The 72089-nt window shown below is 45.1% G+C and overlaps 3 protein-coding genes across 3 annotated transcripts; all 3 read left to right on the top strand.

Annotated features, from left to right (window-relative positions):
* Positions 1-5826: 5826 nt before the first annotated feature.
* Positions 5827-9248, top strand: LOC129380253 (uncharacterized). Its single transcript, XM_055061056.2, has 2 exons — positions 5827-6048; positions 8493-9248. Exons 1-2 carry the CDS (start codon positions 5842-5844, stop codon positions 8694-8696), a joined length of 411 nt encoding a protein of 136 aa, XP_054917031.1. The 5' UTR covers positions 5827-5841; the 3' UTR covers positions 8697-9248.
* Positions 9249-9252: 4 nt separating this feature from the next.
* Positions 9253-25028, top strand: LOC126543533 (uncharacterized). Its single transcript, XM_050190645.2, has 5 exons — positions 9253-9593; positions 17155-17492; positions 21488-21616; positions 23334-23541; positions 24795-25028. The coding sequence occupies exons 1-5, from the start codon at positions 9345-9347 to the stop codon at positions 25026-25028; spliced, it is 1158 nt and encodes a 385-aa protein (XP_050046602.1). The 5' UTR covers positions 9253-9344.
* Positions 25029-26398: 1370 nt separating this feature from the next.
* LOC126545972 (uncharacterized) lies at positions 26399-35123 on the top strand. The gene is made up of 3 exons (XM_050194021.2): positions 26399-27293; positions 32049-32291; positions 34710-35123. The coding sequence occupies exons 1-3, from the start codon at positions 27171-27173 to the stop codon at positions 34977-34979; spliced, it is 636 nt and encodes a 211-aa protein (XP_050049978.1). The 5' UTR covers positions 26399-27170; the 3' UTR covers positions 34980-35123.
* Positions 35124-72089: the final 36966 nt, after the last annotated feature.

Genomic DNA, 72089 nt, shown 5'->3' on the forward strand with positions numbered 1-72089 from the left:
ACCAGCAAGAAGAACGAATAAATCAATGACATTTAGATATCCATACGTGGACGAATACGAAAGCGTTGTCACGTCTTCCCCATGATGACTGGTTTTACGAAACGTAATGGTACTGCTTTCACGTTGCCTTGTATCATCGCATCACGAGTGTCGGCCTCGTTCGCGAACTGTATGGACGTCCAAAAAAGCCGGGCACAGCCACCGACTGAGAAGCCGAGGTTGAAAGTCCTTCCATCGGAGCGCCCGACAGAACTCATCGAATTCACCGCACCGAATACGGTAGGCCAGAGCTATCAGCGCCTTCGTAGAAGGAGGCCCAGTATCTGAACTCTGTTAAGATGAGCGGCATCAGACCCGGCCAAGGAGATTTTAATTTTTTTAAACATGCTTGGAGATAGCTCTGCAAGAAGACGGCAACGAACGCAGGAGCAGTGGCACGAACGAGTATCCGTGACCAGGTGACTTTTCGGGCCATCTGTGCCCACGTCTACGGAGCCGTATATAGCTTTCGCATTAAAGGTTAGTGCAACATCCACGGCTATAGCCACGAGTAGCGCAGCCTAAAGCTCGGTAGGCTAATATTGTATAGAAACACATATACACAAGAAATTGACGGGACGACGGCGGCACCGCTGTAGCCTAATTCGTGAAGGACCGCGCGTCTAATATCAAACATGTGGGTTCGGCTACAACCTGCGGCCGATTATCTTTCGATCAATTTTACTTCACTTTACCTTAATAATTGTAAAGTTTATTTACAGCCACCAATTTACTTCCCCCATGATTTCACCGGCTTCATTATGTGTTTGCTCCAAGCGTTCTTTTTATGCTCTTCTGTGTCGCTTGAGTCGTTTTTTGAACACTGCAATCTCGTTTTGCACACATGCTGCCTGCACCAATTTATCGCGGATGGCGCAGTAGCCAGCGCTCTCCGAGCATCTGCCGCAAAGTTGCACGGCGAGACGACCTTGTCATGGTGAACGCGTTACAAAGCGCGGCCATTCGCCACGCTTCCTCGACGCACTCCAGCGCGAAATGGAGCAACGGCCGACTGCGGGAAGGCCGGCGAGACGTGGCCACGCATCAATGCGCTCTGCTCGGCCGCAAGCAGAGCGGCCCGGCAATGGCCTCGCGGAAATCCGGACCCGGAACGCCCTGCGGGCTATGCGTATTCATTCGAGGGCAGCTTTCGCGCCGTCCAATTCGTTTGGCACGCATCGCCCGCACATCTGCTGTAATAGGTTGCGCACACGGGCGCCCGTTTTGGCGAGGCGTCGATGATCGTCTCGCGTAATTCGCTCGGTCGACGCATGATGTTATGGCCACCTGAATTTGGCTGCCTTTTCACCTTACACTCGCACAGACTAGACCAGACTAGTACACGTTACGGAAAAAAAGATCAACCAGATAGATTACACTTACTTCCATTAAACACAATTGATTACAAAAACAATTACTGGTCCATGAAAGTAATCGAACAGTTATTCAATGTACTTGATTACTTTGAGTTTACTTCCCCTCAACGTGCACTGGAGGCTCCACCTATCACGTCAGGCGTGTATGCATTTCTGGTGAATACGTATTCTTAAAGCAATACGTTTAGTGACAAGCTAAAACTTGGTTTCTAGTATAAAGTGTAAGCTGACTGCTTTCTTAACAGGGATGTCTAATACGCCAATAGTTGCGCGTAAGAAGGAATGTACCATGGTAATGCGCGAATTTTCCACTGATTGCAAGGTAAAACCGCTGAAATTATAGGCCTGTCAAGCAAAATCCAACAAAATTCGGGAACAAATATTGCCGCGGCCAAATACATGGGAAATATCGGTTTTCGCCTATTCCTCTTCATCTTCTCGATCGCTTTCTTGTATTTTTCTTACTTACACTTGTTGATAATGTGCCTGAGCTAGCCCCCATATGTAATGAATGCTTATTCTCATGTGAGAGATAACGTTTATGCGCCGTATTTTGGCGTCTATACCCTGCCCATCACTTACAACTTCAAACCATCGACGCCTCCGTGGCCGCAAACTGGAAGTGCTCATGCGTATTGATATACAATATTCCCGCCATTGTTCTGACAGCAACTCCATATGCTTCTCGCGACGAATATTACATTGGAAAAAGGTATTGTCCTGTGAATTGGGTAGTTATCGGCCCCCCTGTCACGTCTGCTCGGCGCCTGCCGATGCTGCTGACGACGAAGACGCATGTTCTATTCCAGCAACGATATCCACATTCGAATATTAGCTGAACGGAAGAACGCTAGTGAACCGAACGTCCGGTTCGTTTTAAAGAACGCTGTATCGGCAGCTACCCATTGGCAAGAACGTCCATAAGTTATTTTCCCGTGTGTAATGAATAAATGTTAATTAAGCCAGATACCCAGCTAGCAACATTTCGCAACGACCCGCCGTGGTTGCTCAGTGGCTATGGTGTTGGGCTGCTGAGCACGAGTTCGCGGGATCGAATTCCGGCCACGGCGGCCGGATTTCGATGGTGGCGAAATGCGAAAACACCCGTGTACTTAGATTTAGGTGCACGTTAAAGAACCCCAGGTGGTCGAAATTTCCGGAGTCCTCCATTACGGCTTGCCTCATAATCAGAAAGTGGTTTTGGCACGTAAAACCCCATAATTTAATTTAAAATTAACATTTCGCAACTGTCCCGTGCGACATCCCACTGGACAAAATAAATACGGAGCCTGGGTTCATGTCGTGTCTTGTATCGAGGCTGGCAATATTTTATTGTCGACTCTCCGATGCATCATGACGTTAATAAGTTAGCCTGTTACATGAACAAATTGATGAATGATTATAATTGGAAGAATATTAAATGCTAGATGATGAACGGGTACTGCTTTCGTCGTGTAGTAGACATAAGACGGAAGATAGTGAAGAAGTAGGCAAACACTTCGCTCACAAACATATTTCACTACGTTCCGGGCTGATCGGAAGAGAAGCATATTTGCAATGAGTTCCGTAAAGGCATGAGAAGAGAAAAACTTCGCCTACAATTCACCTCATATCGAGCTGTTTAAACCGCAGTTTCGTGCACCGATGACGGCAACGAGCCCATTATACACATTCCAAGCTATTTCGGCCATGCATGTCTCACTTTCCACAAATGTTTCGCATTTCCTTTTTCAGTCTTGCCGAGTCACTACCTCTAAAACGTGCACAGGGGCTTCGGTAGCGTTGTTTTTATTTTGCACCCAAGGACGCCAAGCGGAGTAATGTTTTATCTCTGGTTTAAGTTATGTTACTTTTTTTGAACGCGTCCTTGTATTGAAGTTTTGCAAACCAATGGTATGACACAAAACGTCCTTTCTGTTTTTTATCATGTGATGATTCTTTTTACTCTATGCGGCTACACGGATCAGTACGTGTAAACGTTTTCTGTCTTTTACTTTGTATGTCGTGATACCGGCAATAGTGTTGCCAACTGAATGATTAGGTTGATAAACAGCTGCTCACATGGGTAAACGTCCATGTGCCTTGATTTTTTGCAAGGGTTTACGGCTGTAAACCCCTTTCGATAAAACCGAGGTTATCAGCAGATCGAAAGGGAGACTCGAAAGGGAAATCCTGGAGGCTGGTCAGGTTTAAGCTCATGCTAATCTTTGTATTAGTGCCCCGTCAGTGCATTTGATGGACAAAAAATTTACGTTCCTCGCCCTTGGGTGCAGTTTCTACGGCACCCTGTTCTATCCCAGTCCCCCGAAGGTTTCTTTTTCTTTATGATTTTTGTCAGGCCACTTGCACGTGCGGTTGTTTCTATCACCAACACAGGCTGTCCTTATTGATATAGTGATGTGTGCCCCTGTTGTTATGCGATTTTTTACTAAAAGAATATAAGCTTGTTTTTCCCAATTTCTGATGACAGCGTATGCGCAATAACGTTCCTGGGGGTCTGCGTCTAAATATATGCTTAGTTACAAGTAAGCATCTTTCCTGTCCAGACCTCCTTTCTTCCCCAACGCCTCTGCGCTACCCTTCGCAAAAATCCATGTCAAACTAACTAGCGCAACAGCTTCATATACTAAAGTTTATACGCCTGTTTACGGACGCTAATTTTCTCCATGATGGCAAAGAGCGTCTTCGAGTGCACAGAGGGAAACTTCATGATATCCTATGAAGCCGACTATATCAAGTGCCAGCCACGGCGGCCGCATTTGGATGGGGGCGAAATACGAGAACACCCGTATGCTTACATTTAGTTGCACGTTAAAGTCTTTAACCCCCCGTGGCTCATATTTATGGAGTACCCGCTACGGCATGTCTCATAATCAGATTGTAGTTTTGACACGTAAAATCCCGTAATTAAGTTCTTAGTAATATCTGCAGAAAAATCTAAGTGTATGCACATTACGTTGAAAACATATGCCTTATTCAGCGCAAATGGTCTAACATTATAAAATATCGCATGGCCCAACACTATATTAATACATCGCTGTAGCTTAACAATACGTCTACTAAATACAGTCGTGGTTCATGAACTTCTAAGTCATATATTGTTTTGTGCAGCCTTGGACGGACGCCCTTGATGGCGCCGCAAGCTGTTTTATCATATCGAGAATTTAACCGCTCGAAAACGAGCACCAGGTGATTGTATTGTTGTTGAAAGTGAAAGCGAAGTGGGAAAGTGCATAGTGCATTTAAAACTAATAACCAGTGGGAAATTAGCGCGACCCGATGAATTGCAGGTACAGACAGCTACACGAAGACTGCGAGTTATCAAGGCGTCGAGGGTAACGGCAAGAGCGAGGTCAGTCTAGTTGGTTAAGGAAACGGCGTCAAGAAAGAGGCTTGAGGAATTTACTTGTTTGGAAGCTTGTCGAGCCCACTGGTATCCACTAGGACGGAGCTGGACGGCGCTTCGAACGCGAGGGTGTGAAGCCACCGGAAGTCGCCGGCCTTGTCGCGGAAACCAGCGGCATCCCAGGAATTTCTTTTTTTTTTTCAAAACAATGCCTCCCTGTTGCGCAGTAAACTGCACAAGCCGATCAGAAATATCAACAGGGGACAAGTACCCCAAAATTGAAAGGAGAAAGTCGTTGATTCTCTCGTGATGGTTTCTGTTATGGCAGAGCTTTTCGGGGACCTTCAAAAGCTATATCCAGGGCTATATTAGCACATGTTTGGGTCAGCCGCTGAGTCGAACCACTTCGTCCGTCTTGCGAAGTGCGTAATCACATCGCACATCAAAAATATAATGCATCCCACTGCAAAGACAGGGACTGCCAAAAATCTCGATGAAACATTCTGAAGCAGTTGAGGAAACGTATCCTTTTTAGTCATCGGTAAAAAAGTTAGTGCATATCGACCTTGCATGGAAAAAGCATAAATAAATAAGTTGTTCTCTTGTATAACATTGTTCCGGTTTCATGCGCAAATGAAACATATTTATGCGGCATAACTCCCAGGCACGTCATGATCAGCAGGAGGAAGTGAACGGTAATCATTGTCAAGCAGTCAACGGGCTTTTCCTGAGCCATAGGCAAGTTTAGCGCTCAGTTTCCCATTTGGCCATTTTTATGTATCACTGATTCAGGATTTGCTCTTCCGATTCTATTTCTACAATTTTGACCGCCTAGGGTTACATAACGCTCACGCAGTGCAAGATACATGGGCGCTCTTCCATTTCGCGCCCATCAAAATGCGTGCGCTGCGGCCGAAGCTCTGAGCCCGCACCCGGACTTAGCAGCGCAACGCCAGTCTAACTATGATACACCGGTGGGTGATCGCAACACTGATAGCCACAATGAGCCTATCCACCAACCGAAAGACTATTTCCTAGAATTTTTTTTTGTTCTTCCAGCGTGTCTGCCATCAACACACCATGGTGTGGAAGGAAACGTGTTGGACGCTCTCCATGCTCCTGCTGCGTCGGGAAAGGACCAATGAAGAGAGGATCGCATGGAGACTCCAGAAGGAAAAGATCGTCAAGGGTGGTTCACGAATCCTTCGCTGGCTGATCCTCATCGACATCATTCTGTTCGGCTTGTGGGTGGTGGCACCGCGGATACCTTTCGACACGAACGCCAATGTGAGTATGCGCCGCAGGAGAAATTTGCAGCGCGGCCCATTACTTCTGCCAAGTAAGGTTAGCGTACTTGTGGGTGCGTGTTGATTCGCGAGAGAAGCGTCCACGGGCCGAGATGTGTTATTGACTTTTGAAGAGAACGACTAGTGTGTGGGTGAAAGTTATCGAAAGCAAGATGCAGTGTTGGCCCTTGCAGGCAGCACTCTGCAGACACACAGAAATACCACTTCACACCGTGAGGCTGCGACGAAAATACAGCGTTAATACAGTAATATTTTAAGGACAAGGAGTGGCTCTACAGCTTACTACTGCAGAGATCCCAATACAAAGAAGTTGGCGAAAGTGGCGTACGGCCTAAAGTTAAAGAAATGAGTATATTATCAATTACAAAAGTAAGCTTGACCGCGATAATTTAGCGATTATAGTACTAGTACCTTCATTTTGAAGCTTCGTCAGTTATCCGAACTATACACCGCCTGCGTTATCACCTAGCGCAACCGATCGTCAGCCACGTTCACTTAAAAAGGCATACAGTGTAACAAGGAAAATTGCAACACTACATTGGTCCTATCTGTGGTGAGATGTCGGCTAGTAAAAAAAATTGTCTTTATTCTTGCAATGCATTACCATTACTAGGGGACTTCACACACTTTACGGGACGAAGTGTCTATTTATGTATACTTTAATCTATGTAGGCTTCTATATATATGTGTTTGTATCTAACCGTTTTGCCACCTACCGGGGTCACTGGGCTCGTGGACGATGAGGTAGCGCGCTGGGCTGCCCTACTGAGGGAACAAGGTTGAAAACATACCGTCTGAACCAATTGGGTCACTGATTATATGGCAATGTCTATACATGTGCCGCTCTTCAACGAACCTCTTTCACGCTGACGTCGGGTCACAGTAAATGCGGCACTGGAAAGGTACCCCTGTTCGAAGAAAACCTCTGGCGTGATTTCGAACACTGCGTATGTGCTACTTGGTCTATGGTGGACCTCAATGAACCTCTTTGATATCAATTTGGCTTATTTGGTTATATAACTTGGGATATATTGGGTAACTAGGTATGTGCCACAGGGAATGGGCCGCTCTATAATCCCGAAAAAAGATCCCTTAAATTCCTACGACGCTGAGCGGAGTCGAGCCTATGTCGCCAGGTTCTTCAAGGACCGCAACACGACGCATTAGCAGGTGGCGCCGCAAATGCACTGGGCATGGTTTTTTGCTTACAATGAACACCTCTCACGCCAACGCTTGAGCGAGCTGCGCCATGAATGCCCTGTGTATGTGCCGCTCTTCAAGTAACCTCTCGACAATCTGGGACACTGGGTGTGCGGCAAGCCAGGCCACAATTCTCAGCATGCTGGCACAAGCATGGCATCTGCGCGCCCTGCTTCTCGTCGCGGAGTCCACGCGTGTACTTCTCGGTAGAGCCAGTAGAAGGCACAGCGTGCCAAGAAAAAAAAAACACTACAGGCGAGTGCGGTTGCCGTATCACGCCTTTCTCAGAGTTCGTACGCACCAGGGAGACATGCATCTTGGAGGCCACGATCAGGCTTCCTGGCGGTGGCGCTAGATGGCGCCGATGGCTCCTAGGGAAGCGCAAAAGTGAAGTCCCGCTGTAGTAGGTGCCTAATACATAACTCGTTTTGACAGTGGCATTACGCTATGTCGCTAACTGATTCAGTGCTACACGCATTAGCGTCGACAGTCATTGTGAGATGGGCGCTGCGTTTTTTTTTTTTATAGCGGGAACCTGTAAAATTTGCTTCAGTGTTCTTTTTTGGGCTTAATTACAATCTGGAAATATTTTTCGTATTCATTTTTTTCTGTTAAGGCAATAGAGCATGTGAGAGCAATTATTCAACTGCTCTTTCTTACTTTTTAAGATTTTTGAGGATTCAGAATTTTGTAGGACAGTAATAAACGAACCGCCAAAAATCCCACGCTTCTAATTTCTTTCATGAAATAAAAATTAAAAAAAATTAAATTATGGTGTTTTACGTGCCAAAACCACTTTCTGATTAGAGGCACGCCGTAGTGGAGGACTCCGGAAATTTCGAACACCTGGGGTTCTTTAACGCGCACCTAAATCTAAGTACACGGGTGTTTTCGCATTTCGCCCCCATGGAAATGCAGCCACCGTTGCCGGGATTCGATCCCGCGACCTCGTGAGCAGCAGCCCAACACCATAGCCACTGAGCAACCACGGCGGGTTTTCATGAAATACGTCACGCAGGGTGTTTTCGCAACATACTTTATCATTCGATATTATGCATTTCTCATTCGTTATGCCGAGCGATCCGCCGTTATGATAACGGCAGTGCATCTTTGAGCGAGCCAATTTGCAAGAAGAGGTAATATAAAGCGTTCAAGCGATTTTTGTATATTTCCGCGCTTCTCTTCGTGTTCAAGGTGAATCCTCCTAATCGCCTTGCTGTGCAGCTGGCCGCACAAGCGGCGCCAGAACGAAACATGGATCACCACAACGCAGGGCAGATGTATGAACCGGACGGGTACAACGAAGGGGGCGAAGCAGAGTGGTACGATGCCTACCATCATGCCGAGCATGACAAGTACAGTGACTTAGTTGGACGGCAAGACGGTGCTGCCCACCCGGGTGCTCATCATTCAGGTAACGTGCGGTAACATTCATACACAGGCCTTACATGTAAGCACCTTGTACAAAGCATGGACACCGTGTATAAGGCAAATCGCTGTTTTTCATTCACTCAGCATATGTGGGCTACTACAGCGAAAGATGCATTGTTGCCATCAAGCCGAACGGGGGATAGAATTTTTTTTTTCTTTTTACATGTTTTCAAAAATGTTGAATTCATTGCAGATTACTTTTGTTGTTGTAGAACTTGTATAGATAGATAGGTCAGCCTTTTCTTGCCCTTCTTATTTGCATGATAGGACACAGACCTTTGCTGCTACTGCCGCGACAATGAAGTTGCAAGTTCGATACCGGCAGCAACCGCATTCTGATGGAGCCAAAGTTCAAAATCACTCGTATATTTAAATTCGGGCTCACGCTCAAGAACGACTGCAAGTCAAAATTATTCTGTTTCCCTCTCTTTCCAATCACAGGATGCCTCTCAAATCCTGTTAGTGTAATAATGCTCTGTGGCATTATTTCCCACGCAGGAATGAATTGATTAAGCAAGCAAACAAATAATCAACTTATAAAGCCGTCCACTATAGTGAATCGTTCGTCGATGTAGTCGTACGTGTTTAAGCGCAGGTGGTGATGGAGGCGGCGCCACGGGACAATGCCACAGTGACAGAGGAACAATGTTTTCGAATAGAGGCGGTTGTCCGGATCCGAAGACGTGCGCCAAGTGCTGTCCGTGCAAGTGTTCGAGTCGTGGCGGTGACAGTCACGGGAAACCGCGGAAAGGCGATTCCCAAAGCCCACCTAAGTCACAGTTCCGAGGCGAACCTCAACGACCCGCTCGCAGCAAGCGCCTCACCGGCACCTGCAAGGAAAAGAACGTGCTAACGCGGCCGATTCCAAGGGATGCCCGGGCAAGCTATTTCATGGTAAGCAGCTAAACAGCAACGAGACTTAAAGGGGGAGGACTTCGGCATTCCTAGTGTCTGTCCTGTGTCTCGAGCTAATGAGCGTTTGTTTCGCCTGTAAATCTAAGAAGCCAGACACTGGGAGAAATGTGGCGTCTATACGTAAGGGCAGACATTAGAGGGCACTAAAATCACTTTGTATCCTCCGGAGAAGTGACTCTTTTCAAAACTATTGTAGCGCTTATTTGGCGGGAACAGGTGGTTCTTTGTCAACAAGAAGTGCAAGACAGAGCTTCATTTTCAAGTATCCCGCAGAACCGCAGTACATTATCGTATGCCACTACCTCGGTCCTCACAACGAGCAGTAGCATAGGAGCTGAGCGAGAGAGCAGCAGCGAGTATCACGACGTCGCAATGTCCTGGTCACAGGTACACGGCAGGTCACCTGCCGTATCGTGACGTCGTGGCAGGCTAGAAGTTAAACCGCAACTGGCCATAGAAATGCTACTACATCACATGAGTTATGGATCTCTGAGGCTTCCATTATTTTTTAAGGAGTTAGACGGGTAGGACATTCATTGAACGCAAAAATATTGTTAGTCAAAAATAATATGTCAGTGCTCCCTTGAGGTATGTAACAAGTCTTTCCCGAACTTTGTGCTTAAAAAAGAACAGTAATTTCTCAGATTTAGCCTGCCATATTATGGTCTGATTATGACGTACGCCATAGTCGGGGATTTCGGAATACTTTTGGCCACGAGGGGTTTTTCACGTACACCTGAATGCATGTACCGGAGTGTTGTTGCTTTTCGCGCCCGTTGGACTGCAGACAGCAGCACCCTGGATTTTGCATGTGCGCGCAGAACCTAAATCCATACGAACAAAGCCTACGTTCGATGTTTGCTCGATCGACACCAGCGAAAGCCAGATTTTGAAAGGATTCGTCACCCCAAGACACCACGCGATAGCCGCGTAACTTTGCTACTCTCGATTATTGGAGGTGTATCTACGCGTTGTATCAGTCACGAGAAAATTGCAGAAAAGATTTGTCGTATTTCAATATGTGAAACAGAGGCCTACGAGATGCGAACGCAAGTGGAAGGTCACGTGATGTAAGGCAATCTATTTGTTGTCAGTTTCTTGCCTCGTGGGGCACCAAAACTTCATTTTTCGCGACTGGATGTGAAGAAACAAAACTACAAATTCTTGCTTAATGTGGATAGCGGTGTTCGTATGCGTCAGTACAAGAACCGAGTTGTCCTTCAACTGGGCTATCTCGATTAATGTTCTCAAGTGTTCTATGTCGCTTGAATACTTTGTGGCATCATCTTATTCTCGACGAGACAACACAATGACTTTCAGAGCGATAGCTCTACTACTCCAGGTGTAAGCCTAGAAGAGGCCTGGCTCCCTAAATCTGATTTCGAAGCTCAGCCAAGGTCAAACTGGGACTTAGCCAGCCACTACCGGCGGCTGCTGCGTGCGCCGCGTGAGCGCCCATATCTTAAAAGCGATCTGCGATGTGGACAAAGTACGTTGTCGCGCGGGCCCCATCTACAAAGCTGTATGCGAATTGTACAAAGCGCGCCGAGTACTGGTAGCTTCGTATGCGGTGTGCTATCGACGCTTAGTTCGCGCCGAAGCGAGACGCAGCATGAAGGTCAATGGGCTCGCTGCCGCTGCCCCTCGTGCAGCATGTGGCTTGTGGCACACTTGCAGATGCGGCAGTTGTTTATGGCGCTGATCAGTGCGTTTGTCCTTTCCCAAAGCGAGTAGAACCGTGCTATCGCTCGACAAACATGGTTTAACCGGGTTCAACATCTGAAATTTTTACAGCGAAGCTGTCTTTGGCTAGGGAAAATCGCTTGCTAGCGAGGAGAAACACCTCCTCCACAAGGCGTGCGAGTGAGCACAAAACCGACAATGAGGGCGCGAGAAAAAAAACACAAAAGAAAAGGGAACGCCAATTTCTTTCGCACCGAAGTGCCGTATTAGCGGTCACCTGTGTCTGAAACCGCGTGTCTGAATCGGTCCTTGTCCGATAAAGGGATAGACGCTCATTTTCACTTCGACGTTGCCATGGGATGGCCACGAGTGGTTAGCACACCCGAGGAATAGTCAATGTACTACGAGGAACGACGCCGGGAGAAGCGCGGGAATATGACCGTCGACGTCGCAATGAGAGAACAAGAACACACCCGCGCCGCCGAATGAAGCCGTCGACTTCGGGCCGATCCGGTGGCCCGGGACGCGTGCCCGGGACGAAGAGCATTCCCACGACGCCGAGCGCGAGAGATGGCGTGGAGATGGCGACGATGCCGCGACGGCTGCAACAACGACCTCGCCGTTGCCAACGGTGGTTTCTGAGCGACTGTCTGGACCGTCACTTTGGATTGAGCTGCCGGGTGTGCTACAGACTATGGTTTGACAACGATCCCTTTAAAATTAACGGAATACGATCCGAGGAAAGACACACGGCGCGATCCTTCTCGTACCACGTGTGCGTTTGTTGCCGGAAGCAGTTCCGCGTAACTCTGTGTTGTGCGTGCAGTCTTACCGCGGTGCCACCCAACACAGCTTCGCTGGCCGACCAACTTCACACGTTGGAATGGCGCTTCATTTTCTTGCGATAGCAATTATATGCACACTCCAGCCGCATTTCTGCCGTCGCCATCGCCGTGGGGCTCCGTATGAGTGAAAGCGCTTGAGCTTGAGGGCGAGCCGGCGAATGCGGTTCAATCTCACTTGCGCGAGCGAGGAACGCGGCCAGGATGATGACGATGACAGTGATCTAAAAAAAAATTGGAGAACGCTTAAGCTTCGCCTTCAAGAGTGGAACGCGACAGCGTTCCCGTCGACCCGCGAAGGGGCGTAAGACAATGCGCTACGGCGCAGCGATCACTTATGAGGCGCCCCGCATCGGACTTTGCACCCACCAATCACGCGGTGAGCGCCGAGCAACGCAGCGTTCGGCGCGGCAACGAAACGTGCGTCTGAGCAAGCGGAACGAACCAAAGAACTCGGTGTCTCTGAGGGAGAAATGATCTACGCGAGCCCAACGATGGGCCTGACGCATCGATGGGATCGTCCTCTATCTCGCTTGGGAGCACCACGCAGACGCATGACTCCTCCGAAGTGAGTGTCAACTTTATTATTAGAAGGGGTAAGGGATAAGGGTGGCTAAGCTACGTAGGCTTCCAGGCCGTGCTTCACGATGGAGTCTTCAGCTCGTGCCAGGACCCGTGTTTGGATGTCTCGGTCGGTGCTGGAGAGAAGGGAAGCAGCTCGGCACACATCGCAGTGGACGCTTTTTCATCAGACGCGCTACGGCGCAGCGATCACGTCAGCGGCGTCCCGCATCGGACGCTGCACATAGGAATCGCGCTGTGAGCGGAAAGAGGAGCCGCGTCGCCTAAACACGAGGGTTAGAGTGATGCACGCTGGAAGTTGGAAGGGGAGAGAGCGAGAAAACTTATTAAGCGCAAGGGTAATGGGGCATCCTCGTACCGGTCCCCGCACGGCCCGAAGGGGAGAAGCGGGAGAGTGGCGCGCCACGCCTCGGGGCCGCGCCGCACATAGCGAGTAGGGGTCTTCTGTGTTTGCCGCAAGATTTGCCGCAAGCGGAAACGTACTTCGCTACTCGTGTAACTGCGACGTCTCTAAGTTACACGCTCATAATTACCGATATACACCGCAGTATAACTTTCTACGGCAAGTTTCCAAGGCAACACCGCATTCACTAGAGGCACTTTTGTACCGCTTTGATGCATCGAACTGGTGGCTGAGTGGTAGCGCCTCCGTTTCACACTCTGGAGACCCTGGTTCGATTCCCACTCAGCAAGTTGTTTTTTATTTATGAAGTGCCTCCCGTTCATTTATCGCTCACGACCAACGCCGCCAATGCCGACACCGACGACACCAGCTTTTCTGCGACACGAGCTCCTTAACGCTTTCGCGTTAAAAGGAAACACGGGCCAGGATGCGTGCCCTCTACTTTGGTGCGCGAGGAAGGGGGCTGGGGCGTGGGAGGAGGGACGTTGTTCTCCGGCGGCTGCTACGCTGCCTCGATGTCCACCCCGCCCGCCGCTCCGTACAGAGTAAAGGTAATTGGTAAAGGTAACCACCGTGGCTACTGCGGCATTGAGATGGCGAATCGCGTACGCCGTAGTAGAGCCATGGGCGCACGCTGTAGGGACGCGTTGCCGGCGCTCGTGTGTCTTGAAAGCGGTCTTCGACGTGGCTAAAGTGCACGCCCGCGCGGCCCTCATCTTCAAAGCGATGTTTGCAGAGTGCGCGTAGTGCCGATAGCTTCGTATGCGCTGTGATTTCTACATTTTGTACGCGTTGAAACGACAGATGCACGGAGGTCAACTGGCTCGGGGCTGCTGCCAGGATTCCGAACTCCAGCGTATCCACAGACAGTTACCGCTGTCATCGAGCGATGTGTGTTCATATTTAACTTTGCGGGCGTGACAACGTGCCGGTTAATTTAGTTAAAAGACGTTGACGGGCTAGTTCGTTTTCATTAATGATAGAATGTGTAAGCGCGACTGAAGAAGAAAAAAGAAGACACACCAAGACAGCGCTGTCTCGTGCGTCTGTTTCTTTCTACGTCCTCGTTGAGTCACGCTTACAAACGCTATCATTGTTAATTTAGTTAGGAAGCGAATGTTTACAAGTTGATACGGCCGCTAAATAACTACTATTCTTACTTCATACAGCTATCCACTAATTTGATATCGCTATCGGTGCTTGGCCTTTTCGGCGGAACTTCGAATTTCTTTTTAGACATGCATGTGCCAGGCTTGACACCGTCTATGGAGCCAGATGCATGGGGGAAATGCCTGCATACGCAAATCTAAAAAGCCTTCATGCTTTTTCCGACTTGAACTTCATATTCAGTCCGCCTATATACTTAGCCTGTTTGGTATCTTTAACATAGAAACAAAATTACAAGATTCCTCCAAGGATACTTCATATCCTTTAAGCTAACACAACATAATGCAAAGTGAATACAAGATGCACGAGCTAACATTGGCCACGCTTCTCAAAACTGTGCAGCCTAACGAATTGAATTTCACACTATTTTTGCGTGTATCAGACGTTTTCGTTCTGTAGTTTTCCAAACTTCTATTGTTGAGCATTCGGCCACCTTAGAGCGCAGTGCGATAGATGTTCACTGCAAAACTAGTTCCAAGCAGACGCCGACCGAGCCTTCTGGGACGCGCTGCCTAAGTCAGTGTCTACGGCGCTGTGATGCTGAGCTCAAATAGAAGATTCTATCGCGATCGAGGCAGCCAGATTCCAATTGGGGCCGAATATAGCCAACGCCCGTGCACGTTGAAGAACCAAACCCTGGTGGCCATATTAATCTGTAGTCCTCATGTACGGCGTGCCTGATTACGCGACAGTGGTTTTTTGAGGGAAATCCTACATATATATATATATATATATATATATATATGAATATATATATATATATATATATATATATATATATATATATATATATATATATATATATATATATATATATATATATGTATATATATGTATATATATGTATATATAACGATGATCTCACTCAAATCTGAGTTCGCGTTTTTCGAGCTTCCTTATGGCTTATGAAAATAATACTTACACTAGGATTGCCCTTTCTGTTTTTTCTGAAAGCGTGTAATGTACGAATTGGGATTGGAAAAAAAGAACACACCCATACCACTCCGCAGCGTTTGCAGCAGTAACTTAGTGCAAAGACTTAATAATTCTTTTTAGCGGGTCTTTGAGTTAAGATGGGCCTGGAAACGCCAGAGTTTCAGGGACATGTTGACCACGACCCGCGGCTGCTTGGAGTGGCACGCCTGTATTCGCGATGACTCATGGTTCAGAGAGGTAGCTTAGTTCTTCCTCTAGTTAGTTACGTATGCAACATTATTTCTTGAATGGGTTATGATGGTCGTGTGAAGCATAAGAGGCGTAACGCCGAAATTCAGTGTCTGCTTTATATGAGCTATTAGGTTGATTTCATTTCTTCTCGTATGCACGTGACCAAATGTTGGCTATATGATTTGAAGTCTGTAGGTGGAGTTCGAGCAGCAGAATTGCTTGCAACCCTTGCAAAGCTAGGTCTATCTATACAGACAGCCATGGATGTCCTGCTCCTTAGTAATACTATGTTGAGTTTGAGGGTTCTGGCTTTTTGATTCGTGGAGTCCGACGCACCTGTTTCAGATCTCATTTGCACTAAAATATTTGTTGTCTTGTTTACGGGAGTTTTTCTAGAATAATAATACAGTCTTGGTGTACATTTTCTTTTCGGATCGGGGACACCCGGTGTATTCGCTGCATATTTGATTGACAAATTTTTAATGCTGCTGCCTGCTGCATAACTTCATATCCTGTGTTTTCAACATTACAGTTTTGTCAGGCCTGCCTCACTATAGTTATTTGTAGGAGTCTAGCAAGGACGCACGTCTCATACGGGATACCGACTATGCAGTATTTAAGGGTGACAGGATTAGTACTCTGACGCAAACAAAATGAGACCGTTATTGTGACAATATGAGTCTACAAAGCACCAAATAAAAAAAGACATCAGCAGATTGAGCAAGCATGTTCGAACTACTACGATGTGAAGCTTCAGTGAAGCCGTTAACATAAATGGGATAGAGGTAAATGCGATGCCTAAAGCCATCCAGTTATTATCATCTATGCAACATGTATGCTCATACAATAATTATGTAGGCGTACTTTGTCGTCCGAACCATAATTTGATTCAATAGTCACATTTATGGGCTCAGCGTTCACAATCTCAGTTATGCAAACAGACGTCAATGCAGCGGTGTTACGAGGACGAAAGTGATGTTTGTCGAGGGAAGAATGCTGTAGAGAGGTGTTTGCCCGAGAAGTATGGTGCTAATAACACGTCTAAGGTTGGCAGTTATGATTCCAGTTTCATTCTTGCGTTGATGGCCTAATGGAAGCTGGCGAGTGCGCAAGTTGTCGTGTGAGCATCGCCTCGCATGCACGTACTACGTAAAATAAGGCCCACGATTATTCGGCAAGGCACTATAGCAGCCACGGTTACGGAAAGTCGGGGAAGTTTTTACTAAGAAAGGTTCGCCTTTGAAAAAAACTTCATGCGACACCGGGACTATGAACGACGCCCCAATCACCAAGAATTCCTCCCCCGCCCTTTCCCCATTTCGGCTGCTTGCTTTCGCACAGGGTCCGCAAAACAGGTGAAAATAAGGGCTATAAGCGACGCCCCAATCTCCAAGCATCTCCGCCTCCCGCCAACCCCACTTCCCATCTCGGCTGCTTGTTTTTGCGCACGCAAAACGAGCGAAAATAAGGCATGCGACTGCTTGGACGGCAGACAGGTGCAATAATTCACCTCATCGTGCTCTCTGTGTGAAATGGCACGTCGGCTGTTTTGGAATCCGGCCCTCAAACAATATGACCGAAAGCGGCACTTATATTTTTTTACTTACCACCGAAAGAGGGGATCTTTTTCTACAGCACACTGTGCAGATTAATCTGAATCCTGACTGCGAAGTGATGTTGAAGGCAACCAACGCAGGAGCACGTGTACAGGCCGACGGATGCTGACAGCTCGTTTCGGCAGACGCTATGCTCCACTCCGGGCTGCCGCTGGCTGCAGTCTTTTCTGGACGAGGGTGGCGTGCCCAGGAGGGAAGCCGCACGCAGGAACTCACCCTGCACCAACTTCTACCGTCACGTTTGCGACGCCAAAGCGCGCTCGCCGTACAAGCTGGGCAGGGAGAAGCTCATGGAGAGCATGCGTCGCATCCTGGGCCGTCACAAGACCCCGGAAGGCCAGCTGCCTGTGAACTCCGACTCCCTGTTCAAGCGCTGCATGGAAGGTGTGGATCTCATGATCAAGGACCATATCAGATAGTAAGTTGTCCTGCTTGCGCATTTTCCTGTCGCGGTAGCAGCTTCGGCTGCTGCGTTGAACGAAAGAGTATGCCGCAAGAATTATGGGAGCATACCGCGGGGCTTGTGTTTCGCGGGAACTGCGGGAACGACGGATCGATCAGCCAGTACGGAAATAATGGGAAGTATGCGAATTTTGCTAATCAACCTGCGTTAGGCTCCGGCGGCTTTGCGATCTGGCAAAGTGGTATGTTTCAACACAGTATTGCTTTATTTATGCAACAATTCGAACTGATTATGTGTGTAGGAAATTACTGCCTTTCCACGCTTATAAAATTTTATTTACAGAAATTAGAAATTTAGAAATTGAAGGGTGGCAAACAACGCCGCAGGATTATTTGAAGCCATCTGAACATCAGAACCCAGTATTCCCATGGCAGTTTCATAACCGCAGTAATAAAATCTTCTTTAGTAATTTTTGTGGAATACATTACTGATATCATATGGCCGACTCGTCTTAGTTTTCTCCGTCAAATGAGTTTCCGAACATTTTTAACAAAAGAAAAACAAGCTTTATGGGGAATGCTGGACCATGGCAGAGTGCCCTCCAACGTTTACTTTATCGCTTGCTTTTGCGAAGCAATGTCAGTTTCAGACAAAACAGATGGATGGATTCATAGCGACGTCATGACACAGTTGCTGGAGCCGGTTTTGTTATCACTTAGCTGCGACACTTGAATCCCGTCAAAGAAACAGACGCCGCACTCGTGTTTTGATAATTTACGTTTATGTTTTTTAATGAGCAACACCATGTTACAGGTCTTATTCCTTCACGACGTCAGCTAATGTTGTTTTGCGTCATGACCTCTCGGCAATACCGGCAATGAACTGTTCGGTACTGCGAGGCAACTTCGGTAGCACAGCTAGAATGTTCTAATAAGTTATCTCAACCTTCATAATTGCAAACTGTAATATTTTTAGGAGATATGAGCCCATGATTAAACTTTACTAATTTTGAAAATGCATGTCAGTACACTTTGCACTAATTTAAATGCCACAAATCATATGCCTGTACGGCCATATATAATTGTGTATAAGAATGCGCCTGTGCGCAATAAACTGAAATTATTGCGTAACACTATTATACAGGATATACGCATCTGTTTTGACACGATAACTCGTCCAACACCGCAGAAAATACTGCCTCCAGTTGAGTTTCTAACACTTTACCAGCATTTCTTCATGAAGGGAAAACCCTGATTTCATCTTTAAAAGATTTTGGTGGATTATGGGTTATTGAATATATATATATATATATATATATATATATATATATATATATATGTGTGTGTGTGTGTGTGGTGAAATTACCCTGTATACGTAGTCAGTGATATGATTCTCTTTGGGAAAAACAATGGTAACGCAGGAATTGTTGAACTTGGCATATAATGTAAAAGAAGCAAGGAAATATGTTTTAGGAGAAAGTTAAGCAGTAGTCATTGTTGCATAGTTATCATTTATTTTTGAAATGTTCTTAAAATGTTCAAAGTTTTAACAAACGAAAGCACTCGATTGAGAAATAAACAACTTAAGAAAGAATGGAGTATAGATGCAGTTCTCTAAGCATGGAATTTCCAGTGGGCTTAGCCATCATGTATCTTATCTGTGTGAATTTTTGGTGCTCACATAATCAGGCTGTCAAATGCAAAAGGGCGATAGTATGTGACGTTGATTTCGTGCGTTGAGAAACTGCCATGTAAAGTTTTTGTTCTAAAAATTTTCCGCGAGTGTTTTTGTTTGGGAATCGCGTGCAATTTTATGGCTTCTTCTCATTCCCGATACTTACTGATTATTTCATTCATACTTTCGCTGCATTAATGCTTTCGCAACCTCGTATTGCTTGTGTGGCGCTAACAAGAAAACAGATACGCTGATATAATTAAAGCCGGACTTCACACTCATCGTAGCTATTCGTCCTGACGCACAAAATTTCAACTTATTCCCCATGCTGTGGCATCTTGCGCCGCGTCTCAAAGCGCTAGCTGTCACGAGGGCCTCATGCAAGTGGCTACATTTTGTACAGCTGTTTTGGCTAGAGAGAAGTACGCACGTAACCGCGGTTCAATAGGACGAGCATTGGGCTGCTTTGCTGGAAGATATAGGTTTGATGCAATCATCGGTAGCACATACTTTTGCAGCAGTATTAGCAGACATCATGTATTTTTGACGTATCTGAGAAGCAAGAAGATTTCAAGTGGGCTGAGTGAAAGCGTGACAGTGCGCGCAAAATTGCAAGTTTGTAGGAGATACAAGTATACAAACGTCACTTTAGTAAAATAGAGCTTGCAGTGTCGCCTGTTACGCGCCCAGGCACAGCTGTCGAAATATAGTAATCATATTATTCTAAGTAAGCTATCGCATACATAAAGAGCTAAGGGTGCTATACATTCTGGCCTAATGTTAAAGCGAAGCTTGCTCTTCCTGCTTTCCCGGATGTACGGACGCTCCTTGGCTGCTGGATGGTGGTGATTCGGTCGCTATGATGGCAGGTATATTTTTCGAAGTACATAAAAAAGTTACATGTGCACGGAATGAAAGTACCAGCGAATCGGCTGATAATATCCGTGCACGCTAACCAAATTTGTTCATTTCAGTTCTGCAGAACAACAAAAAAGTAACCTCCTACATAAAGCCTAAACGTATGTTTTCGACTCACAGGCACCTCCAAACACACCGTTTTGTTATTGCAATGGTGAAACATATTGATCCGGTTCTTGTATTCACATAGTTCTCCTTATTTAGTGGATCAGTAGGAGCCACTCAACAGGTGCCCGTTCATGGCGAATCCTCATAAATTGCCACGTTCTACTGCGACACAAGCTGCACACAATGCCCTGATGTTGCTACATACGTGTAGTATGTTTTGTTGCATACATTTGTCATCACCAGTCTTCTCTTGACAACCATCACAAATTGTCTTCGTCCTTGTGCATCGCTGCTTATACGTCTGACACGGCGCATCTGCGTGAATCGGAGCTTGCATTTACGCACTGCCTGAAAACATTGTAGTGCCTAGACATAAAAATTACATAACAACAAAGTTGAGACCTTTGTGGCAGATAAATATGAACAATCCATGAGATTAAACGTCGCATAGCAGGATATTAAACAAAACCGTATGCTTCGCAGTTTGTTCTAGAGCATTTAATTAACCGCTTGACTAGAACTTCGCGTCACAATATGGGTCTGGGGCCTGCATATTTTTTTTTTCAGTTATGTACGAAAGAAGTTCGGGCATTATAGTTCACTTTGTATTTCTCGAATAACGAATCTCACAGCGGTAAAATGTAACGGTTGTGCTTGCATTTTTGCGTTTTCTTTGAAAATGGCTTTTCAGTCATCCGGACTTTATTGCAGATTACAGAACAATTTTTTAAATACAAAAGACGGTTAATATTGGCCGTAATGTTGTAGGAACAAAAATCACCAATTACAAATGTCAAATAATTATGACATTGCGAAAATGAATTCTGCTGCAGCGTTTGGGTTCACGAATTCATTGAAGAAACTGTATATGGTATTTCTTGTCCAATAATGCTAGAATTTGCTTATGACACCTTTTACGTTGCACTTGTTAGAAATAAAAGAAATGTCCAAATCTGAAGTTCCGCTGGGAAGCAAAATATTTTCGAAGAAAGCGACTAATGCTTCCTTGGCTGCACCTCTGGTAGTCATGCTGCTAAATGCGTAGTGTGAATAATGAAACTACGCAAACAAAAACGGAGACATAGGTCACTAAGGGTTGCACGTCACCCTTGAAATTTATTTCAGAACGCTTCAATAAAACAGCGTTCTTGCGCAAACATTTGTTTTCCCGCAGCGTAATCTTTATGCTTCCTAAGCAAAAGCAGCAGTAAACCGTGCACCACGAAGATGTGTCCTAAACATATCAGGACTAGGTTAACTAATTTTATGTCTTTTTTCTTCTTTCTTTGCTATTTCCGGTGCCTTGGTAGCGACTGGGATGAAAAGAAGCTAGATGGCTGCACCTCCAACATGCCCAAAACACCGGTGACCCTCTCGGACAGATTCTTCAAGTCGGGACGCCGCCGCACCATGCCAGAATTCTTCGATCACATCAAGGGGTAAGCAAGCAGTGCGTTACAAGCGAGACTGGGAAGGAAATGAACGAGCAGTGTTGTAAATGCATGAACACGCTCATAATATGCAAGCTACTAACTGCGCTGAGGTCTGTCAGAACCATGCATATCTTGTTCTTTAGCATTACAATAAAGAGCTCCTTAACCAACTTTACTGTGCTGACAATATCAATATGAGGGATTAATCCGTCTACTACTTCAAGTTTCCCGCATTCATTCGCCGATTGTAATTGCCTTCCCACATCACTATCCTGTTGTTAAATATCACCAATGCTTATTGTTCTTACGACTAATTTGAAAACTTTCCACAGCATAAGACACGGACAGAAACCCACCTCACCATGATTGTCGAAGTTGATGCGAGAGCATTTACACACACAAACAAACAAACACTGTTGAACTCCTACAAACACTTACATTTATTGAACTTCTGTTCTATTGTTTGTCCTGTCCATGATGGCAGTCAGGGGACGGTGAATGATAAATAATGGTACATATTGCAATGTTTTGAAATGTTGTATACCTCTAGCACAAGCAAGACCTATGACACCACCTGTCTTAGCTCTAGGGAGGAAGTCCCTGGCTGCTCCAGTTTTGGGCGGAATGGAGAAGACGTTATTTTTCAGCACACCGTCGCTTTATATAGTTAACATGTTCTGCGGACGGAGCTCTCTTAGCTTTGCAACGCGTGACGTATGGTTTTATTTGTAGCCGTGAAGGCGAAGGCGTTGTTATATTAAAAGAAGCTGACGTTGCTCGCGACCAGCCCTGCCTCCTCGTACACATTGTTTTCCTTGCGTTCCTAATGAGAAGCACCTCGGGTTCCTTTCTGTACGTCGCCTCCTAAATCGTACGCATTACGTGCCCTTCTACACTGTAGGAGTGCCGGCTGACTTGATAAGGCTTTTGTGTATGAGCAGCGTGTGCAAAAAGCGTATGGATGTCAAGAATGACCGCGTAGATGAAAGGTCTGCGAGAGAACACCTAAGTGAAGGCCTTAGGTACACGCGTGATGCCCTCAAGCACATGATTGAACCACCAGAGTGGTTTCAGGAGCTTGACAGTTTGGTGTCTGTGATATGCTCTTTGAGGGCCCTTTAAATATGCTCAGTCTCTCCAAATAATGTAAGATTATTTTTCTCCACCCGGTGACCTGCTTTGTATGCGTTTACGTGGTGTTGTAATGAAGGTAATAATGAAAAAAAAGTTACTGTGGTGCCAAGAAAATATATTCGCTCACCACGCCGCGGACCGGCGTTCTATTCCTTGTATAGGACTGAACGCTTGCCTTATCTATTCGCTTACTTTTTTTTTTACGATGGCTGTCGAGCCATCCTGTCCAGGCCAGTTATATTCCCAGGTCAAAGTGGGCAGGGATAGGCAAGGAAATGCTCTCGCATTTAATTAACAAAGGCAAATACTTAGAAGACACCACAATGTGCCAAATCACGTTAAAACAAGCAGGCGAGTTGTCACCGCTTGGCCAAATGGTGTCTCGTGCTTCTTAGTGTCCTTGTCGCCTTCACCGTAATGTTATCGAACGATTGTCAAATGTTCAACTCTGTCGTGCTCGGTGTCTATTTCCGCTATTGCCGCGAATATATTTGAGGGCGAACTGAGACCGACCCGATCTGAATGTGCACTAGTGGTGCCCGTGTGAAGACTCGAACAAGTGACACACTCGCCTCAATGTTTTACGCAGCCTGACGAACAATCTCAGCCTCGACGACTCCACAATGCCCGCGAAGGGGTTCTTTACACGTGAGTGGATACCGGCCGCTTGCCAATGGGTCGCTCGCGCCGCCCGATGCCACTACGCCTTGGACTTGCGAATGGAGACGGGCGAACATCTGGAACGATACCAGCTCTACTGGAAGGTCATCTACTTCTCGCCCCTTCTTGGTCCTATGGTAGGCGCGCCAAACGCCTTTGACAAGCATTAGCCAAGCTCGTGACATGTTCTTAGAGCGTGGTCTTGCAGTAATATGTGAAAGTATTTTAATGTGTACCTGTGTTCTAAGAAAGGTTCGATAAGACTTGAAACTTTAGTCAGCGCTTGTGATGTGTAGCTAAATTTACGTGGTTCTATTACTCGCAATGTTGAGCCAGCTTGTTGAACGAGTATTAACTCGCACAGCTTTCTCTTATACTAAATGCAAAAAAAAAAAAGACATTTGGTATTTCCTGCACTCATCGTGAATGCAAGTACACAAACGACAATATAAAAAGAGCTGGCAAACCTGCGCACAATCAATTACACGTGTGTCAATTTCCTTTATTTTGTTCTGTAGAACAATAATAGCACAGTAAACAGAACGATGTCACCACAACTAACCACAGTCAAAGCCTTAATGAGGGCAGAGAAGACACGTTTTCTAGAGATAACTTAAAGAACTCAGTGCCCTTCCATTCTGTGAAGAAGGATCACCAGCGAAGCTGTGTATGTGGGCCCTTTGATGGCGAACTGCACCTCTGCCGCGGGTAGCCTCGGCATTTCAATATCTTTGGGATCGGCTCACCTATCGGGAGTGTTTAACACCTGCTTCACATCCACCGCGAGTTGGCCCGGTATTGCACTGCCTTCGGGACCGGGCCACGTATGGGGAGTGCTTAACGCCTGCTTCACCTCCGCCGTGGGTCAGATCGGCATTGCAATATCTTCGGAATTGGCTTACGTATGGGGAGTGCTCAACGCCTGCTTCACATCCGCCATGGGTTGGCCCGATAGTGCATGGTCTTCGGGATCGGGCCACGTATGGGGAGTGCGTGCTTAACACCTGCTTCACTTTCACCGCGGGTCGGCCCGGTATTGCACTATCTTCGCGATTGACTCACGTATAGGGAATGCTTAACGCCGGCGTCACCTCCGCCGCGGGTCGGCCAAGCATTGCACTGTCTTCGGGATTTTTCTGTACACGCGTACACGATATTGGGGAAGTAGCCCTTAAATGATTTGCTGTAAAAGTCAGCAAAGAGCTTTCGTAAATAGACAGAGCTTCACTGCTATTTTTAGCGCATATGGCACCTGTTAAATTTCTATGAGTGTCCTGTGTTTGCTCCAAGTGGATTGAGAGCAGAGGGAGTAAAGGTGGTGAAATTGTGGATTGCGCATGTCGAATGATCCATCTATTTTTCGTCTTACAAATATGCCTTTCCTACGTAGACGAACAGAATCTTCGAGGCCGTGTTCGACGAACCACCAAAGGCCCGGGTTCAGGCATGCTTCAATCTAATGGAAGATCATTATATCGTCAACACCACGAAGACGGCGCGGCGGGCGCTGAAGGAAGCCATCCGACGACCGCATGACGTCCTCTCACACGTTTCTTGGCTGCTTCGCTGGGCGCTCAGGGACCGCGTACCGAGATGGCTCTCACGTCGCAACAGGCAAGGCTGATGACGACGCTCACTGATTGTGCATTTAATGCATCTTTTGAACAGGCGGAGACATTATAAAGCAATCATCATCATCATCATCATCATCATCATCATCACCACCATCAGCCTGGTTACGCCCACTGCAGGGCAAACGCCTCTCCCATAGATCTCCAACTACCCCGGTCATGTACTAATTGTGGCCATGTTGTCCCTGCAAACTTCTTAATCTCATCCGCCCACCTAACTTTCTGCCGCCCCCTGCTACGCTTCCCTTTCCTTGGAATCCAGCTCGTCACCCTTAATGACCATCGGTTATCTTCCCTCCTAATTACATGTCCTGCCCATTTCTTTTTCCTTATTTCAACTAAGATGTCATTAACTCGCGTTAGTTCCCTCACCCAATCTGCTCTTTTCTTATCCATTAACGTTACACCCATCATTCTTCTTTCCTCAGCTCGTTGCGTCATCCTCAATTTAAGTAGAACCCTTTTCATAAGCCTCCAGGTTTCTGCACCGAAAGTGAGTACTGGTAAGACACAGCTGTTATACACTTTTCCCTTGAGGGATAATGCGTTAGATACCCTTATACCCTTATATAACCCTTACATAAAGCAATACAACTGCTTTAATTAATCTCCTGAAGTCCTGAGCTCACTTTCGCTAACTTGTTTATTATTCTAAACTGTGTTCAGTTACAACTATATATGCAGTGTTTTTATGATGGAACTTTCCAATATAGTGGCCGTTGCACCTATAATAGCGTTTTTTTTTCTTTTCATATGTATTCGTTTTGCGCTGATATACGCTCTCCTATTTGTGTTGTTACCCGTGGTATAAAACGCATAGGAATACTCTACCAGAAGGAATATGAGTGCGATAATATGTTTACTGTCCCTGGTTTTCTTGCACACACCACCGGACAAGCAAGAGCTGCAAGAAATCTCCTATAGGGACGTTCAAACAAATTACGACTTTGCCGCACTCGCTCACTTGCAGCGCAGTTCTTTCTACTACCAAAAGAATCGCTTTCCGCTAAGTAAACGTTGTCTACGTTGTTGCAGCGCCCAACGATTGATTGCTCAATATAAAAACAATTATCTTCATTCGCGGGTCTCAGGGGGATGCAAAATGTGTTGTGCGGCATCATTAGGCTGTTCACTAAAATACAGAGGCATGGTTTCATGAGTACTAAACGGTTTTTAAAGAACGATATGAATGTAATGTAGTGCAAAATACAAAAGGCAAGGAACATAAAATAAAGCGGAAGTAAAACACGAAGAAACAAAAGACAGGGATCTTTAGCTAAATGACTTTCCAAGAAAAAGCATATGGCAGTAGCTCACAGGTAGAGGAATGAATTTCAACACCATCGCTTAACCACTGCGGTAGTAGGAAGGAGTAAAGGGGTATATTATTGAGAGCAAGCTCTCCACAAGGAATATGATGATTTCACACCTGAAAATAGCAGGTGAAGAATAAAGAAGCAGTGATTGCCACTTAAAAAAAGTACTTTTATTTTTGTATTTATATTGTCGGTCAAAGAAGAAGCAACTGAGGCATACATGTCTGCGAAGTCGGATAACAGATATCTTTAGGGCCCTAGTACTTTTGTACTGCAATGTCAGGAAACTTGTTGGTAAGCAGTGGAAACAAAACAAAAAGAAACCAAGAACATCAATTTTGCGCATATCGCACTTTCAGGATGGTCTCTGCCAGGTAACTAGTAATTACTCGGAGGCACCCTTCTCCTGAAGGGAGAATATGTTAGATTATGATGCCTGGTTGCCAAAAAAGGTGGTGACCGTCGACGTTGCCTTCGCGTTCTAGACGCTGTGGTGGTGCTTTCGATGAAGCGCACACACTTGTGTCAATTTTTTCGCGCTTCTCTTCCCGACACCGTTATCACCGTAGATGAGTCGCTAGTTTTCCTTCTTCTGAGCAAGTAATTCACAACAGCGCGCTTGATCAGGAAACCACACATGAACGTCACATCACCTCTGCTCAACAACAGTACGTTCAGCAATCTCACTATTTTCCAGATAAGAGTTGGTTTGGGGACAGTTTCTAGAGAGTTGGCACATGACGCAGAACGAAAGCCGCTTTGGAAGCCACCGCTGCATTCGGAGCAGCAGACGCAGCCGGGACTGCAGCCACGCTCGAGATGGCCCAGTTCAACGCCTCCGTAGCTGCGGCAGTCCGGAGGCACCTTGAAGTAGTTGACGCTGAATTCATCAACAGCATGCGTCACCGCGACGTGCCATTGATGTCGCTCTTCAACGCTGAGGTACGTCCCATCGTAATTAATTCTGAGTTCATAACAAAAAGGCTTCTGTATTACGTGCATACCACGCCGTAGGTTATTCAGTGTTGCTTGTAGAGGTTGTACTGGCAACACTTTGTACAGCTTAAACAAGGTGACGTTATTAAATGCGCAATCATTTCTATGCTTACCCAACGCGAAACGCAGTCCGTCCGTCCCGTAAGACGATCGCTTTCAAGATAGAGCCCACAGCAGCGAGCGACATTGCCTTCGCGCTACCTGTCACTTCCGCGCTCACGAAGTTGCGGCAACACAGCGCTCACGAAGCTCTCAGCACACGCCGCACTTTGCTCCCTTTGCAGATCGCTTTCAAGATATCAGCCCGTGCGACTCTCTTCAACGCGACGCAGCGAGAACAAAGCGCGCGAAGCTATCAGCAGTCGTCGCTCTCGGTGGTCATCGCAAATCATTTGCAAGATATGATATGGTCAGCGTGGTCCTGCCATAGGCAGCCGCGGCCAGGGTACGGTTGATCACGTGCTTCATAATAGCTCGACGCGGATTGATAAGGCGCTAAAGAGCGATGCCCGCTAGAAATGATCGGAAAACTTTCAACGCACCTTGCGCCAGCACCTGCTGTAGTTTGCTTGCCTCATCAGTTCACCATGCGCCACCGTCCGCAGCAGTTCGTGTAACCGCAGGGCTGTCGTTTATACTGGTCGTATGAAGTTTCATAACATTGAAAATGACACCGGGCTGCGTGGAGATGAACAAGTGGCACAATGCTTACGCATACTTAGATAACTCACAAAGTGGTTACTGCGTGGATTTTTTTTTTTGTCTGCGTCATCTCCGCGTCCATTGGTTGCTTGGATGACGGTGACATTCGGCGAGGGTGACTCGTGCAATATGCGTTCATTGCAACTTGGCAAGCTAAGGGAAAACAAAGTGCAACATTTTCGAGTTTTATGACTGAATTCAATGACTTCTGAGGGCATGGAGCTTGTTTGTATGTGAAGACACCTGAATTGCTGCAATGCACTTTGCTATTCAGCGCAGCATATATTCAGGAGCTAGGCCAGCAGCGTGGTTTTAGAAATAGCCTGAAAGAGGATTGATTGAGTCTTACGGGTCGTACCACGCCGTGAGAAGTAGTGCAAGTTACTGCAAGATTGGGCGAGAGGCCCGAGAACCGCTGTGAAAATGATCGCTTTTAACAACATTCGAAAAGCATTTTCAAGTGACGTGCTGAACGCCTCTTAACGTAATTGTGTCGAACAAGATAAATATGTAAATTTCACAGCTGACACTCCGGTGGCTGCAGAATTGTTAGAAGGGAGATGTTGAACCACTCGCATGGTCACTATTTTGCACAAAACTTGCCATGTAAACGCGTTCGAGTGCCTGTGACATGCCACATGCCTGGGGACTGGCACAACTGCCAGCCAGAAGTCACTGAGGACAGTGACTACTGGTATTGGCCACAGTTTTTACGCGGTAAAAAAATGTGCATGTGTAGAGAGACGGTATCATGTTATTTTTCGCTTTTGGCTTACCGTTAAAGTCTTCTTCGGTTTCGGATTAGTTGTTAATTCAATACATTCTAATGAGATTATTATAGTCGCCTTAAGCAAGTTTTACTGATATATGGTTTAATTACAAAATGTCGCCTTAAAAAGATTTGCGTAAACAAGTACATCAATCTGCATGCCCTTAGTGTAGTCAACGTCAGTGGCAATCGCGAAAGGCGTCCTTGTACCGAGTTCAAGTTAACCATAATTATGCAGAGAATGCACGTGTAGTAGGTCGAGAAGCAGCTCAGATTATCATATGTGACTACTCAAACAGGAGCTCCACTGCACGAGTTTTAGGCTATTATAATTGCTGAAAAGCAAAGTAACACATGAAGTGCAACAGTACCCGTGCCTCCACTGAACTATCTCGATACCCTTGGTAAATATTCGAAAGCCCACAAGGTGGATGAAAGTGAAAGGGAAACTTCTCATCTACCCGACTGTAGCACAGAGCTACCCAGGAAACCCATACGAGTTTCTCAGACATCAGTCTGCTCGATTCTCGAGCGCGTGGTGACTACGTGGCGCAAGCGCTTCCAAACGGTATGTCAGCGTTACAATTACAAATTCCTTAATTATTCCACGTTTTGTACTTAATCAGTGCATATGCCGTTGGTACATTCGACGCCACTATCCAAACGCACCTGAAATGCTTTGCTGCCCTTTCTGCCGGGTGGTCTAGACATGGCCCAATTTTCCAAATACAAGGACACACTTACCGACACTCCCACAGACCGAATATGAAAGTGCGCATACCGTAGCACTCCGGAACGTCTAGAATGACGTGCCCATGTAGTTAGGTGCGCTATAGGCTTATTGAGCACGTGGCTCAACTTCTTCTGAAACGTAAAACGGCGCTAGATGTTAGGCACGCATTCCGTTCATCCGGTCGTCGTCCACAGCAGGTTAGGAAAACATGGGGCAAGTATCGTAACATTATAACGAGGGCAATAAACCACCGTAAGAAATTGGAGAACGTCGGACAAGTAGCTCTTTCTGGTGTAAAGAGAACAAAATAAAATTGTGGATATTATTTGCACTAGTTTCACAGAAGTTCTTCCGCAGAAAAAAAAAAGCAGTGGTGAGAACTTTCAACCGAGTGGCAAAGTCAACTCCCTATTTATGCTTGGACGCGGGGTATCTTAAACGTTGCGTGAGAGACGTTTCTACGTTGCGTTCTGTTCACTGAAAAGATAGCTCTCTTGCGTACTCGTAACCTGTGTAGGATGAACGAGGCAAGTACCGCAATTATGTTCAGGGGAAGGGGGCACCAACTTGACCACGCACGCAATGTAGGAGGAAGAAGGCAGGGATGCTCGCAAGGCCACATGCTAACTCAGAATTATCCCGGTATGCCACCCCTCGGTATGCCACTGCTCTGCAGCAGTGACGCATAGCCATGTATACCTGACATGTTCATCGAAGCTACAATTTAAGGTAGCTGAAGTGCTGGAAAAAGTAGCATATTTATCCAGCAACAGCCAGTGAGACTTCATGTTTGGTTCCATGGTGAGTTGTTTATGCTTAGTACCCTAGCTACATAACAAAAAAGAAATTGAGACGAAGCAGTTGGATCAGCTATGCCCCACAGTTGAATCTTTACTGTACAACTAATCAAATACCAGGACCCTCATTTTTGGCAAAGAAGCACCTGTTCATATTGTAAACAGCTGCCTACTTGGGACAAATAACAGTCAAAACACGTTTCCTGGTTATGGTCATTTTTATAGCCCCTGTTTATGTATTTTTGGGGCTTAGGCTATGGGCAAAATCTATGCAGCACCTTGACGAATCAATCTAAACGACGTGCTACACTGATAGCATATGCAGTGGTATATAAGTTTATATGTTATATATATCATCATCAGCCTCGTTACGCCCACTGCGGGGTAAAGGCCTCTCCCATACTTCTCCAACAACCCCGGTCATATATATATATATATATATAATGTATTATATCAGTTATATACCACAGTGCGCTGTCCTGCCAAAATATTTCAGACATGCTGGAAAGTTATTATCGGTGACGATGGACAAGGCATAGCAGCTATTTTCACGTGTACATACACTTTTTTAAATCGACGTTCACGAGTTAACCAGGGATACCTAAGCTATGACATTCATTTCCGGCGACAAGTTCACACAACCTGAAACTACCCTTCGAAGTACACGTGGAATATGGTGGTTGAACGAAGGGAATGCAGCGAATGGGCACTTTGCAAGACGCGCTGTTGCCTCTTAGATTTCCAGATCTGCGCATTTCTCTTTTATGTCTAGTGAACTCGCCGGGTGGTATCCTTCCGCATGCTGGCTTGTTTTGAAGCCTCGCCTGCAGAAGTTCCTCGGGTCGATATCGGTACTCATAAATCGCGTATCCAACTTAACCAATCATGTGCAAAAGGATTTCGTGATATGCGCAGCAAGATTACTTGCAGGGAGGCACTCGTTGAACACTAATGGCTTTTTCTTTTGAAGAAATTCGAAGAAGACAAATGCTTGTCCAAAGGGTACCAATGCCTAGCCGAGTGTGTAGCCTTTCTCTTTCACCCGCAATAAGATAGATAGCACACGCTGTTTAGAAAAATCTGGAACTTCAGCCTCAGATATCATCATTGTGAAATGTGTTGAGAGCCCTAAGTCAGGTTAGGGGTGGGGGGGAGGGAGCACAGCACAAGAAGTGCGCCAGACAGGCAAGTTACGTGACTTTTCTTAAGGCAAGCATAACACTTCTCGAAATTGTCCCATATGGTAGGTAACGTGATAAAGACATCACTAATGTTATTATAACCGGTACCGCTGCCAACCAGCCTCTAACTCTGCATTTATTGGGCAAATGCAAGGCAGAAAAGAAATCTAATTATTATGGGATGTTTTTTTTTAATGCAAGAAACGGGTAAATGGGTCAGCACTCACTCTATCAGAATCTTGAAGCCGAAAAAGACTACTTGAATAAAGTTAGCGTAGTCTGTGTGCATGACGGGCGATCGCAAAAAAGTAACCTCGCAATAGTTGGTGAATGTAAGCTCATTGAATGGCCTAATGCTAATGCTAAATTATTCTTTTGAGTACCAAGGGCAATCGAGGCTCGATCATTTGTGAAACGGGTTTAATGCTTGACCTTAGAATGATGATGTAGGTGGTGTTCTTCTTGACATTTGATAGTGGCACAACGAAATATGGACGCCTTTGCCGTCCCTTATTGCAGGCAAAATATGTGAAAAAGCGCAAGGCCATCGTGGTGTCGCCAGGCCTGGTGAGTGTCATAATGAACTTCACCCACAGCACGGATCCTTTTGCGACCGTTCTCATCGGAGCACCCATCCTGCGAGCCATGGTACCGCGCCGCCAAGGCGTGTACAAATGGCGGTGGGCGAGCCAGCACCGTCTCAACCGTGCCATCGACTGCGTCGAAAACAAGATGGCGTCGAGCAAGACAGTAGCCGGAAGGGTGCGTTCGTAAAAATATGTGTTCCTTAATACTTTTTCTTACCCCTCTAATCACGCAAAAAAAAAATATGAAGCATGTCATTGTCATCATGTACTTGGAATCGGAGCTGAAAAAATTGGGTAAGCATGTAGCCAGTAGCAGTTTTAAATTGCGCGTGTCGTGGTGTTTGTCTACAGAAAGTAAAAGTCAAGCGACCTAGGCAAAAAAAAAAAAGGCCTGGCTAAAAAAAAACGTGAACTGGTTCCTTACTGTCACAAGGTCGCACACACCTACAGAATGTTGCGTGGCGTTATAGTGTTTCTGATGTTGTTTCAAGAGTGTTTCTGCTTGTAGAACACAGCCATAATTTGAAAACAAGCAAGCAATTTTCTTGATTTTGCTGTCGTAGTTGTTTGTTTGATGCATTTAACTTGCGGGAAAATGCAAATAGGGCAAGCCACCAGGCTTGTCAAAGAAAGTACATGAGAGCTTGAACGCTCTATATCAAGCGGAACTCGCTCCCATTTGGAGTATCATATTAAGCAGTGCATATGCAAGCCCCCTTCTCAGTAGTTTTAAAATCTTGAACAGCAGCAGCGATACTACCGCGCATCAGTAAGCCGAGGCATTTATTAACAATGAAGATGGTGTTAAGTGCATCGCGTCAGTTCTCCATCAATATCTCTGTATCAAAGTTCATTTAATGTTAAATGCTTATATTGCTTATGATGAGCTCGTGGTCTGCGTCTCATATATATATATATATATATATATCAACCAGCTTTCTAAATAAAGCTCCAGTTGATAGTGTAGCTCTCTGTCATATCACCCTCCTGTTCTCCATAATCTTTCGTGCTACTTTCCAATATGTCTACACGCCAACTGTCCCAGCGCAGGATTTTGCTCGCTAAAAATTTCGAGATGTTTAATGTTCATTGCTCCTAAGACGCTCCTTGGTCAAAACAAGTTTCCAGTACCCGCGCTCTTTCGAAAATGACGCCTGCTCCAAAGCGCAAGTACAGGTTCTTTCGTTGAGTGTCCTTGGGCATTTTACTCTGACGTCTTTCTCTGTTTCCGCACTACATCAGATGTGTTCGTTTAATAGCATTGTCATCGAAACATGAAAAAACAAGGGGGGGGGGGGGGGGGGTGACGTTGTACTTTAGAGCGATAGGCGAAGCTTTGCTAACGATAGCAAAGTATTGCACAGGCACATGAACTATGGTTTGTAGCTTCACAAGCAGTATAAATTGCAGTGAACATTTCCTTTCAAACTGCAAATTTACCGTATCACACGAGGGCAAACCAACACGAACTGGTATCACTAGACGAACGTGAGCACGGCCTGTCGCAACACCGGCTGATGAGGCGCGCGGGCAGCGGCGAGAGTGCGTGCTTGTCCTATAACGAATGCTCTGGGCTGCTACTCGCTTCGCCATGTCAGTTGTGCCGCGGCTCCAAAACTGAGATTACGCGAGCTCCAGCTCTAGGCGGGAGTGCGCGTGAAGCCACCAGCCATATTTGCTCTCCCTTGCATGCTCATTCTTTCTCCTTCACCCAGAACGCAGGCAGCCACGCCCTTCCGCGGCATAGTTTGAACAGGACGTGCGGTCCCTTCCTCGACTGTATTCGCCCACAACTCTCTGTGAAAATGAAAGGAAAGCAACGGGCGCGGGGCTGCTGCACACGTGTTAGGGCGCCAAGTAGCCCTCCAGTGTTTGACAGTTCGTTTGGTCGCTCGGAACAGACGCTGAATCGACACAGCCTCATGGGCAACGGTTTCGCGTTTGCCAAGACGCGGAAGGGAGAAGCCGCAAAATTGGTCAACTTTTACATTTAGTGGTGTGTTTTATCTTTACCTGTTGCTAATGAGGTGTTGATGTTTTCTCTTCCCCGGCTTAAACTAACGTGGATGCGAACACAGTATTCTTTTCAGATGCACACTCACTTTGGCGCGCTTTGCCTCCTTAGCTTTCCCTTCAATGCCACAGAAAGTTGTCGGCGTGTTTTCTTTTTTTTTTATGGTCAGCGCGGACTCGCTAACGCGACCTAGAGCGTAGAGTGCACGGCAAGATGGCGCTCACAAAGCCGCCACAATCCTTCCCCCTCGCCTTCTCATCCACGAAGCATAACGTGGCCATCAGCATAGGGCGTGCGGGACGCTGATGCGCTCCGCCCTTTGGATTTTGTTTGGGACAGCATGACGGCGACGAAGTTGGTGGCGAAAATGCACCTGTAGTGTCCGCAATTGTGGGCGCATTTTGCAATTCATCGGCAATTCCCACGTCTCTTAAGACTACTGCGTCGTTAAGCAAAGGTTTCCTTCATCGTCTTTGCCGACTAATGCAAATGGGTTTCTGATGCACCTGCTTTCTGGTATATTAGAGTGAAACGCAATCATGAGCTCAAATAATACTTTGTTTATATGTGTCTGACCAGGTTGTAACCGAGTCGTCCATTCTGGAGCCGCTCTTTGACGCCTACCGACGGAGCCTCGCCGATGAAATAGGCCTTGGAACACGCCTCACGAGGCAGTACAGCAACAACGAGCTGTTCTACGTGCTGTGGGCGTTCGGGCACTGCGACGACCCTCTGGCAGATGTGGTCGTCAACGGTGTGGCCAACAACTCTGCCCACTTCGCCTCCACTTTCGGCTGCTCCCGGGGTGACAGACTGTGGTCCGAGGACAAGTGCACCTTCTGGGTGTAGAACACCTTTTTCATTTGTTCTTGTTTTTCTCACCGTCTGTTTTTTTTAAGTCGCTGTTGCATTAATCCTATTTTATTTGGACCTTTATTTAATTGTTTCATTGCTCCTATTTGGTGAAATAATAAATGTTCTTTTTGTTTTCTCTGTTGCTTAAGATCAGGTAGACGATTTTTAGATTCTTCCTTGCTGCATGAACTGCATTACATCGGGTAAATTGGAAGTGGTTTATCGTCAGGTAATGAAATGCGCAACAATACACAAAGCACAGAATCGTTTTTTTTTTTCAGAATCAGAATCGGTTTTTATTGAGATGATTTGAAAGATTACAAGATGTTAATATACAGAAGGAGGTCCCGAAGTCAAAGACTGCATGGGACCTCCTTTACAAAGTAAACGTAATAGAATAAAAATTACAGCAGTTTCAACAAATCGTTAACATGGAAGAATTACAGGTTTTATTATGAACAACACGATTGAAGAATTATATCTGCACAAATGTCAAGAAAAAAAGACACTGTAGCACAATCTCGTTGACCATAAAGTAACAGATAAGCTGACGTGACAAACAGTATAATTTGCAAACTAGAATGTATATGTACGGCAGAGACAGAAACCTAACGGTATGTCGATGACAATAAAATGAAGGCTCCCTGAAAGAATACTTGTGAGTATGAACTAGGCATAAAGATGTGGATATTGTGGATAAAGATATTGTGGATCTGGCCTTTACCTATCTGTATATAACACAATCTCGTCTAATAAATACTAATATTACTAGGCTTGCAATAAATAATAACTTCATTTTACCTCAAATGCATACTAATTATGGCAAGCAGAACGTACATTTTTAATCTATCGCATTCTGCAACACACTACCATTACATATAAAAACACTCAAAATTCACGCATTCACGTCCGCCGCCTAGGCCCGTGAGTGGTGGCACTGGCTAACACTCCCAGCGTTCTACTAGGACACATAAGTACCCAAGAAAGTGGATGGGAAAACGGCGCCGCGGTAGCTCAATTGGTAGAGCATCGCACGCGAAATGCGAAGCTTGTGGGTTCGGTTCCCACCTGCGGCAAGTTGTTTTTTCATCCACATTAATTTCCATTAATTTATCGTTTCTTTATTTCATTCATTAAGCACAAGTAACTTCCCGTATGTTGTCCTTGGTGTCAGTGTTTGTTGGTTTCATATGATATGACTATATATATATATATATATATATATATATATATATATGTGTGTGTGTGTGTGCGTAACACTATTGCTGTTGTAACGTATTGATCACCAAAAAATCCAGGCATTGGGTGCTATAACGTAAAACTATTACAAACTTTGCTATTTCAATTCTGAAATCAGCCCTGCGCGATTGGCTAAAAACCTTTTTTGGATCCCGCACTTCGCCTGGCTGTCACGGGAAGTCACGAAAACCGCGATAGCTCGCCATATTATATGACGTGTGCACACTGATAATGCATGATTTGACCTAACAAAGGCAAGATAGCTATTTTTGATTCGACACCTTTTCGCCATTAGCCCTTAGTCCATTATATCCCCGATTAGTCCAGCTATACCTTCCTGATACCAAAAACCTAGCAGCCTGCCAAGTGGCAATCGGTCGAAAATATCCACCAATTAGTGCCACGAACGTTCACTAAAAGGTGTACATGAAGGTCTTCGCCAAAAGGCTTTAGTCAGTTATTAAATATGTTGTTGGGTCCCATCATACGTGTGGCGTCAAGGGAAGAACGATACTAACGAACATCGACACAGCGAGAAGCGTTCTCAAGTGCTGTGACGTAACCCACGCACACGTGGCAATAGTCCATTTGGAACCCGAGAAAGCCTTCGATAAGATTGCCCACAGCATATTGTTCACTCTACTTCATCATATCAACCCCGGAAAATTTTTCAGGGGTTCATATGGCATACGCGGACTGCCGTTCAAGGCTCATAATCAACAAGTTGAGAGACGGTATACCGGTTCGGTCAAGTGTGCGTCAGGGATGCCCGGCCTCGCCCTTGCTTTTCTCCATATTTCTAGAGCCAGTTTGTTTAAATATGTCGAACTGCGAGAAGGTCAATCGATTCCTAATGCATACGCACAAAGTTCAAATGCTCTCATATGCTGACGACATAGCGATCTTTTGTGGCAATCAAGACAGCATTGTCGAATCATCGAAAGATGCAAAAGGTTCTGTAACTTAGTGGTAGTGCTGTAAACTGGCAGAAAAGCATCGGTGTTTGGCACGGAGAACGGGAAAGTACGCCAGCTTATGTGAAAAACATCAAATTGATTCGAAGGCTGCCTCATTATCTTGGAGTCCCATTGGAACACTCCCGCGATGAGAAAACGCATTGGGTAGATAAAATGTGCCAGAGCAAAGACAATGTAATGAGGTTGTCTCAACCTGGCGGTGTTGGGATGTGCAACAGTATGTAATTAGTTTGTGGCCCCAAAAGTGTTCTACCGACTACAAGTTCTATCTATGTCTAGAATACGCGTGCAGAAGTTGCACCGAATTTTCGCTATTTATTTATGGGGATCGTCATGGGAGCGCACAACTCGTTTAAGTTTGTTCCATCCATTGCGCAAATAGGTTTGGGGCTATCTAATTTATTCCAGAAGCAAGTAGTTTCTAGATTTAGTTTTCTACGAGACCAAAGAGATGGTTTCTTTGTGGTCTGTAATTCAATGGCAATTTTGTGATGCTTCGCCTGATTACTTTGTGACGTCACCTGCTGGGCCTAAGGTAGCGGTCGAAGGTTTCTGGCTAGAGGTGGGGAATGCTTATCGCCTCCTCAGTGCACGTTCTCCCGCAGATTACGTGAATAAAGCAAAAGGAAAACGATTGTATAGAGACTTAGTAGATATTATCTGCCCAGTGCCTATGTACCGAGCTGTGTATAATTTAAGCCTGGAAAAGGACGTATTGAACGGATTAAAAACATTCAGGTGAACGCTACTACTAAATCATTTTATTTTCTTTTTGGGCACTGGCGCGCTCCCTGTCAAGCCGTGGCTTCAGAAAATAAAGGGCTGTTCCTTCCTTGGGGCGTTAACTGCATCATTTGCCGAAAGCCTAAAAAAATACAGCACCGCTTCCTATACTGCTGGGATTCAATATTAGAGTGAGACATTCCCGGGCGAATAACTAAGGAGGACATTCCGTTGACCAGTTTTGGTATTAAGTTGTTCCCGTTGACTAACCCAGAGGGCGTCCCGTGCAAAAGGTGATGCTCCTATTGTATGCACAGCGTGTCGAAGACTAGCATGGCGGTTAGAAATGAGGAGGTGAATCCTAGACCAGCCAGGCAATATTTTATTGAGAATATCACTTATGTGCCCGAAACCTTAAGAACCCAAACAGAGCCATCACACTAGTTACCTATTCTTGGTCAGCAAGCGACGACCAAGCAGACTTAATGAAGCTCCATATTTGACTGTGCAGCGGCATTTCCTTTTTGACATCATAGGTTGTCTTGAATTCAGAGATTTATTTCATGTTTCGTATATCTGTTTATATATATTTTTGAAAACCCGAAATGAAAAGAAAAAGTCAGGCCGACCCAGCGGTCCAAGGCACTGTGTTCAGATCGCAACCCCGTCTTCCGGGCGTGAGTTCGAATCCCCCTTCTGACACGGGAGCTTGCTTCCACTGTCATCTGATATAACATGAAAAAGTAGGTTGTGCTTAATCCCTTTTTTTCCGCTTTTACGAATCATCATCCTCATCCTCATAATTATCATCATCAGCTTGGCTACGCCCACTGGAGGGCGAAGGCCTTTCCTATACTTCTCCGCTACCCTGATCATGTGCTAATTGCGGCCATGTTGTCCCAGCAAACTTCCTAATTTCGTCCACCCATCTAACTTTCGTGCGTTCCCTGCTACGCTTAACTTCTTTTGGAATCCAGTCCGTAACCCTTAATGACCATCCGTTATCCTCCCTCCTCATTACATGCCCTGCCCATGCCCATTTGCTCAACGCTTTTTTCTTTGCCACTTTCCTGTGTGGCCGTGCCCCTCCCACACGATTCAGAATGAAGCTGTGAAAGGATTTATGCGAAAAGCTTTTGATAGTGCCTGTTTTCATAAAGCGCATTTTTAATTAGGTTATCTTTCAGATGTTTCCAGAAAGAACCTTTACAGAGGCCTCATATACGTCATGTGCCCTTCTCCGATTTATGTAATTCAGGAGAAAAGCGGAATGTGCTGAAACATGTAAAACGTTTCCCTGTCAAGGCTTTCACCAAAACGTTCTTCTTTATGCTACATTGCAGGACACTCCGGTCAAACCTTGGCTCCGGGAAAAAGGCATATTTGTGCCCTGGAGCGTCAATCGCATCATTTGAAAAACACCAGACAATAGGGCACATTTTCTTGGATTGCTGGGATTTGATGTTCTTATGTGACATCCCACAGAAAACTGTCAAGAAAGTATTCCCGTCAAGGCCTTTTTGGATAAGGTTCTTTCCTCCTGAGGAAACAGGGATGGTGTCGCACTACCTAATAACTTGTCCATGCATAGTACCTGGAGGACGCGAATGGCGGTCAGAAATGCAGACCAAGATGCACGACTAGCACAAAGTATTTTGTTGAAAATATATATGTACGTGATGCATATACATATACATATGCATATACAGAGCCGCCAGAGTGGCTTTAACTCTTATGACCACCCAGAGGCAATAGAATACTTTTAACAAAGCTGTATATCATACAAAACCGTAGGCGTTTTTATCGCCCTATATCATTGTGAATGTGGGCTTCTATTGAATTTAAAATTGTGAATTGAGCCATTAAATGTCTTTTGCATTATATCGCTTGTAGTGTTATCGGTTTACTTATCTGACCGAACACTCGTGTGCGCAGGTTGTGACGTCATCGAGGAAAAGGGATAAAACGCGGCTGTCTAATAAACACGGGGGCGTTTTGGGTTCGTGGCTACATCGGAGTGGCGTAAGTCTTTTGCTTGCATCACCGCCCCGGCAGCGGACACGACATGGTGACAGAAGTGGGACCGACCCCCTCATCCTAGTTGCCTTTGCGGGGCTCACCCAACGCTCGATCTGCGCGATGACGGCTCCGCCAGCGGCAGCCCCGCCACCGGCAACCATCCCGCCACCGGCACCCTTCAACTTCGACCGGACTTCCGAATGTCCAGAATGGATTATGTCATCCGATGACTACCGCTATGCGTCGGGGCCCAACGACAGAGCGGAGGAGGCCCAGGTGAGAACGCTTGGATACACCATGGGCAGGCAGGCAAGAAAAATTTTTAGACATTCGGCCTTGCCGAAGAGGAGTCTCGAAGCTGCGAGAAAGTGAAGTAAAACTTCGCGCCCATTTTGTGGGCTCGAAGAATATACTCTATGAAAGCGCAAATTTCCGTCGCCGAAAGCAAGAATCCGGGGAAAGTGCGGAAAACTTTGTGACAGCCCTGCACGAACTTGCAGACCGCTGTGAATTTGCAGAATTCCGGCATCGAATGATCCGCGACAGATTTGTGGTCGTCCTCGAGGACGTACAGCTCTCGGAAGTGCTCCAGAACGATGCCACCCTTACGCTAGCGACCGCTCTGGCGAGGGCCAGGCTCAAGGAAACAGTTCACCGACAGCAACTGGAACTCCGGGCCGTCAGCAACGAGGCGAATACAGGCGAACTTGACGTGGTCCGACGAACAACGAGGAAGCCGTCGAACAACTGGGAGCCTGGCGTCACAGCACAGCGGCGAACGCAAGCGTGCCAGTTCTGCGGACAGTCGAGCCACCCGAGAGCCCGATGTCCTGCACGTTCAGCGTGGTGTGGCCACTGTGGAATCAAGGGATATTTCGCCGTGGTGTGTCACAAGAGAACAGAGAACCAGGTGGGCGTGTCTATGCTACAAGGCGATGAACAAAACTTTTTTGTTGGGACACTCAACGGCTCAAATGCCAGATACGTGGAAGTGTCTATCAGTGGTGTACGTGTAGTGAAAAAATTGATTCAGGAGCCGAAGTCACTGTTGTTCCGCCCAATTTCCCTAGTGTACCACCTCGTATAGACAGGTCACAAGTGATGTTGAGAAGCGCTGCGAATCAGCGCCTCGAAGTGAATGGTTGTTTTTCAGCAGATATTGTTTCGAAAGGCAAAAGAACGCGACAAACACTGTACGTTGTAGAGTCACTGCAATGTTTCTTATGTTTCCCAGCCATTGAAGCACTTGGTGTAGTCAAATTTCTTGATGCGGTTGACGATAAACAGTACGAGCACATGTATCCGCAGCTCTTCTCTGGAGTGGTCATGATGTCGGGCGAATACACCCACATACTTTTCGAAATTAGATGCCAATTCAGGATTTCACCAGGTTAACAAGAACTAACATTTATCACCCCCTTTGGTAGGTACTGCTTCCAGCGACTGCCGTTCGGTATTACCTCGGCCCCAGAATACTTTCAACAGCGAATGGCGAAAATCTTATATGGCCTTCAAGGAGTAGTGAACCTGATGGACGACGTTCTGGTTTACGGAGCTACGAAACGTGAACATGATAAACGGCTGCACGCAGTGCTCAAAAGGTTGGTTGCAGCGGGGGTAACACTCAATCGGACAAATTGTTCTTTTTGTGTCATCAGAGAAGCGTTTTTAGGCTACGTGGTGAATGCGTCGGGAATCACGTCGGATCCCAAGAAAGTTCGAGCCATAAACGAAATGGCTACGCCATCAAATGTTGCTGATGCCCGCAGGTTTTTGGGCATGATAAGCTATCTGAAAAGATTTGTGAACAACCTTGCCGACATGTCAGCACCGCTCCGTAGTCTTCTCTTGAAAGGCCGTGAGTGTGCACTGGGGCCTGCCTCAGCAAAAATCCTTCGAGACTCTGAAGGAATTGATCACCTCGGCGCAATGCGTCGCAAAATTCGACCCTAAGCTGCGCGCTATTGTGTCCGCCGACGCGTCGTCATTCGGTCTCGGCTGTGTACTTATGCAAGTGCAACCAGATGGGGAAAGGCGGTCGGTTGCATACCACTCTCGTTCATTAACGCCAACAGAACAACGGTACGCGCAGATAGCAAAGGAAGCGCTTGCTCTGACGTGGGCGGCAGAAAGGTTGGAAGTGTTTTTGATAGGGCTGGAATTTCAATTTGAGACCAATCGCAAACCGCTTGTATCGCTATTCGGTCAGTCACCCCTTGATGTGGTTTGCCCTAGAATACAAAGATTCCGATTGAGGCTCATGCGATATCACTTTTCAGTCTCCTATGTCCCAGGAAAACAGATTGGCACCGCCGACGCCCTTTCTCGGGCACCTTGCGCGGAAGCGGATGTAGATAAAGGGGAGCTGAATTGCGGTGAAGTATCGAGCCGTGCGCAAGGCTGCATCAGCGAACTGAAATTTTCAGCCCATTGCAACAAAATAAAGTTCGCGCAAGAAAAAGACTCGGCCTTCCAACAACTTCGGTTGTATTGTAAGCAGGGCTTGGCACTTCGCGCTAAAGTGAGCAGTTGGCTAAACCCTTACTGGTCGGAGAGAGCAAGCCTTACAATATGTGACGGTGTGCTTCTGCATGGGTCTCGTCTTTTGGTACCTCAGAACCTAAGAAGCGAAATACTTTGTTCATTGCATGTTGGTCACACGGGCATTGCGAAATGTCGCGCAAGGGCTCGCGAATCTGTGTGGTGGCCCGGTCTCAGCGCTGAGGTAGGAGCTCTGGTAAACAGTTGTCGAGGGTGCGCGAGACTGTGCGTTCAGAAAGCCGAGCCCATGATGCCGTCAGAGTCCCCCGGCTTGCCTTGGCTCAAGGTAGGAGCTGACCTTTTCCATTTGCACGGTAGATCGTACCTCATGGTGGTAGACTATTTTTCGCGCTATCCAGAGCTCGCCCCTTTTATCTTCCACGAGCTCGGCGGCGGTTATTGAGCAAATCAAGAGTATATTTGCTAGGCACGGGATTCCAGAACTTGTCGTAACAGACAACGATCCTCAATTCGCTTCTGCAGAATTTGCATTGTTTGCGACTAGTTATGCCTTCCATCACGTCACGTCCAGCCCCAGGTACCCGAAGTCAAATGGAGCTGCCGAAAGTACAATGCAGACGGTAAAACAGATGTTGGAAAAATCGGTTGACCCGTACCTGGCACTCCTAGCTTATAGGGACTCCCCAGGGCCTTTGGGTACAAGCCCAGCCCGGCTATTGATGGGCCGACGGTAGCACTCTACCCTTCCCGTGCACCCGAAAAAGCTAGTACCGTCAATGACGAGTGGTCTCGGGAGCCTCCGATACAAAGACAACCCAGTGCGGATTAAGCACAAACTCTACTACGACCGTCGCCATACGGTAACGCAGCTACCGCTGCTCGCCCCAGGAAACCGGGTATGGATGAAAGACAGCAACCTTCCAGCAAAAGTGTTGAGTCGAGCCATATCGAGTCTTCTCGCGAGTCTAGTGTAGCCAGTCTTATCAGGTGCGGACAGACGACGGTGTTGAGCTAGAGAGAAACAGACGCGCGTTGGTCCGGTACAGCGAGCGAACCAGCGCGCATGAACCGACCTATGACTTTCCTGCGACTACGGCCGCTGCAGGCCAATCTGAGGCCTCGGCAGAGCCTTCTGCACTTTATTCAACGCCGGCTGCTGCCTCATATGAGGAAGGGAGACCCTGTGGTTATATGACACGCTACGGTCGAGAAATAAGGCCGCCACAGCGAAATGGCTACACTTGAGAGCTGCATACTGCAATTCGGTGCTGTATACTCATCCTGTTTGTATGTTTCATACTGTTTGGTTGTTTTGTGGTTCATTTGTTTTCTATGTGTTATAAAAAGAAAGAAAAAATAAATAAAGAAAGAAAGGGGGGAGATGTAGCGTTATCGGTTCTCTGATCTCACCAAGCACTCGTCTGCGCAGGTTGTGACGTCATGGAGGAAAGGGGATAAAACGCGGCGGTCTAATAAACACGGGGGATTTTTGGGTTCGGGGCTACATCGGAGTGGCGTCAGTCTTTTGCTTGCATCACCGCTCCGGCAGCGGACACGACATCGCAAACAGGCAATAAGTAATAAATGAAACATCACGCTCACCGAGTATGCTATGGTATGGTAAAACTTTAATGAAGTCCTGCAGGTCGTGAGTCTTCACGAAGCGGGCCGCTCCCACGTGGGAACCGGAAGGCCGAGCCTCTCGGCCGCATCGTGGGCCTGCTGACCGAGTGGCCCCATCGAATGAAGTTTCTGCCAGTTAACGACCGCGAAGGTCTCCGTTACGACCTTATCATGCTCACGAGCCTCCGCTGTTTATGGCGCTCAAGAATGGCGGGCTACCATTGCGACCCTGATGTCCGAACAGCGCATGTATACTTCCGTGAATTAGTGTAGCGTTATGCCGAAGATCGAAAGACTCAAAAGCGTGTTCCAGATAGTCTGTACAGGGTTTAACCATTGAGAGCACTCAAGGACGTTTAATATGACAACGGCATGCCATAGGAGCGGACGACAACCAATCTGTGTATTACTGTTTCCTTTTTGTTTCATTTATTTCATTTCTTCGTGGTTTTGGTCGTTTTGTATACAGTTATAAGAATTTATGTTGTTGTGATATGTCGGGGTCTTGCAATAAAGAAAAGAAAGCCAGGATGATAGGGTCGTCCAAGGTGCCGCAGTCAGGTCGCAGGCGCTGTGCTCTGGCCGAAATGCGGTCGTAGGCCGAGTGGCCCAAGGCGAAAAAGAAAAGGTTCCCTAGAAATTGCTGGTTCATCGCGTACATCACGCCCAGCACACCCCTAGGTGCCAATTTAGGCGATAAATGAACGAATAGGAAGAGTTTATTTCTCGAAATTTTAAAAAACAGTAAGCCTATATATAGCGCATGAAAATATTGTCTCTGCCTCGAAAAATAAATTCTCTAGAAAGTACTGGTTCAGTCCCAGAGCACGCGTAGGCGCCAATTTACGCAATAAATGAACGAAAAGGAACAGTTTATATTTCTCGAAAAAAATAAAAAAAAAACAGTAAGCCGATAGCCCATGAAAGTATCGTCTGAGCCAAGAAAAATAAATTCTCTAGAAAGTGCGGCTTCATCGCGTACATAACTCCCCACGCATGCGTAGACGCCAATCACCACAATAAATGAACGAATAGGAACAGTTTAGTTCTCTCAAAAAATAAAAAAAACAGTAAGCCTATAGCCCATGAAAATACCGTCTGAGCCAAGAAAAATAAATTCTCTAGAAAGTGCGGCTTCATCACGTACATCACTCCCCACGCATGCATAAGCGCCAATTTACGCCATAAATCAACGGATAGGAACAGTTTAATTTTCTCGAGAAAAATGAAAAAAACAGTAAGCCTATATAGTTTGGAAGAACTTGTTGTTGGGCGAGTTGGTACGTATTAGCGCACAAGGTTTAACTGCGTGACAAACGGACCACAAAGACAGCATGGGACATGGACGGGCCATGGGACATGGATGAAAAATTAGAAGTGGGATTTGAAACCACGCCCTGAAGACCGCATTGCGACCTGAACGCATCGTCTCGGACCGCTCGGTCATCCTGACTGGACGCACCCACAGCAGGAGGTGCACCAGAGGCATCTGTACATTAGCGTTGCATTTTCAAGAAAACCGGTAAAGGAAAGACATGAAGCGCCACCTACACTTTTCTATAACATGAGAGGAGAGGTAAAAAAAAGAACAATTGTCAAAAGTGGGATTCGAACCGTCGCCCTGCATACCAGACTGCGACCTGAAAGCAGCAGCCTGGACCGCTCGGCCATCCTCAACCATATTTTACCATTAGGTTTTCAAGAAAAGAGGAAAATGAAAGACATCAAAGGCCACCTACTGTTTTCTATTAACATGAGACGAAAGGTAAAAAAGAACAATTGTCAGAAGGGGGATTCGAACCCACGCCCGGAAGAACGGACTGCGACCGGCATGCGCAGACACCGTTTAACGCGATAAATAGGCGATTAGGCAAAGAATAATTTTTCCCTCAAAATCGAAAAAACGGTAAGCCTATATAGCCCATGAAAATATCATTTTTGGGACGAAAAATAAAGTGCCTCTAGGGCGCTGGTTCTCCGCATGTATCAGTCCCAGGGCATGTGCAGACGGCGTTTAACGCGATAAATAAGCGATTAGGCAAAGAATAATTTTTCCCTCAAAATCGAAAAAACGGTAAGCCTATAGCCCATGAAAATATCATTTTTGGGACGAAAAATAAAGTGCCTCTAGGGCGCTGGTTCTCCACATGTATCAGTCCCACGGCATGTGCAGACGCCGTTTAACGCGATAAATAAGCGATTAGGCAAAGAATAATTTTTCCCTCAAAATCGAAAAAACGGCAAGCCTATATCCCATGAAAATATCATTTTTGGGACGAAAAACAAAGTGCCTCTAGGGCGCTGGTTCTCCGCATGTATCAGTCCCAGGGCATGTGCAGACGCCGTTTAACGCGATAAATAAGCGATTAGGCAAAGAATAATTTTTCCCTCAAAATGGAAAAAACGGTAAGCCTATAGCCCATGAAAATATCATTTTTGGGACGAAAAATAAAGTGCCTCTAGGGCGCTGGTTCTCCGCATGTATCAGTCCCAAGGCATGCGCAGACACCGTTTAACGCGATAAATAAGCGATTAGGCAAAGAATAATTTTTCCCTCAAAATGGAAAAAACGGTAAGCCTATATATAGCCCATGAAAATATCATTTTTGCGACGAAAAATAAAGTGCCTCTAGGGCGCTGGTTCTCCGCATGTATCAGTCCCAGGGCATGTGCAGACACCGTTTAACGCGATAAATAAGCGATTAGGCAAAGAATAATTTTTCCCTCAAAATCGAAAAAACGGTAAGCCTATATAGCCCATGAAAATATGATTTTTGGGACGAAAAATAAAGTGCCTCTAGGGCGCTGGTTCTCCGCATGTATCAGTCCCAGGGCATGTGCAGACACCGTTTAACGCGATAAATAAGCGATTAGGCAAAGAATAATTTTTCCCTCAAAATCGAAAAAACGGTAAGCCTATATAGCCCATGAAAATATCATTTTTGGGACGAAAAATAAAGTGCCTCTAGGGCGCTGGTTCTCCACATGTATCAGTCCCACGGCATGTGCAGACGCCGTTTAACGCGATAAATAAGCGATTAGGCAAAGAATAATTTTTCCCTCAAAATCGAAAAAACGGTAAGCCTATATCCCATGAAAATATCATTTTTGGGACGAAAAATAAAGTGCCTCTAGGGCGCTGGTTCTCCGCATGTATCAGTCCCAGGGCATGTGCAGACGCCGTTTAACGCGAGAAATAAGCGATTAGGCAAAGAATAATTTTTCCCTCAAAATGGAAAAAACGGTAAGCCTAATATAGCCCATGAAAATATCATTTTTGCGACGAAAAATAAAGTGCCTCTAGGGCGCTGGTTCTCCGCATGTATCAGTCCCAGGGCATGTGCAGACACCGTTTAACGCGATAAATAAGCGATTAGGCAAAGAATAATTTTTCCCTCAAAATCGAAAAAACGGTAAGCCTATATAGCCCATGAAAATATGATTTTTGGGACGAAAAATAAAGTGCCTCTAGGGCGCTGGTTCTCCGCATGTATCAGTCCCAGGGCATGTGCAGACACCGTTTAACGCGATAAATAAGCGATTAGGCAAAGAATAATTTTTCCCTCAAAATCGAAAAAACGGTAAGCCTATAGCCCATGAAAATATCATTTTTGGGACGAAAAATAAAGTGCCTCTAGGGCGCTGGTTCTCCACATGTATCAGTCCCACGGCATGTGCAGACGCCGTTTAACGCGATAAATAAGCGATTAGGCAAAGAATAATTTTTCCCTCAAAATCGAGAAAACGGTAAGCCTATATCCCATGAAAATATCATTTTTGGGACGAAAAATAAAGTGCCTCTAGGGCGCTGGTTCTCCGCATGTATCAGTCCCAGGGCATGTGCAGACGCCGTTTAACGCGATAAATAAGCGATTAGGCAAAGAATAATTTTTCCCTCAAAATGGAAAAAACGGTAAGCATAGCCCATGAAAATATCATTTTTGGGACGAAAAATAAAGTGCCTCTAGGGCGCTGGTTCTCCGCATGTATCAGTCCCAGGGCATGTGCAGACGCCGTTTAACGCGATAAATAAGCGATTAGGCAAAGAATAATTTTTCCCTCAAAATCGAAAAAACGGTAAGCCTATATAGCCCATGAAAATATGATTTTTGGGACGAAAAATAAAGTGCCTCTAGGGCGCTGGTTCTCCGCATGTATCAGTCCCAGGGCATGTGCAGACACCGTTTAACGCGATAAATAAGCGATTAGGCAAAGAATAATTTTTCCCTCAAAATGGAAAAAACTGTAAGCCTATAGCCCATGAAAATATCATTTTTGGGACGAAAAATAAAGTGCCTCTAGGGCGCTGGTTCTCCGCATGTATCAGTCCCAGGGCATGTGCCGACACCGTTTAACGCGATAAATAAGCGATTAGGCAAAGAATAATTTTTCCCTCAAAATGGAAAAAACTGTAAGCCTATAGCCCATGAAAATATCATTTTTGGGACGAAAAATAAAGTGCCTCTAGGGCGCTGGTTCTCCGCATGTATCAGTCCCAGGGCATGTGCAGACGCCGTTTAACGCGATAAATAAGCGATTAGGCAAAGAATAATTTTTCCCTCAAAATCGAAAAAACGGTAAGCCTATATAGAATAATTTTTCCCTCAAAATCGAAAAAACGGTAAGCCTATATAGCCCATGAAAATATGATTTTTGGGACGAAAAATAAAGTGCCTCTAGGGCGCTGGTTCTCCGCATGTATCAGTCCCAGGGCATGTGCAGACACCGTTTAACGCGATAAATAAGCGATTAGGCAAAGAATAATTTTTCCCTCAAAATGGAAAAAACGGTAAGCCTATAGCCCATGAAAATATCACTTTTGGGACGAAAAATAAAGTGCCTCTAGGGCGCTGGTTCTCCGCATGTATCAGTCCCAGGGCATGTGCAGACACCGTTTAACGCGATAAATAAGCGATTAGGCAAAGAATAATTTTTCCCTCAAAATCGAAAAAACGGTAAGCCTATATAGCCCATGAAAATATGATTTTTGGAACGAAAAATAAAGTGCCTCTAGGGCGCTGGTTCTCCGCATGTATCAGTCCCAGGGCATGTGCAGACACCGTTTAACGCGATAAATAAGCGATTAGGGAAAGAATAATTTTTCCCTCAAAATCGAAAAAACGGTAAGCCTATATAGCCCATGAAAATATGATTTTTGGGACGAAAAATAAAGTGCCTCTAGGGCGCTGGTTCTCCGCATGTATCAGTCCCAGGGCATGTGCAGACACCGTTTAACGCGATAAATAGGCGATTAGGCAAAGAATAATTTTTCCCTCAAAATGGAAAAAACGGTAAGCCTATAGCCCATGAAAATATCATTTTTGGGACGAAAAATAAAGTGCCTCTAGGGCGCTGGTTCTCCGCATGTATCAGTCCCAGGGCATGCGCAGACACCGTTTAACGCGATAAATAAGCGATTAGGCAAAGAATAATTTTTCCCTCAAAATGGAAAAAACGGTAAGCCTATAGCCCATGAAAATATCATTTTTGGGACGAAAAATAAAGTGCCTCTAGGGCGCTGGTTCTCCGCATGTATCAGTCCCAGGGCATGTGCAGACATCGTTTAACGCGATAAATAAGCGATTAGGCAAAGAATAATTTTTCCCTCAAAATCGAAAAAACGGTAAGCCTATAGCCCGTGAAAATATCATTTTTGAGACGAAAAATAAAGTGCCTCTAGGGCGCTGGTTCTCCGCATGTATCAGTCCCAGGGCATGTGCAGACGCCGTTTAACGCGATAAATAAGCGATTAGGCAAAGAATAATTTTTCCCTCAAAATCGAAAAAACGGTAAGCCTATAGCCCGTGAAAATATCATTTTTGGGACGAAAAATAAAGTGCCTCTAGGGCGCTGGTTCTCCGCATGTATCAGTCCCAGGGCATGTGCAGACGCCGTTTAACGCGATAAATAAGCGATTAGGCAAAGAATAATTTTTCCCTCAAAATGGAAAAAACGGTAAGCCTATATAGCCCATGAAAATATGATTTTTGGGACGAAAAATAAAGTGCCTCTAGGGCGCTGGTTCTCCGCATGTATCAGTCCCAGGGCATGTGCAGACACCGTTTAACGCGATAAATAAGCGATTAGGCAAAGAATAATTTTTCCCTCAAAATCGAAAAAACGGTAAGCCTATATAGCCCATGAAAATATGATTTTTGGGACGAAAAATAAAGTGCCTCTAGGGCGCTGGTTCTCCGCATGTATCAGTCCCAGGGCATGTGCAGACGCCGTTTAACGCGATAAATAAGCGATTAGGCAAAGAATAATTTTTCCCTCAAAATCGAAAAATTGGTAAGCCTATATAGCCCATGAAAATATCATTTTTGGGACGAAAAATAAAGTGCCTCTAGGGCGCTGGTTCTCCGCATGTATCAGTCCCAGGGCATGTGCAGACGCCGTTTAACGCGATAAATAAGCGATTAGGGAAAGAATAATTTTTCCCTCAAAATCGAAAAAACGGTAAGCCTATATAGCCCATGAAAATATGATTTTTGGGACGAAAAATAAAGTGCCTCTAGGGCGCTGGTTCTCCACATGTATCAGTCCCAGGGCATGTGCAGACACCGTTTAACGCGATAAATAAGCGATTAGGCAAAGAATAATTTTTCCCTCAAAATCGAAAAAACGGTAAGCCTATATAGCCCATGAAAATATGATTTTTGGGACGAAAAATAAAGTGCCTCTAGGGCGCTGGTTCTCCGCATGTATCAGTCCCAGGGCATGTGCAGACACCGTTTAACGCGATAAATAAGCGATTAGGGAAAGAATTATTTTTCCCTCAAAATGGAAAAAACGGTAAGCCTATAGCCCATGAAAATATCATTTTTGGGACGAAAAATAAAGTGCCTCTAGGGCGCTGGTTCTCCGCATGTATCAGTCCCAGGGCATGTGCAGACACCGTTTAACGCGATAAATAAGCAATTAGGCAAAGAATAATTTTTCCCTCAAAATCGAAAAAACGGTAAGCCTATATAGCCCATGAAAATATGATTTTTGGGACGAAAAATAAAGTGCCTCTAGGGCGCTGGTTCTCCGCATGTATCAGTCCCAGGGCATGTGCAGACACCGTTTAACGCGATAAATAAGCGAGTAGGCAAAGAATAATTTTTCCCTCAAAATGGAAAAAACGGTAAGCCTATATAGCCCATGAAAATATGATTTTTGGGACGAAAAATAAAGTGCCTCTAGGGCGCTGGTTCTCCGCATGTATCAGTCCCAGGGCATGTGCAGACACCGTTTAACGCGATAAATAAGCGATTAGGGAAAGAATAATTTTTCCCTCAAAATCGAAAAAACGGTAAGCCTATATAGCCCATGAAAATATGATTTTTGGGACGAAAAATAAAGTGCCTCTAGGGCGCTGGTTCTCCGCATGTATCAGTCCCAGGGCATGTGCAGACACCGTTTAACGCGATAAATAAGCGATTAGGCAAAGAATAATTTTTCCCTCAAAATGGAAAAAACGGTAAGCCTATAGCCCATGAAAATATCATTTTTGGGACGAAAAATAAAGTGCCTCTAGGGCGATGGTTCTCCGCATGTATCAGTCCCAGGGCATGTGCAGACGCCGTTTAACGCGATAAATAAGCGATTAGGCAAAGAATAATTTTTCCCTCAAAATCGAAAAAACGGTAAGCCTATAGCCCATGAAAATATGATTTTTGGGACGAAAAATAAAGTGCCTCTAGGGCGCTGGTTCTCCGCATGTATCAGTCCCAGGGCATGTGCAGACGCCGTTTAACGCGATAAATAAGCGATTAGGCAAAGAATAATTTTTCCCTCAAAATCGAAAAAACGGTAAGCCTATAGCCCATGAAAATATCATTTTTGGGACGAAAAATAAAGTGCCTCTAGGGCGCTGGTTCTCCGCATGTATCAGTCCCAGGGCATGTGCAGACGCCGTTTAAGGTGATAAATAAGCGATTAGGCAAAGAATAATTTTTCCCTCAGAATCGAAAAAACGGTAAGCCTATATATAGCCCATGAAAATATCATTTTTGGGACGAAAAATAAAGTGCCTCTAGGGCGCTGGTTCTCCACATGTATCAGTCCCAGGGCATGTGCAGACGCCGTTTAACGCGATAAATAAGCGATTAGGCAAAGAATAATTTTTCCCTCAAAATCGAAAAAACGGTAAGCCTATAGCGCATGAAAATATCATTTTGGGACGAAAAATAAAGTGCCTCTAGGGCACTGGTTCTCCGCATGTATCAGTCCCAGGGCATGTGCAGACGCCGTTTAACGCGATAAATAAACAATTAGGCAAAGAATATTTTTTCCCTCAAAATCGAAAAAACGGTAAGCCTATAGCCCATGAAAATATCATTTTTGGGACGAAAAATAAAGTGCCTGTAGGGCGCTGGTTCTCCGCATGTATCAGTCCCAGGGCATGTGCAGACGCCGTTTAACGCGATAAATAAGCGATTAGGCAAAGAATAATTTTTCCCTCAAAATCGAAAAAAACGGTAAGCCTATAGCCCATGAACATATGATTTTTGGGACGAAAAATAAAGTGCCTCTAGGGCGCTGGTTCTCCGCATGTATCAATCCCAGGGCATGTGCAGACGCCGTTTAACGCGATAAATAAACGATTAGGCAAAGAATAATTTTTCCCTCAAAATCGAAAAAACGGTAAGCCTATATAGCCCATGAAAATATCATTTTTGGGACGAAAAATAAAGTGCCTCTAGGGCGCTGGTTCTCCGCATGTATCAGTCCCAGGGCATGTGCAGACGCCGTTTAACGCGATAAATAAGCGATTAGGCAAAGAATAATTTTTCCCTCAAAATCGAAAAAACGGTAAGCCTAAGCCCATGAACATATGATTTTTGGGACGAAAAATAAAGTGCCTCTAGGGCGCTGGTTCTCCGCATGTATCAATCCCAGGGCATGTGCAGACGCCGTTTAACGCGATAAATAAACGATTAGGCAAAGAATAATTTTTCCCTCAAAATCGAAAAAACGGTAAGCCTTATAGCCCATGAACATATGATTTTTGGGACGAAAAATAAAGTGCCTCTAGGGCGCTGGTTCTCCGCATGTATCAATCCCAGGGCATGTGCAGACGCCGTTTAAGGCGATAAATGAGCGATTAGGCAAAGAATAATTTTTCCCTCAAAATCGAAAAAACGGTAAGCCTATTATAGCCCATGAAAATATCATTTTTGGGACGAAAAATAAAGTGCCTCTAGGGCGCTGGTTCTCCGCATGTATCAGTCCCAGGGCATGTGCAGACGCCGTTTAACGCGATAAATAAGCGATTAGGCAAAGAATAATTTTTCCCTCAAAATCGAAAAAACGGTAAGCCTATAGCCCATGAACATATGATTTTTGGGACGAAAAATAAAGTGCCTCTAGGGCGCTGGTTCTCCGCATGTATCAATCCCAGGGCATGTGCAGACGCCGTTTAACGCGATAAATAAACGATTAGGCAAAGAATAATTTTTCCCTCAAAATCGAAAAAACGGTAAGCCTATAGCCCATGAAAATATCATTTTTGGGACGAAAAATAAAGTGCCTGTAGGGCGCTGGTTCTCCGCATGTATCAGTCCCAGGGCATGTGCAGACGCCGTTTAAGGCGATAAATAAACGATTTGGCAAAAAATATTTTTTCCCTCAAAATCGAAAAAACGGTAAGCCTATAGCCCATGAAAATATGATTTTTGGGACGAAAAATAAAGTGCCTCTAGGGCGCTGGTTCTCCGCATGTATCAGTCCCAGGGCATGTGCAGACGCCGTTTAACGCGATAAATAAACGATTAGGCAAAGAATAATTTTTCCCTCAAAATCAAAAAAACGGTAAGCCTATAGCCCATGAAAATATCATTTTTGGGACGAAAAATAAAGTGCCTCTAGGGCGCTGGTTCTCCGCATGTATCAGTCCCAGGGCATTTGCAGACGCCGTTTAAGGCGATAAATAAACGATTTGGCAAAGAATAATTTTTCCCTCAAAATCGAAAAAACGGTAAGCCTATAGCCCATGAAAATATGATTTTTGGGACGAAAAATAAAGTGCCTCTAGGGCGCTGGTTCTCCGCATGTATCAGTCCCAGGGCATTTGCAGACGCCGTTTAACGCGATAAATAAACGATTAGGCAAAGAATAATTTTTCCCTCAAAATCGAAAAAACGGTAAGCCTATAGCCCATGAAAATATCATTTTTGGGACGAAAAATAAAGTGCCTCTAGGGCGCTGGTTCTCCGCATGTATCTGTCCCAGGGTATGTGCAGACGCCGTTTAAGGCGATAAATAAACGATTAGGCAAAGAATAATTTTTCCCTCAAAATCGAAAAAACGGTAAGCCTATAGCCCATGAAAATATCATTTTTGGGACGAAAAATAAAGTGCCTCTAGGGCGCTGGTTCTCCGCATGTATCAGTCCCAGGGTATGTGCAGACGCCGTTTAAGGCGATAAATAAGCGATTAAGCACAGAATAATTTTTCCCTCAAAATCGAAAAAACGGTAAGCCTATAGCCCATGAAAATATCATTTTTGGGACGAAAAATAAAGTGCCTGAAGGGCGCTGGTTCTCCGCATGTATCAGTCCCAGGGCATGTGCAGACGCCGTTTAAGGCGATAAATAAGCGATTAGGCACAGAATAATTTTTCCCTCAAAATCGAAAAAACAGTAAGCCTATAGCCCATGAAAATATCATTTTTGGGACGAAAAATAAAGTGCCTCTAGGGCGCTGGTTCTCCGCATGTATCAGTCCCAGGGTATGTGCAGACGCCGTTTAAGGCGATAAATAAACGATTAGGCAAAGAATAATTTTTCCCTCAAAATCGAAAAAACGGTAAGCCTATAGCCCATGAAAATATCATTTTTGGGACGAAAAATAAAGTGCCTCTAGGGCGCTGGTTCTCCGCATGTATCAGTCCCAGGGTATGTGCAGACGCCGTTTAAGGCGATAAATAAGCGATTAAGCACAGAATAATTTTTCCCTCAAAATCGAAAAAACGGTAAGCCTATAGCCCATGAAAATATCATTTTTGGGACGAAAAATAAAGTGCCTCTAGGGCGCTGGTTCTCCGCATGTATCAGTCCCAGGGTATGTGCAGACGCCGTTTAAGGCGATAAATAAACGATTAGGCAAAGAATAATTTTTCCCTCAAAATCGAAAAAACGGTAAGCCTATAGCCCATGAAAATATCATTTTTGGGACGAAAAATAAAGTGCCTCTAGGGCGCTGGTTCTCCGCATGTATCAGTCCCAGGGCATGTGCAGACGCCGTTTAAGGCGATAAATAAACGATTAGGCAAAGAATAATTTTTCCCTCAAAATGGAAAGAACGGTAAGCCTATAGCCCATGAAAATATCATTTTTGGGACGAAAAATAAAGTGCCTCTAGGGCGCTGGTTCTCCGCATGTATCAGTCCCAGGGCATGTGCAGACGCCGTTTAACGCGATAAATAAACGATTAGGCAAAGAATAATTTTTCCCTCAAAATGGAAAGAACGGTTACATAACGGATACATAAGCGATTAAGCACAGAATAATTTTTCCCTCAAAATCGAAAATATCATTTTTGGGACGAAAAATAAATTGCCTCTAGGGCGCTGGTTCTCCGCATGTATCAGTCCCAGGGCATGTGTAGACGCCGTTTAACGCGATAAATGAGCGATTAGGCAAAGAATTATTTTCCCTCAAAATCGAAAAAACGGTAAGCCTATAGCCCATGAAAATATCATTTTTGGGACGAAAAATAAAGTGCCTCTAGGGCGCTGGTTCTCCGCATGTATCAGTCCCAGGGTATGTGCAGACGCCGTTTAAGGCGATAAATAAGCGATTAAGCACAGAATAATTTTTCCCTCAAAATCGAAAAAACGGTAAGCCTATAGCCCATGAAAATATCATTTTTGGGACGAAAAATAAGGTGCCTCTAGGGCGCTGGTTCTCCGCATGTATCAGTCCCAGGGCATGTGCAGACGCCGTTTAAGGCGATAAATAAGCGATTAGGCAAAGAATTATTTTCCCTCAAAATCGAAAAAACGGTAAGCCTATAGCCCATGAAAATATCATTTTTGGGACGAAAAATAAAGTGCCTCTAGGGCGCTGGTTCTCCGCATGTATCAGTCCCAGGGCATGTGTAGACGCCGTTTAACGCGATAAATAAGCGATTAGGCAAAGAATTATTTTCCCTCAAAATCGAAAAAACGGTAAGCCTATAGCCCATGAAAATATCATTTTTGGGACGAAAAATAAAGTGCCTCTAGGGCGCTGGTTCTCCGCATGTATCAGTCCCAGGGTATGTGCAGACGCCGTTTAAGGCGATAAATAAACGATTAGGCAAAGAATAATTTTTCCCTCAAAATCGAAAAAACGGTAAGCCTATAGCCCATGAAAATATCATTTTTGGGACGAAAAATAAAGTGCCTCTAGGGCGCTGGTTCTCCGCATGTATCAGTCCCAGGGCATGTGCAGACGCCGTTTAAGGCGATAAATAAACGATTAGGCAAAGAATAATTTTTCCCTCAAAATGGAAAGAACGGTAAGCCTATAGCCCATGAAAATATCATTTTTGGGACGAAAAATAAAGTGCCTCTAGGGCGCTGGTTCTCCGCATGTATCAGTCCCAGGGCATGTGCAGACGCCGTTTAACGCGATAAATAAACGATTAGGCAAAGAATAATTTTTCCCTCAAAATGGAAAGAACGGTTACATAACGGATACATAAGCGATTAAGCACAGAATAATTTTTCCCTCAAAATCGAAAATATCATTTTTGGGACGAAAAATAAAGTGCCTCTAGGGCGCTGGTTCTCCGCATGTATCAGTCCCAGGGCATGTGTAGACGCCGTTTAACGCGATAAATAAGCGATTAGGCAAAGAATTATTTTCCCTCAAAATCGAAAAAACGGTAAGCCTATAGCCCATGAAAATATCATTTTTGGGACGAAAAATAAAGTGCCTCTAGGGCGCTGGTTCTCCGCATGTATCAGTCCCAGGGTATGTGCAGACGCCGTTTAAGGCGATAAATAAACGATTAGGCAAAGAATAATTTTTCCCTCAAAATCGAAAAAACGGTAAGCCTATAGCCCATGAAAATATCATTTTTGGGACGAAAAATAAAGTGCCTCTAGGGCGCTGGTTCTCCGCATGTATCAGTCCCAGGGTATGTGCAGACGCCGTTTAAGGCGATAAATAAACGATTAGGCAAAGAATAATTTTTCCCTCAAAATCGAAAAAACGGTAAGCCTATAGCCCATGAAAATATCATTTTTGGGACGAAAAATAAAGTGCCTCTAGGGCGCTGGTTCTCCGCATGTATCAGTCCCAGGGTATGTGCAGACGCCGTTTAAGGCGATAAATAAACGATTAGGCAAAGAATAATTTTTCCCTCAAAATCGAAAAAACGGTAAGCCTATAGCCCATGAAAATATCATTTTTGGGACGAAAAATAAAGTGCCTCTAGGGCGCTGGTTCTCCGCATGTATCAGTCCCAGGGTATGTGCAGACGCCGTTTAAGGCGATAAATAAACGATTAGGCAAAGAATTATTTTCCCTCAAAATCGAAAAAAACGGTAAGCCTATAGCCCATGAAAATATCATTTTTGGGACGAAAAATAAAGTGCCTCTAGGGCGCTGGTTCTCCGCATGTATCAGTCCCAGGGCATGTGCAGACGCCGTTTAAGGCGATAAATAAGCGATTAGGCACAGAATAATTTTTCCCTCAAAATCGAAAAAACGGTAAGCCTATAGCCCATGAAAATATCATTTTTGGGACGAAAAATAAAGTGCCTCTAGGGCGCTGGTTCTCCGCATGTATCAGTCCCAGGGCATGTGCAGACGCCGTTTAAGGCGATAAATAAGCGATTAGGCACAGAATAATTTTTCCCTCAAAATCGAAAAAAACGGTAAGCCTATAGCCCATGAAAATATCATTTTTGGGACGAAAAATAAATTGCCTCTAGGGCGCTGGTTCTCCGCATGTATCAGTCCCAGGGCATGTGCAGACGCCGTTTAACGCGATAAATAAGCGATTAGGCAAAGAATTATTTTCCCTCAAAATCGAAAAAACGGTAAGCCTATAGCCCATGAAAATATCATTTTTGGGACGAAAAATAAAGTGCCTCTAGGGCGCTGGTTCTCCGCATGTATCAGTCCCAGGGCATGTGCAGACGCCGTTTAAGGCGATAAATAAACGTTTAGGCAAAGAATAATTTTTCCCTCAAAATGGAAAGAACGGTTACATAACGGATACATAAGCGATTAAGCACAGAATAATTTTTCCCTCAAAATCGAAAATATCATTTTTGGGACGAAAAATAAATTGCCTCTAGGGCGCTGGTTCTCCGCATGTATCAGTCCCAGGGCATGTGTAGACGCCGTTTAACGCGATAAATAAGCGATTAGGCAAAGAATTATTTTCCCTCAAAATCGAAAAAACGGTAAGCCTATAGCCCATGAAAATATCATTTTTGGGACGAAAAATAAAGTGCCTCTAGGGCGCTGGTTCTCCGCATGTATCAGTCCCAGGGCATGTGCAGACGCCGTTTAAGACGATAAATAAGCGATTAGGCACAGAATAATTTTTCCCTCAAAATCGAAAAAAACGGTAAGCCTATAGCCCATGAAAATATCATTTTTGGGACGAAAAATAAATTGCCTCTAGGGCGCTGGTTCTCCGCATGTATCAGTCCCAGGGCATGTGTAGACGCCGTTTAAGGCGATAAATAAGCGATTAGGCACAGAATAATTTTTCCCTCAAAATGGAAAGAACGGTTACATAACGGATACATAAGCGATTAAGCACAGAATAATTTTTCCCTCAAAATCGAAAATATCATTTTTGGGACGAAAAATAAATTGCCTCTAGGGCGCTGGTTCTCCGCATGTATCAGTCCCAGGGCATGTGTAGACGCCGTTTAACGCGATAAATAAGCGATTAGGCACAGAATAATTTTTCCCTCAAAATCGAAAAAACGGTAAGCCTATAGCCCATGAAAATATCATTTTTGGGACGAAAAATAAAGTGCCTCTAGGGCGCTGGTTCTCCGCATGTATCAGTCCCAGGGCATGTGCAGACGCCGTTTAAGGCGATAAATAAGCGATTAGGCACAGAATAATTTTTCCCTCAAAATCGAAAAAACGGTAAGCCTATAGCCCATGAAAATATCATTTTTGGGACGAAAAATAAAGTGCCTCTAGGGCGCTGGTTCTCCGCATGTATCAGTCCCAGGGCATGTGCAGACGCCGTTTAAGGCGATAAATAAGCGATTAGGCACAGAATAATTTTTCCCTCAAAATCGAAAAAACGGTAAGCCTATAGCCCATGAAAATATCATTTTTGGGACGAAAAATAAATTGCCTCTAGGGCGCTGGTTCTCCGCATGTATCAGTCCCAGGGCATGTGCAGACGCCGTTTAAGGCGATAAATAAGCGATTAGGCACAGAATAATTTTTCCCTCAAAATCGAAAAAACGGTAAGCCTATAGCCCATGAAAATATCATTTTTGGGACGAAAAATAAAGTGCCTCTAGGGCGCTGGTTCTCCGCATGTATCAGTCCCAGGGCATGTGCAGACGCCGTTTAAGGCGATAAATAAGCGATTAGGCACAGAATAATTTTTCCCTCAAAATCGAAAAAACGGTAAGCCTATAGCCCATGAAAATATCATTTTTGGGACGAAAAATAAATTGCCTCTAGGGCGCTGGTTCTCCGCATGTATCAGTCCCAGGGCATGTGCAGACGCCGTTTAAGGCGATAAATAAGCGATTAGGCACAGAATAATTTTTCCCTCAAAATCGAAAAAACGCTAAGCCTATAGCCCATGAAAATATCATTTTTGGGACGAAAAATAAAGTGCCTCTAGGGCGCTGGTTCTCCGCATGTATCAGTCCCAGGGCATGTGTAGACGCCGTTTAAGGCGATAAATAAACGATTAGGCAAAGAATAATTTTTCCCTCAAAATCGAAAAAACGGTAAGCCTATAGCCCATGAAAATATCATTTTTGGGACGAAAAATAAAGTGCCTCTAGGGCGCTGGTTCTCCGCATGTATCAGTCCCAGGGCATGTGCAGACGCCGTTTAAGGCGATAAATAAGCGATTAGGCACAGAATAATTTTTCCCTCAAAATCGAAAAAACGGTAAGCCTATAGCCCATGAAAATATCATTTTTGGGACGAAAAATAAATTGCCTCTAGGGCGCTGGTTCTCCGCATGTATCAGTCCCAGGGCATGTGCAGACGCCGTTTAAGGCGATAAATAAGCGATTAGGCACAGAATAATTTTTCCCTCAAAATCGAAAAAACGGTAAGCCTATAGCCCATGAAAATATCATTTTTGGGACGAAAAATAAAGTGCCTCTAGGGCGCTGGTTCTCCGCATGTATCAGTCCCAGGGCATGTGCAGACGCCGTTTAAGGCGATAAATAAACGATTAGGCAAAGAATAATTTTTCCCTCAAAATGGAAAGAACGGTTACATAACGGATACATAAGCGATTAAGCACAGAATAATTTTTCCCTCAAAATCGAAAATATCATTTTTGGGACGAAAAATAAATTGCCTCTAGGGCGCTGGCTCTCCGCATGTATCAGTCCCAGGGCATGTGTAGACGCCGTTTAACGCGATAAATAAGCGATTAGGCAAAGAATTATTTTCCCTCAAAATCGAAAAAACGGTAAGCCTATAGCCCATGAAAATATCATTTTTGGGACGAAAAATAAAGTGCCTCTAGGGCGCTGGTTCTCCGCATGTATCAGTCCCAGGGCATGTGCAGACGCCGTTTAACGCGATAAATAAGCGATTAGGCAAAGAATAATTTTTCCCTAAAAATGGAAAAAACGGTAAGCCTATAGCCCATGAAAATATCATTTTTGGGACGAAAAATAAAGTGCCTGTAGGGCGCTGGTTCTCCGCATGTATCAGTCCCAGGGCATGTGCAGACGCCGTTTAACGCGATAAATGAGCGATTAGGCAAAGAATAATTTTTCCCTCAAAATCGAAAAAACGGTAAGCCTATAGCCCATGAAAATATCATTTTTGGGACGAAAAATAAAGTGCCTCTAGGGCGCTGGTTCTCCGCATGTATCAGTCCCAGGGCATGTGCAGACGCCGTTTAACGCGATAAATAAACGATTAGGCAAAGAATAATTTTTCCCTCAAAATCGAGAAAACGGTTGCCCATGAAAATATCATTTTTGGGACGAAAAATAAAGTGCCTCTAGGGCGCTGGTTCTCCGCATGTATCAGTCCCAGGGCATGTGCAGACGCCGTTTAAGGTGATAAATAAGCGATTAAGCAAAGAATAATTTTTCCCTCAGAATCGAAAAAACGGTAAGCCTATAGCCCATGAAAATATCATTTTTGGGACAAAAAATAAAGTGCCTGTAGGGCGCTGGTTCTCCGCATGTATCAGTCCCAGGGCATGTGCAGACGCCGTTTAAGGCGATAAATAAACGATTAGGCAAAGAATAATTTTTCCCTCAAAATCGAAAAAACGGTAAGCCTATAGCCCATGAAAATATCATTTTTGGGACGAAAAATAAAGTGCCTCTAGGGCGCTGGTTCTCCGCATGTATCAGTCCCAGGGCATGTGCAGACACCGTTTAACGCGATAAATAAACGATTAGGCAAAGAATAATTTTTCCCTCAAAATCGAAAAAACGGTAAGCATAGCCCATGAAAATATCATTTTTGGGACGAAAAATAAAGTGCCTCTAGGGCGCTGGTTCTCCGCATGTATCAGTCCCAGGGTATGTGCAGACGCCGTTTAAGGCGATAAATAAACGATTAGGCAAAGAATAATTTTTCCCTCAAAATCGAAAAAACGGTAAGCCTATAGCCCATGAAAATATGATTTTTGGGACGAAAAATAAAGTGCCTGTAGGGCGCTGGTTCTCCGCATGTATCAGTCCCAGGGCATGTGCAGACACCGTTTAACGCGATAAATAAACGATTAGGCAAAGAATAATTTTTCCCTCAAAATCGAAAAAACGGTAAGCCTATAGCCCATGAAAATATCATTTTTGGGACGAAAAATAAAGTGCCTCTAGGGCGCTGGTTCTCCGCATGTATCAGTCCCAGGGCATGTGCAGACACCGTTTAACGCGATAAATAAACGATTAGGCAAAGAATAATTTTTCCCTCAAAATCGAAAAAACGGTAAGCCTATAGCCCATGAAAATATCATTTTTGGGACGAAAAATAAAGTGCCTGTAGGGCGCTGGTTCTCCGCATGTATCAGTCCCAGGGTATGTGCAGACGCCGTTTAAGGCGATAAATAAACGATTAGGCAAAGAATATTTTTTCCATCAAAATCGAAAAAACGGTAAGCCTATAGCCCATGAAAATATGATTTTTGGGACGAAAAATAAAGTGCCTGTAGGGCGCTGGTTCTCCGCATGTATCAGTCCCAGGGCATGTGCAGACGCCGTTTAAGGCGATAAATAAACGATTAGGCAAAGAATAATTTTTCCCTCAAAATCGAAAAAACGGTAAGCCTATAGCCCATGAAAATATCATTTTTGGGACGAAAAATAAAGTGCCTCTAGGGCGCTGGTTCTCCGCATGTATCAGTCCCAGGGTATGTGCAGACGCCGTTTAAGGCGATAAATAAACGATTAGGCAAAGAATAATTTTTCCCTCAAAATCGAAAAAACGGTAAGCCTATAGCCCATGAAAATATGATTTTTGGGACGAAAAATAAAGTGCCTCTAGGGCGCTGGTTCTCCGCATGTATCAGTCCCAGGGCATGTGCAGACACCGTTTAACGCGATAAATAAGCGATTAGGCACAGAATAATTTTTCCCTCAAAATCGAAAAAACGGTAAGCCTATAGCCCATGAAAATATCATTTTTGGGACGAAAAATAAAGTGCCTCTAGGGGGCTGGTTCTCCGCATGTATCAGTCCCAGGGCATGTGCAGACACCGTTTAACGCGATAAATAAGTGATTAGGCACAGAATAATTTTTCCCTCAAAATCGAAAAAACGGTAAGCCTATAGCCCATGAAAATATCATTTTTGGGACGAAAAATAAAGTGCCTCTAGGGCGCTGGTTCTCCGCATGTATCAGTCCCAGGGCATGTGCAGACACCGTTTAACGCGATAAATAAGTGATTAGGCACAGAATAATTTTTCCCTCAAAATCGAAAAAACGGTAAGCATAGCCCATGAAAATATCATTTTTGGGACGAAAAATAAAGTGCCTCTAGGGGGCTGGTTCTCCGCATGTATCAGTCCCAGGGCATGTGCAGACGCCGTTTAAGGCGATAAATAAACGATTAGGCAAAGAATAATTTTTCCCTCAAAATGGAAAAAACGGTAAGCCTATAGCCCATGAAAATATCATTTTTGGGACGAAAAATAAAGTGCCTCTAGGGCGCTGGTTCTCGGCATGTATCAGTCCCAGGGCATGTGCAGACGCCGTTTAACGCGATAAATAAGCGATTAGGCAAAGAATAATTTTTCCCTCTAAATCGAAAAAACGGTAAGCCTATAGCCCATGAAAATATCATTTTTGGGACGAAAAATAAAGTGCCGTAGGGCGCTGGTTCTCCGCATGTATCAGTCCCAGGGCATGTGCAGACGCCGTTTAACGCGATAAATAAACGATTAGGCAAAGAATAATTTTTCCCTCAAAATCGAAAAAACGGTAAGCCTATAGCCCATGAAAATATCATTTTTGGGACGAAAAATAAAGTGCCTCTAGGGCGCTGGTTCTCGGCATGTATCAGTCCCAGGGCATGTGCAGACGCCGTTTAACGCGATAAATAAGCGATTAGGCAAAGAATAATTTTTCCCTCAAAATGGAAAAAACGGTAAGCCTATAGCCCATGAAAATATCATTTTTGGGACGAAAAATAAAGTGCCTGTAGGGCGCTGGTTCTCCGCATGTATCAGTCCCAGGGCATGTGCAGACGCCGTTTAACGCGATAAATAAGCGATTAGGCAAAGAATAATTTTTCCCTCAAAATCGAAAAAACGGTAAGCCTATAGCCCATGAAAATATCATTTTTGGGACGAAAAATAAAGTGCCTCTAGGGCGCTGGTTCTCGGCATGTATCAGTCCCAGGGCATGTGCAGACGCCGTTTAACGCGATAAATAAGCGATTAGGCAAAGAATAATTTTTCCCTCAAAATCGAAAAAACGGTAAGCCTATAGCCCATGAAAATATCATTTTTGGGACGAAAAATAAAGTGCCTCTAGGGCGCTGGTTCTCCGCATGTATCAGTCCCAGGGCATGTGCAGACGCCGTTTAACGCGATAAATAAACGATTAGGCAAAGAATAATTTTTCCCTCAAAATCGAAAAAACGGTAAGCCTATAGCCCATGAAAATATCATTTTTGGGACGAAAAATAAAGTGCCTGTAGGGCGCTGGTTCTCCGCAAGTATCAGTCCCAGGGCATGTGCAGACGCCGTTTAACGCGATAAATAAGCGATTAGGCAAAGAATAATTTTTCCCTCAAAATCGAAAAAACGGTAAGCCTATAGCCCATGAAAATATCATTTTTGGGACGAAAAATAAAGTGCCTCTAGGGGGCTGGTTCTCCGCATGTATCAGTCCCAGGGCATGCGCAGACGCCGTTTAAGGCGATAAATAAACGATTAGGCAAAGAATAATTTTTCCCTCAAAATGGAAAAAACGGTAAGCCTATAGCCCATGAAAATGCCCGTTTTGGGACGAAAAATAAAGTGCCTCTAGGGCGCTGGTTCTTCGCATGTATCAGTCCCAGGGCATGTGCAGACGCCGTTTAACGCGATAAATAAGCGATTAGGCAAAGAATAATTTTTCCCTCAAAATGGAAAAAACGGTAAGCCTATAGCCCATGAAAATATCATTTTTGGGACGAAAAATAAAGTGCCTCTAGGGCGCGGGTTCTCCGCACGTATCAGTCCCAGGGCATGTGCAGACGCCGTTTAACGCGATAAATAAACGATTAGGCAAACAATAATTTTTCCCTCAATATCGAAAAAACGGTAAGTCTATAGCCCATGAAAATGCCCGTTTTGGGACGAAAAATAAAGTGCCTCTAGGGCGCTGGTTCTCCGCATGTATCAGTCCCAGGGCATGTGCAGACGCCGTTTAACGCGATAAATAAACGATTAGGCAAAGAATAATTTTTCCCTCAAAATCGAAAAAACGGTAAGTCTATAGCCCATGAAAATGCCCGTTTTGGGACGAAAAATAAAGTGCCTCTAGGGCGCTGGTTCTCCGCATGTATCAGTCCCAGGGCATGTGCAGACGCCGTTTAACGCGATAAATAAACGATTAGGCAAAGAATAATTTTTCCCTCAAAATCGAAAAAAACGGTAAGTCTATAGCCCATGAAAATGCCCGTTTTGGGACGAAAAATAAAGTGCCTCTAGGGCGCTGGTTCTCCGCATGTATCAGTCCCAGGGCATATGCAGACGCCGTTTAACGCGATAAATAAGCGATTAGGCAAAGAATAACTTTTCCCACAAAATCGAAAAAACGGTAAGCCTATAGCCCATGGAGATATCATTTTTGCGACGAAAAAAATGTGCTTCGAGGCAAAGAATTAGGCAAAGAATAATTTTCCCCCGAAAATTCTCTAGAAAGCACGGCTTCATCGCGTACATAACTCCCCATACATGCGTAGGCGCCAATCACCACAATAAATGAACGAAGAAGAACAGTTTAATTTTCTCCAAAAAATGAAAAAACAGCTAGCCCATAAAAATATCGCCTGAGTCAAGAAAAAGAAATTCTCTAGAAAGGACGTCTTCATCGCGTACATCCCTCCACACGCATGCGTAGGCGCCAATTTACGAGATAAATGAACGAATAGGAACAGTTTAATTTTGTCGAAAATATGAAAAAACAGTAAGCCTATATAGTTTAGAAGAACTTGTTGTTGGGCGAGTTGGTACGCTAGCGAACATTGTTTAACTGCGCGAACAAACGGACCACAAAGACAGCATGGGACATGGACGGAAATTGTTATAAGTGGGACTTGAACCCCCGCCCACGGACCGCACTGCGATCTGAACCCAGCGTCTAGGACCGCTCGGCCATCCCGACTGGACGCACCGAGAGCGCAAGGTGCAACAGAGGTACCCGTGCATTAGCGTTGCATTTTCAAGAAAACAGGAAAAGGAAGGACATGAAGCACCACCTACACTTTTCCATTAACATGAGGCGAGAGGTAATAAAAAGAACAATTGTCAAAAGTGGGATTCAAACCGTCGCCCAGAATACCAGACTGCGACCTGAACGCAGTGCCTTGGACCACTCGGCCATCCTGACTGGACGCATGATGAGCGGAAGGTCCAGCAGAGCCACCCGTACTTTAGGATTTCGTTTTCAAGAAAGGAGGAAAATGAAAGACATGAAGCGCCACCCACTCTTTTCTATTAACATGACAGCAAAGGTGAAAAAAGAAGAATTTGGGATAAGTGAGATTCGAACCCACGCCCGGAAGACCGTACTGCGACCTGAACGCACTGCCTTGGACCGCTCGGCCATCCTGACGGGACCTGTGAAGATCGGTAGATTGAACAGAGCCAACCGTATTTTAGCGTTATGTTTTCAAGAAAAGAGGAAAACGAAAGACATGAAGCGCCACCTACACTTTTCTACAACCATGAGACGAGAAGTAAAAAAAGAACAATTGTCAAAAGTGGGATTCGAACCATCGCTCAGAATACCAGACTGCGAAGTGAACGCAGCGACCTACACCGCTCGCCCATCCTGACGGGACGTATCAAGAGACGAAGATAGAACAGAGCCGACCGTATTTTATCGTTGCGGTTTCAAGAAAACAGGAAAATGAAAGACATGACGCGGCACCTACATTTTCCTATTAACATGAGACGAGAGGTAAAAAAGAACGATTGTCCGTAGTCGGATTCGAACCCGCGCCCGGAAGACCGCACTGCGGCCTGAACGCAGTGCTTTGGAACGCTCGGCCATCCTGACCGGACACATCTGGAGCGAAAGGTCCAGCAGAGCCACCCGTACTTTAGCATTTCGTTTTCAAGAAAGGAGGATGCAGCTGAATGCAGCTCGTAGTGCTGCATTCAGCACTACGAGCTGAATGCAGCGCCTTGGACCGCATGGCCATCCTGACAGGACGTATCAAGGTCGGTAGATAGAACAGAGCCAACCGTATTTTAGGGTTATGTTTTCAAGAAAAGAGGAAAATGAAAGACATGAAGCGCCACCTACTCTTTTCTATTAATATGAAAGCAGAGGTGAAAAAAAGAACAATTGTGATATGTGGGATTCGAACCCAAGCACGGAAGACCATACTGCGACCTGAATGCAGCGCCTTGGACCGCTGGGCCTTCCTGACGGGACGTATCAATATCGGAAGATGGAACAGAGCCAACCGTATTTTAGCGTTGTGTTTTCAAGAAAAGAGCAAAAGGAAAGACATGAAGCGCCACCTGCTCTTTTCTATTAACATGAGACGAGAGCTAAAAAAAGGACAATTGTCAGAAGTGGGATTCGAACCCACACTCGGGAGACCGCACTACGAGCTGAATGCAGCGCCTTGGACCGCACGGCCATCCTGACTTTTTTTTTTTCTTTATTCACAAAATGACATACATACGTAAAAACCCGTTGGGCTACTTGGACCAACGTGACAAGCTAAAATTTCTTGAAATTCACTAATTCATCAAGAATACCCAACCACTCAGGCGGATCTGCCTGTACACGATATATCTCGCGTATGAAGATAATGCTTTCAACAAAGTTTTCTCGTGCTGAGCGCGCATTCACATCGGCGTGCGTTACCGCCATCCGTGTCTTCCAAAGACTATGGAGGCCCAGGAGCATTATCATGTCGTACGGAAAGCCCTGATGGCTGTCTACCGGCAGGGAACGTATACCCTGTGCTGTTATCGGCAGTTCCTTTTTAAGAGTTCTTTGCAAGACGTCCCAATAAAAAATTCCATCCCAGCACTCAATGAAAGCGTGCTCAATGGTCTCCGGCTTGTTACATAGCGCACAGTTTGTCGTCCATGGTACAAATATTCCTTTGTCGGCTATCCATGTTTTGACCGGAAGGGTAGATGTATGCAATTTAAAGAAGAACGACTTTACGCTTGCTCTCACTGGCATCCTTTTAACTCTTTTTAAAACATCTTGTCCTGGGCCTCCATAGTATTTCATTCGGTACAATGGCACTGGCATCATAACTTCAACTAAATCCTTGTAAAGTTTCTTTCTTGTTACTGTGCTCAGGTACTGAAGGGAAAACCGAGCTTTTAATATTCGAAGGGAGTCGACTACCTCTCGCAAGTAGCCTTTAAGCCGATAGTGTACAGGCTGTGCACTAGACACAATAAATTCAGGCAAAACGCTTTTCAAACGGATCTGGATCATCGTACGCAAGAATGAATCACTTTGATCTCGTAAGAAGACAAAACGAGAAACAATCTGTCGTAAGAACAAATGCGACAATCCAAGACCACCATTTCGAACAGGACGAAACAAGTTGGTACGGCTGACCCTTTCCCAAGTGGAACCCCAGATAAAAACAGCAAATACTCTGTGTATTTTCTGTACATTCACACGGGTCATCGACAAAAATTGGAGGACATACCACACTTTGGCAATTAAAAACAAATTACAAACCGTTGCCCTTGCAAACATTGACAAATCACGACCCTGCCATCCTCCGGTTTTCTCTTTTACGCGCGACGTCTCTTCCTCCCAGTACTGCACGGCACTCTCGTAGTGCTCAAGCGGTACCCCCAAATATTTCGTAGGAGACACGGACCATTGTAAATTGGCAAAGACAGACGGTGTGTTGTCCCAACTTCCGTGCCAAAATCCGATGCTCTTGTCCCAATTGATCTCGCATCCGGTTTGCCTGCAATATCTTTTAGCATCGCTTATCGTCTCTAGTACACTTTGGCGATCTGTACAAAAGATTGCGACGTCATCAGCATATGCAAGCACTTTAACATGGGACGATTCAAGCTTATAACCATTGATTTTTTCGTTACTTAGTAGAGATAAACAGAAAGGTTCTAAATAAATTGCAAAGAGCAGCGGTGACAATGGACAACCTTGCCTCACTGATGATCTGAGTTTAATGTTCTCAGTTAGTGTCTAAAAATGATGCACGGCCATCCTGACAGGACGTATCAAAGTCGGTAGATAGAACAAAGCCAACCGTATTTTAGAGTTGTTTTCAAGAAAAGAGGAAAAAGAAAGACATGAAGCGCCACCTACTCGTTTCTATTAACATGAGACTAGAGGTGAGTGAGTGAAACAACTTTATTTGGTCCACTATAGACGTAAGCAAATTTAACGTCACCTAGCTAGGCCCACTCGGGGACCATCAGGTGAAACCTGACGGCCGTCTCGCGAGTCCTCTGGACTGCCAGGATTTGAGAGGTTTGATCCTGGGCCCTAATTAACTTCATCATTTCCGCTTGGGTGAAAGGAGGACCGGCAGAGGCGCAGCCACACAGGACATGTTCGAAGTCCGCATAATCACCACACAGAGGGGACTCCGGGCTTGGGAACTGTTCGGGGTACATTGTGTGCAGCGCCGCGGGACTCTGGTAAGCGCTTCTTTGCAGAAGTCTGAGAGTGACTGCCTGGGCCCTGCACAGCGAGGAGTGCGGCAAACGCAGGAGTCTTCTTGACAGATAATTATATTTGCAAATTTCGTTGTACGAGCATGAGATGACAGATAAAGAAGAGTTGTCAGAACTGGGATTCGAACCCCCGCCTGGAAGACCGGACTGCGACCTGAACGCAACGCATTGGACCGCTCGGCCATCCTGACTTTTGTTTTTTATTTATTGCCGTCTTCGACGTTCTGAGTCAAGGTTTCCAAAGGATAAAACATGTGATCCACACTTTGGCCAACACGGTACTAAAATCTTTTAAACAACGCTAATTCACCAAATATAGAAATCCATTGCTGTAGATCAGGCAGCGATTTGAAAGCATCTCTCACGCACACGACACTCTCAATGAAATTTTCCCAAACCGGTCGAACAACAATGTCTCCGTTTTGGAATTGCAGTCTAGTTTTCCACATTGCGTGGAGGCTCAAGACCCTAATAACTAGACCCTAAGTGTCCCTAAGACCCTAAGTGTGTTTGTGTGTAATTTGAAGAACAAAGATTTAGCTGAAGGCCGTATTGGCATTTTTTTCACTCTCTTTAGAACATCTTGTCCTGGGCCTCCACGGTGTGGAAGGCGGCACAAAGGGCACGGAACATTGTGTCCACAAGATCTCTGTATAGTTTCTTTTCTTCGTAACGGCGGACAGGTATTGCTGTGAGAAACGTACATTCAACATCCTATATGAACATACCACTTCACGCAGGTATCCAATCACGGCTCCTGGCATATTGTGAACAGTCGAAACAATGAATCCGGGAATTTGTCTACACAGCCGTACCTGTATCACTGTTGGGAGAAAAGGATCGTTTTGATCCCGTAAAACACAAAACGTGACACGACTTGTCGCAGAAGCAAATGAGCTAGACCAAGCCCACCTTTCTTGACGGGGAGGAACACGTTCGTACTACTCATCCTCTCCCAGGTAGAGGCCCAAATCAAAATAGCGAAAACTCGGTGAACTTTTTACACGCTTACCCTCGCAGCACACAACACATTAATAACGTAGCATATCTTAGAAACTAAAAAAAGTTTGCAAACAGTGGCTCAAGAAAACATTGACATTTGCTGTCCTCTCCACCCGTCAGCCTTTTCCTTTGCTTTCGAAACTTGATCGAGCCAGTACGATTCAGGTTCATGGTAACTTCCCAGAGGCACACCCAAGTACTGCGTTGGGAACGACAACGACTTCGTTCGATAAAGGGTCTCCGGCGTGTCCTTCCAGCTACCATGCCAGAAGCCGTAACTCTTAGTACAGTTTATCTGTGCTCCAGTTGAATCACAGAACTTTTGAACGACAGTCGTGGCCTCCTTAACGCTCGCTTTGTTTGTGCAGAAAATCGCGGTATCGTCGGCATATGCCAAAATTTTAACGTGCGCTGCCTGCCGATAGCCCGCTATGCACTCGTCATTTTCAATCGCCAAACGAGAGTGGTTCCAGATACGTAGCAAATAGAAGGAGCGACAGCGGGCATCCTTGCCGCACTGACGAGGGCACGCGAAAGCTATCGGTGAGCTCCCCATTAACAATGATGCGCGTTAAGCATTCTCTGTACGCCATCATGACGCCTTCCGTTATGACGTAGCCAACGTTCGCATGTTCCAGTATGCAGAACAAAGCCCTGTGCGAGACGAGGTCGAAGGCTTTTGCCAAATCGATCTGCATCATCGCGACATGATTGACAATCGCATCGCAACACTCAAGTACACTTCGAGCCACGTGTATATTTGTTGTGATACTGAGGCCTTTAATTACACAAGTCTGGTGCGGCCCTACCAATGTTTTAATTGCACTTTGGAGTCGTTTGGCCAAAGCTTTCGTGAATATTTTATAGTCGACGTTGGTTAGAGTTATCGGACGATATGACCCTGGCAACAAAAGTTTTTCCTCGTCACCACTCTTCGGAATTAGCATGACATACGAAGTTGTGAAAGACAGGGGCAAATGGTTTCGCTCATACGCTTCGCTGATAACTTCGTGAAGAACACGAGCCAATGCAGACTTATAGAAAGTGGGAAAATGGTTTTATAGAAAGTGGCGCCCAATCCATCAGGCCCTGGTGCTTTACCGATGGACAACTCGTCTGTTGCGCACTATATCTCACTCAGGCTTATTGGTAGTTCTAACCGTGTCCTAAATTCTTCATCGAGCTTTGGCATCAATGAGAGAAATTCTTTTTCGTAGCTATCTTTAAGGAACCGCGGATGACCTAAAATTGCTTTAAAGTGATCGGCGATTCCTTGCTTGATGTCATTTTTGTCGGACGTAATGTGACTGCCTTTAGCTAGCTGGCGGATTTCCTTCCGACATGCGTACCTTTTCTCGTCTGATAAGGCTCGTTTCGTTGGAATTTCTCCCGCCCACAACTTCTCAGACCTCGATCTCACAAGTGCTGCTTTGTATTTTTCTGTGTCCATCCTTATAAGTTCAGTTTTCACTTTCTTTAATTCGTTAACGT

This window comes from Dermacentor andersoni, chromosome 10 (genome assembly GCF_023375885.2).
Source record: "Dermacentor andersoni chromosome 10, qqDerAnde1_hic_scaffold, whole genome shotgun sequence".
Lineage (NCBI taxonomy): Eukaryota > Metazoa > Arthropoda > Arachnida > Ixodida > Ixodidae > Dermacentor > Dermacentor andersoni.

What these genes read in the sequence shown, in the direction of transcription:
- LOC126543533 (XM_050190645.2), top strand. Translation starts at nt 9,345, where the DNA reads ATGTTTTCGAATAGAGGCGGTTGTCCGGATCCGAAGACGTGCGCCAAG. An exon ending in ATCAAGGACCATATCAGATA is followed by an intron (nt 17,493 to 21,487) that starts GTAAGTTGTCCT and finishes GTGCCTTGGTAG; the next exon opens with CGACTGGGATGAAAAGAAGC. An exon ending in TTCTTCGATCACATCAAGGG is followed by an intron (nt 21,617 to 23,333) that starts GTAAGCAAGCAG and finishes TGTTTTACGCAG; the next exon opens with CCTGACGAACAATCTCAGCC.
- LOC126545972 (XM_050194021.2), top strand. Translation starts at nt 27,171, where the DNA reads ATGGCCCAGTTCAACGCCTCCGTAGCTGCGGCAGTCCGGAGGCACCTT. An exon ending in TGTCGCTCTTCAACGCTGAG is followed by an intron (nt 27,294 to 32,048) that starts GTACGTCCCATC and finishes CCCTTATTGCAG; the next exon opens with GCAAAATATGTGAAAAAGCG. An exon ending in GCAAGACAGTAGCCGGAAGG is followed by an intron (nt 32,292 to 34,709) that starts GTGCGTTCGTAA and finishes GTGTCTGACCAG; the next exon opens with GTTGTAACCGAGTCGTCCAT.
- LOC129380253 (XM_055061056.2), top strand. Translation starts at nt 5,842, where the DNA reads ATGGTGTGGAAGGAAACGTGTTGGACGCTCTCCATGCTCCTGCTGCGT. An exon ending in CTTTCGACACGAACGCCAAT is followed by an intron (nt 6,049 to 8,492) that starts GTGAGTATGCGC and finishes CTTGCTGTGCAG; the next exon opens with CTGGCCGCACAAGCGGCGCC.